Source organism: Lactuca sativa, chromosome 1 (genome assembly GCF_002870075.4).
Source record: "Lactuca sativa cultivar Salinas chromosome 1, Lsat_Salinas_v11, whole genome shotgun sequence".
Lineage (NCBI taxonomy): Eukaryota > Viridiplantae > Streptophyta > Magnoliopsida > Asterales > Asteraceae > Lactuca > Lactuca sativa.
The window spans coordinates 97,037,388-97,109,476 of NC_056623.2; the positions used below are offsets into that span (position 1 = coordinate 97,037,388).

Below are 72,089 nucleotides of genomic sequence, written 5' to 3' on the forward strand. Positions count from 1 at the left end.
GTTTCGGTTATGTCGGTTTTTTTTCGGTTTTTTGGTTTACGGTTCGGTTTTTGCTCATCCCTAGTCATGTACTTGAAAGAGGAGAGATCTATGAATCTATAGTTCAAGGTAACGACTTTTTACCTTAAAATGGTGACCAATACAGTGTAGATGTTGGATCCACTGCTTCCCTTCTGGTTCCTACTTCTAAATCCCTTCTTTAACACTCCAAGTTTGCTAAACCAAGCTCTTCCTCTCACTCAAGTGGGGTTTACAGCCGAAAACAGTTCTCTCTGGAATGATAAGGTGCTAAGGGAGGCCACAAGGGCTGATTATGACCCTTATATATGTTGCAATCCCTGAAATTAGGGTTTTCTCTTTACAGCTCCAACTCGCCAAATTGGTCCCAATCCGTGTCCAAGATTAAATGTCCCTACTCGACGAGTTGAACTCACAACTCGTCGAGTCCATGCACCCCCCCCCCCCCACAGTAACTAAATCAATTAATACCTGAAACAGGTGTTACAACTACGCTTTTTACTTACGGTTTTTAGTTTATGTTTCAGGTAATTCTGGTTCCAAAGGGAAGAGCTTGGGATGATTGCATCGTACACACCATATGGATTCTGTTTATGGGGCATACTCTGATTTTCATGATGTTTGACATATGTATTTTATTGGGTTGTATAAACAATGTTTTGGAATATTGTTTTTACCGAAATAAAAAAAAATGAATTTTTTTGTCATAATTTTTGGAAGTTACAGGTTTACAAGTGGAAGAAGGAGGTGGTTGTGGGTGGTCTTGTGGTGGTAGATTAGTGGCAACAAGGTTGATGTCCAGTTTTTCTTACCCTTTTCTGGAAGAACTCGATGAGGGGAAGAGAGGGGGTGAGGATGGTGTTTGGGAGGAGTTTTGATCAAGGGAGGTGGTGTAAAGGTGGTGAAAGAGGGTGGGTTATGATGGTGATGTTGGTGGTGTTGTGTGTTGGAGAGAACCGAGAGAGATTAGAAAGGAGGGAGTTTTAGGGATGTTGTGTTTTAGAGTGAGGTTTTGGGGTGACAATGCATTTCTATTTATAGTAACACACACATACATACTTATTTGAAGCCATACTCTCTATCACATCATAAACCATAACTTATACCTAGGGTTGAGTATACATAAGGAGGAATGGTGGAGGGTGTTCACGTGGGGAGTCATAAGGTGGAAGGAAAAACAATCTAATTTCTAATCTTGTGGGCCCCACATTTGGGTTACAACCTCATTAAATGCTCAAACACACTCATAATCAGGTGCATCCGAATTCGAATGTCAAGAATTTTTTCCAACGTGCCGATAGATAGAGTTTAATTCGAGGATTCCAAAAACTCATACGGATTAATTTTTCGAGTTACGGAACTCCGGAAAATCGTGTTTAAAGTTTCGCGTCTAAATAGTCTGTTACGCTCGATTTTTCGGTTTTCGCAAATACTTTTGCTAGAAATATTGTGAGTATGAAATTAAATACTAGGCTAAAACCTGAGTCCAAAAACATTCTCGGAATTTCCATCAGAGGAATGTAAGTGCCTCAACGGATCGATTTGGTTTTACGCGTTTAAAGAAAACCAGTGTTTTATTGTCCGTTATCTTAATATTGCCGTACCTTTTGCATACAAACTCTATTTTGGGCGTTATTTATATTTTCGGAAATAGAAGAACATGTACTATAATATTTGAATGTTTGCTTTGCTCAAAATTGTTTAATATGAAATTTCAATTTTTCAGACGCATTAATTAGTGTTGTAGTTTTAGCGGTTTGATTCGGTTGATAGTTTACACATTTGGAAGTAATGTATAATCTGACATCTTATATTATTTGAAACGAACTCATTTATTTTACATTAGATGCACCAAAATTGGATGAGTTAAATTACAAACAGAATTGTATGCCTAAAATTTCGAGATGTCACATAAGTGGTTGTAATTAAAGACCACTATTGATAATATGGAATAATGACTTTGTTTGAGATGTACTCTTTCTCAACAACTATATATGCAAACACACTACTACAAAATGGCGTATAGGACCCACTTTTAAAACAAATCAGGTTATATATTGTAGAAACCACATTTTTTAAAATAAAAACATATACAACCCATTTATCCAAAAGAAACTGAGATTTATGTAATGATATTTCTTGGATTTTTTTTATTCTCCTTCAAAAAGCAAGGTCAATTTTTTTAGTTTCTGCTCATTTCATTTCTGAAATTTTCATTTCCCTCCATTCTCCCAAAATATGTCGCTCCTGTGTCTCATCAAGAACATTAAATACATAACATTCCCCAAAACGATACCCTATCTTTTGGTTGAGTTTACACAGCGGAGTCCTCCTCTACCTTCATCTACACCATCTTCGTTTTCAACATCTTCAATAAGGTTTGTGTTTTTTCTTTATTTATAATACTTTCTAAACTTCATTTGGGGTTTATTTGGAATTTGGAATCATATCTACTAGTGTTGATGCCTGATTCAGTTTGGAAGAGTTCTAATATATTTGACAATGGCGACCCACAATAACACTTATTACATGCTCTAAGGTCTATTTCTACAATGTTTGTTTTGGATTTATAGATTTTAGGTGTAATTTGTTGTTGGTGGGTATCTTTTTAAGTTTGATATTAACATGGTTTGCTTCAGTTTGTTACTAGTCTCTTGGAAAAGGAGATATTTCCCCAAAGCCATACCAAATCTTTTATGTTTTCACTACCTCTTTTCTGCCGAACCACCACATTCGTCACTGCCTTTCCCCTTCCACTTTGGTCTATAATTATGATTATCCATGTTTATAAGACCCGGTTTAAAACCGAATTCTTTATAAAATTCCACATGGGCCTCGCCCTATATACGAGACTCGGTTGAAAACTGGGTTATATGATGCATGTTGTATATTAGTAATGTTTATTTGTTGTTTATGGTTTTTCTTCTTCCATTGGAGAAGGTCATTGGAGTAACATAAATATAAAAAAGATTAGTAACAAATATGTACAAAGATATATATTTTAGAACATGGGAATGATATAGCCACAAGTACTTAAGTTTCATCTATTTCAAAAATCATCACATCTATCATTTTATGGATTACACATTTACCATATATATGTATACTAAGACTTTCAAGGATTTGATACTTAAAATATAATACATGATTTGGTCTATATTTTGGTTTCATAAATCACACCTTAGGATTCGAATTTAGTGTCGGCTATGGTAACTTACATTTGAATAGCCTTCTTTATGTAACCAAACACGTCTACGGTACTCCCCAAGTGCCCATAATGGGAAAATGTTCCTGTGTTGTGCATACTGTAGCAAGCAATTTTTCATCCAGGCTCCAACAATTTCCTGTGTAAATAGGGTAACGTACAATACAGATATTTAAAAAACATATTATATATATATATATATATATATATATATATATATATATATATATATATATATATATATATATATATATATATATATATATATATATATATATATATGTTTGTGTGTGTGTGTGCTGGTGCTTGCGGAGATTGAACAATTAATTTGGGTGCAAACTAATACTATCCTTCTTATAAAAAAATAGGGAGAGGGGAATATATATATATATATATATATATATATATATATATATATATATATATATATATATATATATATATATATATATATATATATATATATATATATATATATATATATATATATATATAGCACACACACCCAATGAAAGTCTTGAATTTTATTTATCGTGGGCTTAATAGAAGTATGACTTTCAATGCTTTGGATTTTTTAGGGATTACCTGTTGAGGAAAATCTCCATTATCCATTTGAGCGTTAATCAACAACTTTGCTGCTTTATCTAAACCTTTAAAGCAATTTAGAGGTGGAAAAATGACTAATCCTTGAGTTAACGTTTGCAAGCTCCGGTAATTTCCATTAATCCTAGTTGGTTGTTATCATAGCCTAAACTTTTGTTACAACTTTTAACCTTACATCAAAATTTATCTTTTAAAATATTGTATTGCAAAACTCTATAAAAGATAAGTTGTTGTGTATGGAGAAAAAATATATAAAAATTATTTGCCTTAGCTAAATTATTTATGATGTCATCCTTATGATAGTGTGATTTTATATTCGGATTTATGAAATCATTTTAGCAAGTTACGAAATGGAATTTCATTTGAGTCTTTTTTTCTCTTTTCTCTAACTTGAACTACCGTATTAGTTTGGCCAACCAAAGTTTTTTTGATCCATATTTTGAATATCATTAATTAAAATTAATAATTGGGTTATTAAATATGATTGTAAAAAAAACTTATTAGAACTGTCATGTATTTTGAATTTATATATAATTTTAAAAGTTATTAAACACCTCCATGTAGTTAATTGATATGAAACATTTTAAGGCTATGTTTGGTGTACTAGCTGAAAAGCTAGTTGTTAGCTGAAAAACTAGCTGATAACTAAAAAACTAGTTTTTAAATAAAAAGATAGCTGATAAAAAATGACGTTTGGTAAAACTAGCTGAAAAGCTAGCTGAAAAATATGAAATGACATAAAATGACATTTAAAAGAATGTGTTTTTATAATTAATTAAGGGGTATATTTGGAAAATTTTAAAAAGCTCCTAAAAAGCTAGTCTAAGTAGCTTTTTAAAAAGCTAGCTTATAAACTACATTTTGACTTGCCAAATATGACAACTTAAAAAAGCTCAAAAAATAAGCTAGCCGTGGCAGGCCAAACACAACCTAAATTGGAGTTGAAAATGGTTCAAAACCAAGAGGATGTGTTAGTCTATGGTTAAAGTATAGTTTAATTCATTGTTACCATGTTCTGTCCATTTTTAGCTAAACTTTCTTTATTGGGTTGAAACATTATAACTAATATAAACCCTAGTTGACCAATTTTAATAGAAGTCTATAATTTCCACCCATAAATAAATTCATTGAAACTAACATGTCCACTGAACATAAGACCAAGCATTGCCCAAGATGTTTGCACCAAATTTGTTCGGTTCCCATCCAACGGCGTATAAACCTAGACAAAGAATAGAACTATAGCTTTAAAGCTTGCACATTTATGTTTTATTAATTAATAGCTTACTTTTCCTTTTGTGTTAGATATCATATCATAACCACTTTAGCTATTACTATAACTCATCGTAATCAAATTCATGTTACTTGTGAGCAAATATATGAATTACCCCAGTAGGACAAGATACACGACTCTCTCCCCATCCCCCTTCTTCATTCTGTTTCGAAAGTAAGAATTTGACACCTTTACATATTGCTTTATTATTATCATATGTCTTTCTAGCATAACTTAAAGCCCTTAGGGAAAAGAATGTTCCATATATGAAGCATACTCCCCAGTAACCATACCTATCAACAAGCCAAAAGAAGAGTTTAAGGATCTCAAAGTAGTCATAGAAAAATAGAATTCCTACTATACAGCTTACCATGAACCATCATGCCATTGTGTTTCCTCAAGTTAGCGTATTCCATTCAAAATTGAGAGTTCTATTTCTTCTTTTCTGTGTGTTGGATGAATACGGTTGAACTCTATCAGAGCTACAATAATGCAAGCTGAGGGTTCTACATGCCTAATTCACCAAAGATATATGATATTAATAACCATTGGTTTTTATGAAAACTTCTATTAATATATTGACCAATATCTTTTGTTATTACTTTCATTTAATTATATGTTTTGGCATACATTTGGCTTAAGTAGTTGTAATTATAGATCACTATTGATAATATGTCAGTAATGACTATGTTGGAGATTTACTCTTTCTCAACAACAATATCTGTAAACATCTCTCAAGGATTAAGAATCTGTAGAAGTGGTTTTGGAATTGGTGGCTCCCAGACAGCAAATCCTCCACTTATAGGACTCTAAATGAGGAGAAAACATAAAATGGTACCACGGGTTTGTTCATTGTTTTTGCTTTAAATAAAACATATAATTACTTTTTCAAACTAAAAATGATGAAATATATTCATTTCTAAGATGAATGTATCATACTTGTAGGTAAAGAAGCACATTCATTGCCTCATATAGTCGGGTAGTGTCATCTTTCTCTCCAGCAATTTTTTTGGGCATGTTTGATGGAAAGAGTAGACACTACATGGTAAGATAAATGATAATTAATTACATGATTTATGTATATAGAGAAAGAACCAATTTAAATTGCATGCATGTACCATTAGCGCTTCAGCTGTACAGTCGGAGACAGCCCATCCCTGATCTTGATCAGAGAAGGCCCATGATCCCTTAGTTAAATGTCGATACATCCGAGTGAAATCTCCTGAAGGATTTTCTTTTATCTGTATGTAGTTTAGTTGTATAATTAATAAATCTATCAAAGTTTGAAAAAATAATCATGCATGCATATTGCTAAAAAACAACCTGAGATTCTCTTAAATAGAAGTGTGCCTTTTGAGACAATCAGCGTATTCTTCAGTCATGTTACTAGCAATAATTGTTTGAGTTGCAAAAACACAATCCCACACTTGACTACCAAAACTATGCATTGTCATTCCATCTTCTGCAATCCATAAGTAATCTGGAACTTTGGCTAAGTGATATTTGAACTTATCACCATTTGGATTCTCCGCCCACCAGCACATCATTTGTAGACTCTGTCCGAAACAAAATAAGATATTCGTTATGTTTTTATGTAGAAAATTCATTTTATTGTAATTTTCTTTGTTTCTTTACATCAACATCATGTAGCTTACTTTTTCAATGCATCCTATGGTCATGTATCTAGTCTCTTGTGATTCATAGCGCATTAGTTTAACAACTCTATCAACTGATCTCCCTCGTAGTTTCGAAAATGGCCAATGTTTAAAGACGGGCTCGGTAATGTAGTGAAGGGTATGCCACAAAACATCTTGAAGAAATGAATGTGGATAGTACAAGTCCTTCTACAAAAAGAAACATATATATATTTTTGTAAGAACTTTAAAACTCCTTCCCGGCCAAAAACATTCAAAACCAACACTACCACACCACCCTTGGGCCGTCTAGACCATTCATAGGTCAAAATATAAGAAAAAAACTGATGAAAACTATAAATGTGCACATCTGCATATTTGTGCATATTTAAATATCCATATATATATATATATATATATATATATATATATATATATATATATATATATATATATATATATATATATATATATATATATATTATGCATTTTCAAATATGCATATATGCACATTACAAACAAATAACATTTTTATTTTTTATTTTTATGTTGTGACTAGTCTAGACAGTGACCTAAGATTGTGTTGGTTTTAAAAAATTTTGAATGTAAAAAATAAATAAATAAAATAATCAGGTTCTCATAAAAATATTGGTTTTTAAAAGAACTTTTGGGTGTATATATATATATATATATATATATATATATATATATATATATATATATATATATATATATATATATATACACTCCATTAATTCAAAAGTTGGTGCTAATTTTGAGGTCACGGTCTTAAGAAAGATACCAACCTTACAACAATTATTTCGTTGTTTATTCCAATTAATATCCTCAAAAGGGGTGGAGTGGATTTCTTTTCACAATGCTAAAACAAGAGGAGTGATGGGTCCTTGTATTCTTTTTCCATATAAATATGACATAGGCATGTAGGTTGTCCGACAATAACACCACATTTCGGCTGTATAAGTCATTACAACATAAAGAGTGTGAGCGAGTATAACTAAAAATTATATTTTGTTTTATTCGGATGGATTCTAATTTTTATTAAATCAAGGAAAGCATGTTGGAAATATTAGATACAAATTTTTAAATATATAGTTAAATTAGGATGAAAAGGAAAAGGAAATATTGATGGGAAAAGCCAGAATTCACAACGGGTTGCAACCCTCCCAATCATAAATTCCAAGAACCTACATACATACATAAATGCAAGAAAATAGACAAGGAATATCATCAGTTATGCCAAGAAATGGGTAAAAATATTTCGATAATTCTAAAAAAAAAAAAAAATTCAAGAAAAGTCTCAGTTTTGAGTCGGTATACTAAATAGTCCTAAATAATTTTTTTATAAAAAAGTTCTAATAACCGGTAAAAGGTTCATTCTAACCCTTTTTCCCGGTTCAGCCGGTAACAAATTAATTTGAGACTATTTCGTAAGCTGACCCATAATATTAAGATTTTTCTTCAAAAATAAAATAAAATAAAAAATATTGGTACTATTTCGTTAACTGACTCAAAATATATATGAAAAACTACTTTATGTATTTTTACACCTTAAGAAATGTTTTCAAAGTTCTTTTTTCATTTAAACGTATTTATACGTATTATTAAATACATGTATAAAAATATTTAAATAAAAAAAAAACTATAAAAATGTTTTTTATACATGTAAAGATATGTTTTTTATATCTTTTTAAAACGTTTTTATGCATATAAAGATAAGTTATTGATGATACGAAGATTGTGTGGGCTTATATGAAAATAGTAATGAAGATTGATACGAAGACGCTCATGACATTGAGTGTTTTATTAATTGATCTTCATGTGTCCACCATATTTAAGAATAATCTAGTATGTTCCTTGTACATTTCTAGTTTATACGAAGATTGGGTTAGGTTAATTGTTTGAGTTCGCAAGTTAATCTGCCAACCCGACTATATATATACATTATATTTTTAGTAAAAAATTAAAATTTTACGTATGTATCAATGCAATATACGACACAGTTGCACTTTACATGAATGTTTTCAATTTCATTGGAATGTTAATGGTTTTATGAGTTTATGAATTTATAATAAATGTTTATGACTTTATGAGTTTATGACTTTGTGTGAATGTTTTCATATCCACACTCTTTATGTTGTAATGACTTAGGTTGAGATTAGTATAAGATTATGTGGCTTTTTAATTTTAAAAATTGAAAAAAACCATAAATGGACATGTGAATATTATTTATTTAAAAAATATTATAAAATGACAAGTGTCAAAACTAATTAGAGATTAACGATCGGCAAAAAAACCTTTATTGCAATTAATGTTTAAAGTATCAAACGTAATAAATATTATAATAAATTGCAATTAATATGTTTATTCATTCCATATTTTAATATTTTATTTAAAAAATACTTAGTATTTACATTGTAATATTTTTTTTTTCTTTAATCAACTCGTGTAATACACATGTTTTATACCTAGTAATATAATATAATATAGTCATGTTTGTGGGTTGACCCGCAAACCTAAATAGCTAACCTAACCCAAACCATGAAATAAACGTGTTGGTGGGTTAGCATGTTGGCATGATGGTGGGTCAGAAATCCCAACCTAAACCCACTTATTTTTGTGTCGGCTTCATAACAGGTTACATACTAGGTCATGAATTGTCACCCCTAGATAAAACATATACTGGTACATGACACACTTTTAAAGAACTCTTAGCGCCTTTGTTTATAAACTAGAAAGGTACAACGAACAGACCAGATCATGCTTAGGTATGGTGGACAAACAAAAATCAATCTTCAAAAACTTAACGTCAGGAGTATCTTTGCATCAATCTTCATGACCATCTTCATATAAGCCCACACAATGTTTGTATCATTAAAAACGTATATTTACATGTATAAAAACGTTTAAAAATCTATATTAAAAAAATATATATCTTTATAACATGTATAAAAAAACGTTTTTGAAGTTCTTTTTTATTTAAATATTTTTATACATATATTTAATAATACGTATAAATACATTTAAATGAAAACATTTCTTAAGGCGTAAAAATATATAAAACGTTTTTCATATATTTTTTGGGACAGTTTACGCAATAGTCCCAATATTTCGGTCTTTGCAGAAAAGTTTCAATATTTTTGCTCAGTTTACGAAATAGTTCCAAATTAATTTTTCATCAGCTGAATGGAAAAAAAAAAAAGGTCAGCGTGTAACATTTTACCGACTTTTAGGACATTTTTGTAAAAAAAATGAGACTATTTCGTATACTGATCCAAAATATCGTGACTTTTCTGAAGATTTCCTAATTCTAATGCATAAATATCAACATATACAGCTTTCACAGAAATGTCATAAATATTCATTGTTTTTCCGGTAGAATATGACTTTTTATTTGTCTTGAGATATAAATACCGTTTGCCTTGACATTTTCTCTCTCACACTAACATATATAAGTTTTTTATAGAACTCTAGTTAGAGCACATATCATATTATTTATAAGGAACTAGTTATAGTTTGTTTATAGATTATATTTTTACCGAAAGATAGACCTTTCCCCAAGAGGGAATGGAGGTTGCACCACCATGGTCAAGTATCCACCTGCGGCCTCTACCCATTGCACCATCTGTGCCATTTTTTCCTTCTCCTAGTATACGCAAGGCCACATAAACCAATGCAGATCCAATCATCATACTCTGGCCCTCGATAAAAAAAAAACCCCATCCTCCGTCTTCATTCTGTAATTATGATGCAACTTGAATTATTTAATATGATATATTTTTCATAAGCAAGATAAATAAATAGATCTATAAATGTGTTTAAGGAAGTATAGAAGGAACTACGTCTTCAAAACTTGAAGCGGCATATAACCATACTGTATATGTAGGTTGAAATACAAAGGGCATGATTATTTGTTTAATTTGTTTGTTTCCATCATTTTTGTTTGTTATGTTGTTTCAAGGAAGACCTACTTAGATAAATATTCCATTAAGGAAACTTTCATAACTTACATTCTTTTGACATTTTATTTTTCAAGATTCTAAGAAAAAATGGATAACTTATATTATTTTGACATTGTTTGTTCATAATTACTTTATTTCTATCCAAACAGGGTATTTTATGTTTTAGTTCTTATATTACCTAGAGTATTTAAATCACTTATAAGTAAAAAAAATATTATAATAATGTTACTTTATTAAAGAAAGAAAATAGTAGCTAAGAATCGAATTTTTCTTGAGTAAATTATCAAACCAGAAAGACCATACAAAAAACTATCACAACCTTCCTTCTAGTTGGTGTCTTTATTGTCCTAAGACTATTTAGTGTGATAGGAATTTGTACAAGTTCTAAATGAGGACTTAGAAATTTAAGTTAGGTGTTGCAATGTGTACAATTTTATAAAATGAATTTGATCATGATAACGTCAAATGGCAGGTATAAGACCGGGGGGGGGGGGGGGGGGGGGGGGGGGATTGTTAGAGTGAAAGCACTTTGACAAAAAATAAAGGAATCCACACACATAGAGAATAATAACTTCAATAAAGAAATAAAAACATAACGTTTAACATGGTTCGCTTAATCTGCAAAATCAGCCTACATCCTCATGCTTGGTCAGCGTATCAAATTTGAGGCCAAAGGGAGGATTGATCTATATAGCTCAACATGTGTACCCCTATGGGGGCCATGGCATAGAGCTTGTAATGATGGTCATAATGCATCTATTAAGAGAAAACTCGCATAATGGGAAATCTGACAAGAATATAAGATTAAGAGGAAAGAGGTTGTTCCTATAAATGATCAAAGACAACTCAACCTTCCTCTGAAAGCTACTTGGTGACAATCCAACTTGCCTAAGCTGCTAACTATCGAAGCTCGTGATACACCAAGATGCATCTGGCATGCATGTTGAATTTTACAACCACACTACTTTGGAAAACTAAGTTTGTCTTAATAATCGTGTTACATGATCCTTAAGATATCTACAAACAATATTATTTATTATCGACCCAATCTAGTTGGTGCCCAAGTTTCTAGCAATCATAATTGATATACTTTGTTTGATAATTATGGATGAATAAGCAAAAGAAATGATGTCGAAGGGAAAAAAAAATATAGATGATGATAGAAAAAGATGCATGGTCTTCTAATAGTGGAAAATAAAATATTGTAACAAACCAATTAAAAGAAGCAAACTAAGTAGGTGAATCATTATTGTTGATATAGAGAATGCTTTTGAAATGACATGTTTGATATCTCAAAATGTTCAAAATGAAAAAGAATTGTGGAATTCCCTTGAATGTTGATTGTTGATGATATGATGCATTTGAAATGACATGTTTAATGATGCATTGTTTGTCTAACAAAATGTTAAAATCACAAAATAATTTTTGAAGTAACTTGAATCAAAATATATTGTTGAAGATGCTTCTAGTAATAACTTATTGTATAGTAATTTTAACAAATATAAAATGGTTGCTTCAAGGCTCGATGTAAAAATACAATGAACTCTATATATTCACCTCACATAAGAAGAATATAGATGAAACCATTATTCTGCCAAAGTTTGTGGTAGATAATATCTCCGGTTGTACCATAGTTGTTCATTAGTTGTATTTACTTTTACCTTAGTTGTACCTAGTTTGTATATTCTATTTATTTTGTCTTGATGCAATCACCCAAGATCATTGGGGTTTATCATTATTACATGGTATCAACCATATCCCTTCCATAATTTTCTCTTCCACCTCACGTTCTTCCCACAACCTCTACCCTAATTACTGAAGTGACTGGATTCATCATAGTCGAGACATATCAATCTCTTCTCTATGTCACCTTGATTCACATGCCTTCCCTAAAACTTGCCTCCACCAATTATTTTTTTGTGAAAGACACATATTGAGACCCTTTTGTAATCGCAGGGGATTTTTGGTTTTCTTGTTAGCTTAGATTCTCCTCTCTTACCTGCAAGTACTGCTCCCGCTGATGTTGCTAAGGCTGAAAAAGCTAAGAAGGATTGGCGTATGCAAGACCGTCTTCTTCTTTCTTCTTTCAGTGAGGAATCCATGGAAGAAACTATTGGATGCAAATCATAGGAAGAAGTTTGGAGTGCCCTTGAAAAGGCTTATGACTTACAATCCAAAACTCGTAAGATTCAGTTGAAGGATGAGCTTCAGCATATGCATCATAGGTCACTCTAGTTTGTAGATTTCAGCTCCAAGTTTTGTGGTATCTGTGATCGATTAGGATCCATTAAGAAAGTTTTGTGGGGTTAGATTCGGAGGGATGCATAAAATGAGCGTTGTTCAAAAGAAATGGGCAAGTGTTTATGAAGACCAAATCTTTTCTAGATTTCACTCCTACTGGTCTTTTGGCAACTTTATTACCCAAATCTGAGCATAAACCTTTCAAATCCTCTCTTAAACGTCCTAAATAGGTCGCAACTATGGAAGATAAGATTCACTCTCTTTGTAAAAATCATACAAGAGACGTTGTACCTTGTCTTTTTGGTGTCAATATAGTTGGGTCCAAGTGGATTTATTGGACTAAATATCTCTCAGATGGGTCTGTTGAATGCCTTAACGCTTCATGCAAATGCCTAGTTTCGGCTATACTCATTGTTTCATTCCGTTTTTCAAAGTTGCTATTGTTCATATTATTTTAGTATTGTCTGTTCAGCGCAATTGGATCCTTCATCAACTAGATGTCAAAGTTTTGTTCCTAAATGGTTACATGGACCAACCTATATATATGGAGAAACCACCTGGTTATGTTGATCCCAAATTTCTAGCCCATGTTTTTCGTCTTCGCAAGGCTTTATATGTTCTTAAACAAGCACCTCGTGCTTGGTTCACCACCTTTAGTACTTTTCTCGTGCAATTGGGTTTTATATACAGTTAGATTGACACCTCCTTATTTGTATTAACTCGTGGTGCCACCCTTATGTATGTCTTTGTGTATGTTGAGGACTTTATTGTCATGAAAAAATCCACCAATAGCTAAGTTTGACAACCATCAAAAATCCAACAAAAGCCAAAGAATCTTTTGTATTGAAGATGTAAAATATTATGTCATTTCCAATGTGATTAACAAGTCAAGTGTATATATATATATATATATATATATATATATATATATATATATATATATATATATATATATACACGCATATTTCTAAGTACAACATTGATCTACAATTTCCATGTCTTTTTATATTTCATAATAATTATTATTATAATTAAATTAATCACTTAATAGTTTTTTCTTTAATTTATTATATTTAATGATATTGATGGACCTCATTAATTAATACTGAAATACTCTTTCCGTCCTAAAATTATTGTTTATAGACAAAAAATAAACAGATTAAGAAAACATTAATCAACATTAACTTTATTAAATGAAGTGATAATCGTATCATTTTGTTGCATTTAATTACATTATAGGTTAACTAATAACGGGAGGTATTTTGGCAAAAAAAAAAGATATTTTTTTAGAAAGATGCTATTATTTTGAGATAAACCAAAAAAGAAATATGATATTATTAACATGAGATGGAGGAAATAGTTCAGGTTGTTAGATTATGGTTGGAAGGTTTAAATGATTTTGCTTTACTTTTACAATAAGAAGTTGTCATAATTAATATATGCATAAATGGATTTTCATTGTTTAGTCATCTTCAACTACATATCATCTTTCTTATATTACAAATCCTCCTTTTGATTATTTTTTATGACCATTTTTTTTAATTTGTAGTTTATTCAATGATCATCCAAAGTCAATGGAAAAATAAAAGAGAAACCATTTGTGACGACTAAATTAACCTGTAACTTTTTTGTTTTTTTATGATTCTATTATTTTCTTTTATTGATTATTTAACATATATTATTTAACTTTTCTACCCATATTATAAGTCTGGTGCTAGGGGCCCAAGAAGATTGGTAGAAATTAGAGGTAATGATTATATAATATTTATATTTATGGTCATATTGGACAATATTATATATATAATAAGTGAAAAAACGTTAAAATTTTAAAAATATATCAACTAAAAATATCAAACAATCAAAATGGTTGAACCGGTTTGTAGTCGATTAATTTGCATTTAAATAGGAGATAATGACTTGAAAGGGTAGCAGATTTTCGATTTTGTTTCGGTCATAAAGGTAAAATGCAAACAGTTTCATAATTCAGTGGTAAATAGATGATGAAAAAAAATTTAGTGACAAAATATGAATAAAATCTAAAGTTCATTTTCATCTAAAAAAGTTCAATGACTAAATGTGAACAAACTTCATCTTGTATTATGTTTTAGCAAATTATTTATTTTTGTTAAATTCTAGCAACATTTGGTAATGAAAAAATCTACGAAATAAAAAATAAACCCCGAAAAATATATTAAAAAAAACGTAAAACCGAAACCGAAATAAAAAAACCAATGGTTTTTTATTTCCAAAATAAAAAATCAAAATTTCCAATTGGATTTTGTTTTAACAAAAAATGAATCATTCTTACCCATAGTTATTAAGAAATTGTGTTTCATGGTCAGAAATTACGTTCTATTCTGGAGAAAAAAAAACTTAATATTATTTTTCTTAAAATAGTTATTTAAATATGAATTGTTTTTTTCTAAAACCTTTTAAAATTATGAGTGACATTTTTGAAAGAAAAAAATAGCACCATTTTAATTGTTGAATATATAGCTATTTTTTTCTAAAAAAAAATAGATTTTTGTAAAGGTAATATAGATGGGGTGGTTTGGGCTATCAAGCAATTGAGTCAAGTGATATTGAATAAGATATATCTTATCCTGACTGTTATAGTGTTCTATCAAGCGATTTACAGTGGAAGTCTACTAATATAAGTAAACAATCGCCATTTCATTTCATGAAATTTATAGCAACACTTGAAATAAATTTGTATAGTGTGATTCGTGCCTAGTTCCCCCTATAATCACATAGTGTATACAAATTATATATGACTAAGACTAAATAGGCATTCGAATAAGTGATCCTACTCTAAGTCTACAACCAAACAAAGACCAGAAAGTAAAGCTAAATCACATATTCTAAGTCTATAAAATCTTAATTATATACAACGTTTACGTATACACTTAGCAATTATAAATCTACCAGCATTGGTCCTTTGTTTTCATGTGTTTGATTCTAGTATTATAGTGCTATAAAGTACTCCTATAGTGTTTTAACTTTACGTTTGGTCCTAGTGCTCCTTTGTATAGAGTTGGTAAGTTTCAGACTTGTTCAACACCACAATCACTCCCAAATACATGTTGGTCGTATCTCAAATAAGTATAGTTGATAAGGCTATATTTATCCCAGATATGATTACATAACTATCCAGGTTTAACCGTAGTATCCAACTCATCCAAATACTTTATAGTTCTTATTGTGATATGGTTTCTGGTATGTATGCATGTTTGTATACTTCTTATAAAATACTTATATTTTCAAAGTATTATTTTTTTTTCAGAGTACTTAGGCCCCATTGTATTTATAGTTATATATCTTACAAGGTTTCATATACTCAGTTCACTATAAACAATGCTCTCATATCAATCTGTCACACCCCCAAAGCAGAACGGCGGAAACGTTCGGGGGCGGAGAACGTCATGTACTGTATCACAACAATTGAATAATAGTAATCAAAGTAACAACAACCATTGCATTGATAATATAGTATTTATATTATATTTGCAACATTGTTTGTATAGCATCAAAGTATATAGCAAAACTATAGATGAGACACCGTGGATGCTCCGTCTTCTCAAAAACTTGTAGTGTACCTGTCTACTGGTTCCCTGAGTATACATGAAAGTGTATCAACATTTAAGTTGGTGAGTTCATAAGTATGTTTTTGTAATGAAAACCTTGTCATTGTTCTTAGGAAAACGTTAGTATGTTCCTCCAGAAAATCCAATATTTTCTTTAGTAAATGAAATGTAATCTTAGGCCTTAAGTGTTGGATTAGTGTCTAAGTCCATAACTATTTTGGTATGTACATGACCCGATTATGAGCATGGTCCTTTTGGGTTGCCTTCACCATAGCAATATGTAGGATGAATTGAGGAGAGAAAGGTTTAAATATGATTTATTAATATATTATATGAATAATATATTAAAGGAGAAATCATATTGTTTAATTAATATTAGTCAAGAATTAATTGATAATTAATTTTGTGGCTAAAAGAGATTAATTAAACTTAGGGGACTGGACTGCAATTATTGGATAATTGAGTTATTGGGCTAAGGAATGCTAAAGGAACAAGGGGTGAACGAAATTATGATGGAAGCCCATCATATTTTCATCCATGGTCTTATCCAGAAGGTTCCATGGGCTACTTAGAGTTTAAGCTGTCCATTAGGGTTTTGACTGAAACCCTAGCAGCCCACACAAGTATATATAGGACCCCTTAGGCTCCAAAAACATGGACAACTGATTCTCTAGGGTTTCCAGCCGTTTTTGGTGCCTCCCCTCTCTTCTCCTCTTCATCCAAGTTGCATAAGGTGTTTGTGACTCCATTAGAGGTGCAACACTTGAGGCACTAAGCTTTCTAAGGCCAATCCAAGCAAGGAATTGATTGTTATTGCTATATAACAATCAAAGGTAATTCTCTAAACCCTAATTCAGTTTATAATATGTTAGATCTAAGTTTTTTAGTCTTGAATCCAAAGCATGTACAATAGAGAAACCTAGATCCAAGCATTAGGGTTTGTATGAGCACATAGGATTGTTCTTATGCCTAAAACCCATCAGTGGTATCAGAGCCTTGATTGGTTTCAATTGTATGTGATGTTTAACTGTTTTGTTTGCTGAAAAATCGACTTTTGGTCCCTGCCCGACTCAACTCGGCGAGTCAGTACCTGGACTCGGCGAGTTGGCCCCTACTCGGCGAGTCCAGTCCCTGACTCGGCGAGTCCAGGGGTCAGACAGAGGGAATTCCGGGTTTTTGCTGCTGTTTTGACTTGGATTTGATACCTAATTCGTTTTTTGAAGTTAAAATCTGATTTTTATCTTAAATTAGTGATTATCCTTGCCAAAACAATAGATAATTTCAAATCTTTTAAATAATAGTTTGTTTATATGATAAATATGGATTATTTCAAATTATTTGGTAATTATCTAATGACTAAAATAAGATTAGGTCAAATATAGATAATTGTGAAATTAATTGTTTAATTTGAATTATTTGTTATTTGATCCCTAATGTTTTGAAATGTTTCAAAACTTTCCCTCAAGTTTTGGAATTTAAAATTTGATTAAAAGTTTAATTTTTGAAATGTTAAATTCTAAAACCCTAGTAATTTGAAAAAGTTCAAATCACACCCTTATGGTTTTATTAATTAATTAAAGTGTATAATTAAAAGTGATTTAATAAACCCATAAAGTTTTGGTTTAAATTTAATTAAATTAAAAGTATAATTTTACTAAATTAAACCACCCAGTATTTTAAAAGTGTAAAATACACCCAATACTATATATAACATTAAAAGTCTAATATTATATATATGTATGAGTAAACAGTCAGTCTTACCGTTAGTAGGCCTCATTCACGAAGCTGGTCTATAAGGGGTGTTTAAGGAAATTGCCTATAAAATGGCGATTGAATGGGTATCCACTCTTACCCACCGCACTCTTGACTAGTGGAGGGTCGTTAGCCGAACGGGAAGGATAGGACAGAAACCTTCCATTATAAGTATAATGAAGTACAAAGTAACTAAATGCTTTTTCAAATTCCCAAATCATAGTTACTTTAGGAAAAATGTGAAATTGTATGCTAATCCATAGAATTACACTTCGTACCCCTGTCAAACGTTAGTGGAGCGTATGTGGTTAACCGACACACTAATTTGGGGATGACATTGGTAGCGAAGGGTGACTCGATGTTTGTCATAGATCAATGGAGCGTGTGTGGCTAACCGGCACATTGATTAGGTGATTGTAGCATTGGGTGCACCACGTGATTCGTATGGTTATTCACACCTTGTTTGTGATCCTCGGCATCCCAGTCAAAAATAGTAGGGCATAATCGAGATTAAACATGCCATTGAAAAGTTCAATGAATCTCAAAAGATCTAGTAGTTTCAATTCATTTAAAACTTAATCTTCCTTTCGTTTTTCATGGTGGAAATTGGTAAATCGTCATTTACCTACCTTCAAATATTCTGCAACTAGATTACGGCATCCCTCTTCTAGGTTGTAGAGTATTGTGTTGGATCCTAGCTTGATGTTTCATTTGGGTGTTGCATCAAGAATTCTAATCAACTTGACTTGAATTTTCTCCCGTTTTGTAGATGTCTACATCTTACAATGGTCTCGCCAAATCCTTTGGAACAAGCTTTCCAAATGAAGATGACGTTCCGAGATACGATCAAGGAAATGAGAGTCGTGCTTCACTTCCTCCACCTCCTCCAATTATTCTCCCTGACCCACAAGTTCAAAGGCTTGAAAAAGCTCACTCAAGCCCTTTTGGCAAGTAAACACGAAGATGGGAAACCTGTGTGTACACACGTCTTAGAGATGAAATCACACATTGATAGGTTAAGCATGTTGGGTGTCAAGATTTCAAGCGAGTTGGCTGTTGACTGGGTTCTTCAGTCACTTCCTGAATCATATAGTGAGTTCGTTAGAGAGTACTATATGATGGACCACGACGTGACCCTAATTGATCTCACCTATTTGCTTATAGCTACTGAATCAGCAATGATTTGGCGTGCTGGTCAAGCAAATTTGTCTAGTGAATCAAACTCCCAAACTTCAATGGACACTGGCAACATTGGAAGTCCAGAAAGAACTAAGTCTGTGATTGTCCGATGTGCTGTGCCAAAGGAGTCCATTTGCTTTTATTGCCAAGAGAAGGGGCATTGGAGACGAAGCTGCCCTAACTACCTGAGAGATCTAAGAGATGGGAGAGTCAAGACGTATGGCTCTGCTTCAGGTAAAATCCATTATCTAACTCTTTTGAGTTCCTATTCTAGATTCTTAATACATGATGTGATAAGATTACATTTTGATGTTTTGTAGGATCGAAGAAAAGAAAGGAAGCTTGAGGGAAGAAGTGAGCTGAATCTAATCATGAAGAAATCGGTTTCGATCGCATTACTTGAAGAATGGATTCTTGAGCCACTACTTGGAGTTAGAATAGATTGTTAAGAAATATGTAATAACATAGTTTTTCAATTGAATTGCATTGTAAGGACAAATTTTTTTTCCGCAATAAAATGAATTTTGACTTTATCTTGTTTATTTATCCTTGCAATGGCATGTATGAAAGAATTGATGTTTGAATGTTTCTATTATTAGCAACAATGGATTTGATTCTTAATTATGTTATTTGTGGAAATGTCAAAAGTTTACCAAATAGGGAGATTTTCTCATCGCCCAAGTTTCAATTGGACAGAAACTTGGAATCATGCAATATGTGTATTGTATGATGAATGAAAAACTTTCACAATTGGGAAACTTAGACTAATTCTTTGACAAAGTGTCAATTGAAGGACTAGGAGATCAAGTACACTAGGTTGTGCATTGATCAAGTCCACCACAAGAGTGACAAAGATATTCGACATGATTTACTAAAGTTTAGTAAATATGATTATACTTATAAGATTAAGTGTAATTCTGAGTTGATTGAAAGAGTTTCAATGAATAGTAGAACGAATAAAGAAGAATCAAGTAGGCAGAAAGATAAAAGTTTCTCTTTTCTAAGAAGAAGGGAGAGTACCTTTTATTGTGTGTTATGATAAGTCTTAAAGATTAAGAACCATGTCTCAAGAGATCCTCTAAGTGAGTCTTAGTGCAATTGCATGTCTAAGAAGAGGAATCAAGTATTGTAGAAATGGTTAAATCAAGAAGTCAATCATACTTCGTTCCAATATCAAGTCTTAGAGTCAAGATTGTGACATTGAGTGAAAAGTCTTAAGTAGGTTTATAACACTCATCAAATGTGGAATTTGGAAAAAATTTCTTATTCTTGCACATTTGAAATTGGTAAGTTGTGCTGTCTTGGATAAGACAAAGACCAACTAGGACCAATTGTGTGAAGTGTTTTGTCTTGATAAGAACTACACTAACTCTTGAATATTTGGTTTGTCAAGAAATGTTTCTTGACAAGAGAATCTTATATGTCAAGGAGTCAGTGGGAGTCTTAATGGTCTTGAAAAGTTTCAAGAACAAATCAAGAATAAACCTTATCGATCATCACTAGCACACAACTTGAGGTTTACAACCTATCATGCTGACATTATTTTGTTTCTATGCCATTCCAATTGAGTTAATTGTGTATGTGAGTTCTATGAGTTCTCATTTGAATGCATACTAGAGCCTTAGTTGATGGAAAGTACATTGATATGTAAGGACAAGTTACTAAACTACTTGGAAGACATGGTGGGCACTCGTGTTACCATAAGGCAAGAAATCAAGGTTAAGAAGTTCAGTCCATATGAGTTTGGATTTGTAGAAAACTTTGGTTTTGGCAAATTCACATGGATAGGAACTCATACACCATAAAATCTAAGTGTCATAAGATTCCCTCCTTCATGAAAATGACTGTGGGGAAATGTTTTCACTAAGAGAGGTTTTAAGAAGATAGCGATTGTGAGAATTGTATTCTCAAAATTCGATTATGGTTACGGCATCCCTTTCCATTGTTCGAATTGTGAGATTTGGCAATTAGTTTGAACATTTGGAACTTAGTAACATAAGTTCTAAATTGTTCAAACACATATATGATCTATCTAAGGCAAAGGTGTATAAGGTTAACAAGCTTAGATAAAGGCTTATCGAAGCATCTGGTATTAGAAATATGAATTTCAGAAATTCAATAGGCATTGTTTTCTGAAAGTTCATTTGTTTTCTGAATACATGTCAAAGCTAGTGGGAGCATAAGTGTTATGCTTATATGATAATAATCATCATGATAGTGGGAGCATAAGTGTTATGCTTGTATGATTATTATGGCGAGTATTGCAAGTTAGCAATATTAATTATAGAAAAACAAAGATTCAATTTGCAAAATTGCATGGGTTGAAAAGTTGTTTTAATATAATTAAGGGAGAGAATATTATACTTCGTTTCAAAATCTAAAGCTTAGATTGAGAAATTTTCATATTTTCAGTCAAAGGATACATTGTGTGTTCTTAAAATTCGATTATGATTACGGCATCCCTCTTCATAGTTCGAATTATGAGAACATGACACATAAAATATTATGGCAAAAGATTGGTAAAGTATCATATCTTTATGTGAGACATTATGCATCGTGTCCCATGCAGTTCGGGTATAGGATCGATTGCAAATGCTATAATAATTTACCATTCTAAAATTTTCCAAATGTTTAGCGCATTAAGAGGGAAAAAGGACTAGAATTGGTTTTGACTAAAATAATTGAACAACTATCAAAGGACGATCCAAAGTTCGCTGAGGATTGGTCGCTTGTAAGTAGTTAGAAGTATGGTATTGGATGGACCATATCGACATTATTATGAATAGATAAGATTCTATTAAGAATGAGTTATCATATGACAAATGTGGAAATGTTGGGAATTGGATATTAAGAGTCTATACCTAGATTAGAAACTTTTATGCAGGAAGGATGTTCAAAGGAATGTACTTTGAATGTGAGACTTCTCGTCTATGGAAATGTCTTGTAACAATTTCTAAGAAAGTACTTTGTAATTTCATTGGCCAAGTCTTGGTGACTTTTGTGCTATGACTTTGCGAAAGGATCGTTGCGTAAAATGTTAGAATCTAGCATATTCTAGTAGTGGCAAGAACCTTGTGTTCTTACACTAACAATGGGGATTAAGGAATTGTGAAATGAGCATCATTGAAAAAGTTTTTCAATTGATCTATTTCACAAAGCATGGACCATAGAAAACAAAGTGTGCATGTTTAGAGCATGGGACAATTGTTGTTGTAATTCAAGTAATGAGTTGATTATCCGAAACATTAAATGATAAATAATGAGTGATCAATATGGTGGATAAATAGAAGTGTTTTATTTACTCTCACAAGTTTGAGGCCATATAGGATTAAGTATTATTATTATGTTTTAATTTGCATGTTTTGACTTCCAGAATAACTAGGTTGTTCAAACATCCATAGTCGGTCATACGTTGGGAGTAGGTATGAAGGAAGACTGTCATGAATCTGTCTGTAGATTGTCTGAAGTGTTTAGACATGGCACAAGTTTGCTGCAGAGTTCATGAGTGCTTTGATAAGATTAGAGTATTGGATTAAACCCACGCTCACTTGGATCACTTCATGGTTTTATCACGAGTGATTAGTGAGACGATAATATTGTATATTCTTGAAACCGAGACGTGTGAGTTGTTATTTGTTGGTCGGTTACACATTAATAATAAGAAAAGGCACCAGTAACTTGGTGTTATAAAACTTACTGTTGTGTGTGATTCGATCAGTAAATGCAAGCGAGCATTTGAGTCAAATTTTATCCATTCCTTTTACCCAAAGTAGGATAAAAGCGATATCTATGGGCCTCTCGATGATTTATTGATGACACCTAAGCGCTTGGCCAAGCCGGGACTAAGTTGATGTGTTTAATTGTAGTCTGTTATCAGTCATCATAAATCGGAAGTCGGGAAACAGTATAGAGAGAATGATTGAAATTCATGTCTTTTGTCTATACGATATCTTGAGAATGGAGGAATATATAATCCCTTATCTAGAGGACACGCTATCTGATAAGATCAGAGTTGACAGCGGCTTTTGAAAGCTACGATTGCTAATCAGGTTCTGAAGTCATACGGAAAATAGTTATTAGACTTATCCAAGTGGGAGACTGTTGGATTAGTGTCTAAGTCCATAACTATTTTGGTATGTACATGACCCGATTATGAGCATGGTCCTTTTGGGTTGCCTTCACCATAGCAATATGTAGGATGAATTGAGGAGAGAAAGGTTTAAATATGATTTATTAATATATTATAAGAATAATATATTAAAGGAGAAATCATATTGTTTAATTAATATTAGTCAAGAATTAATTAATAATTAATTTTGTGGCTAAAAGAGATTAATTAAACTTAGGGGACTGGACTGCAATTATTGGATAATTGAGTTATTGGGCTAAGGAATGCTAAAGGAACAAGGGGTGAACGAAATTATGATGGAAGCCCATCATATTTTCATCCATGGTCTTATCCAGAAGGTTCCATGGGCTGCTTAGAGTTTAAGCTGTCCATTAGGGTTTTGACTGAAACCCTAGCAGCCCACACAAGTATATATAGGACCCCTTAGGCTCCAAAAACGTGGACAACTGATTCTCTAGGGTTTCCAGCCGTTTTTGGTGCCTCCCCTCTCTTCTCCTCTTCATCCAAGTTGCATAAGATGTTTGTGACTCCATTAGAGGTGCAGTAGTTGAGGCACTAAGCTTTCTAAGGCCAATCCAAGCAAGGAATTGATTGTTATTGCTATATAACAATCAAAGGTAATTCTCTAAACCCTAATTCAATTTATAATATGTTAGATCTAAGTTTGTTAGTCTTGAATCCAAAGCATTTACAATAGAGAAACCTAGATCCAAGCATTAGGGTTTGTATGAGCACATAGGATTGTTCTTATGCCTAAAACCCATCATTAAGACCAAAATGTATGTTTATTCATGTACTCTGAAATAGTATACTGTAGTTTTATTAATAAATAAAACTATATCATGAATGTTTCCCTGAATTGTTTGTTGTACTGTAGTAAGGAAATCGTGTACTGTATTGTATTTGTATGAAAACCCTTTTGTATGAAAGTGCCTGGAATCCACCAGTCGTACTGTAAAAAAGTGTATTGTAATGTAGTTATATTATAAAAATAAAACCATTAAAGTAGTGTAAATCACGTAAACAATGTTTTAGTTGCTACTATTGTGAGTTTCATATAACCATGCTAAAATGACTAGTGGCCTCTACGACATTCTTCAGGCGTCGGAATGTTACGATATTTGTCACCCCTGGCCTGCCGGCCTAACTGTAGCTAACAGTTTTAGGTGCGGGATTGTCAATCCCTTATAGATCTATACAAAAATTCACTCTCTCCTTCAAGGTGACTCTGGTTATAATTTATAGGACTTGAACCTGTACGTTGTTAGGTACAATGAAGTAGTGCCTCACAACCTTGTATTAACTAGTTTACGTGTAGTGTTATAGTGTTCTCTTGTCCTTGAATTTGTATGTATTACCTTGTAGTAGTGTACTTAGTAGTGTAAAATAATTATACTTAACTAATTATTTTAGTAGTGTATCCTTGAATTAGTGAAATAGAGTAGTGTTCCATCAACTATACTTATTATAGTTTATATACTTGTTTCTGTTTAGTGTTCTTGAGTTTGTAAAATAGTGTAGTGTTTCTCAACTATACCCATTATAGTTTAAAAGTATGTTCTTGTATCGTTTCGTGAACTTAGTAAAATAGTGTAGTGATTCACAAACTATACCTATTATAATTTAAATGTATGCTCGGTAGTGTACGAAAAACCTTGCAATTTAACAGCGTGTATAAAGTGGTAGTAAGAGATTTGTGATAAATACCCTTTTGCTCGACATGTTACAAATAGGTTAATAGTATAATGTAATATATTTTATATTCATATATATATTCACAGAATATATAATTAAGAGTAATAAGACAGTCGAATAAGTAATTATATCCTAAACCCACAACCAGACAAGGAACAAGATTTAGAAAGAAATTGTCAATTCTAAGTCTATTGAACCTTATATATATATATATATATATATATATATATATATATATATATATATATATATATATATATATATATATATATATATATATATAATGTAGCAATAAGTCAATTTGAAACAATTGCAAATGGTTTGAAATCGTTTGAATGTTAACACAAGAGTTTTTTTGTTTAACTTGTATTCCCCCCCCCCCCCCCCCTAAAAACATTTAAAATTAGTGAAAACGTAGAGGTATGAACTCACCTCGAATGTAAGTTCGTATTTGGATGCGAAGTGGCAGTGATGATCCTCGGGTTAGAACCCGCGCATGTAGTCGTATCCTAAAAATAATTATATCCGACATTGTATTTAAATTAAATAGATTTTAATTTAATTAAATAATGATCTAAGTAATAATTAAAGTGTTAGACAACACTTTAATTATTTAAGAAATACTTACAAAATTATTTGGAGTGTTCTTGACGTCTTCGGTGTGTAACAAGGGTTTTCGGTGAACTTGGGAGGGTTTTCGCTGTCCTTGGGTGGAAGTTTGAAGATTTGAAGATTGTTTTAGGTGTTATTGGTGAAAATAAGAAGATATGGGATATATTTTATGAAGATATGAAGGTTTACGGATGATACTTGAGAGCAAAAGTGAAGTCTTTGTGGCCTAAAATGTGAGAAATGAATTGGCTTTACGGCTGAACATATATATATATATATATATATATATATATATATATATATATATATATATATATATATATATAGTGTTTTCGATTGTGTTTTCGGCCTTAAAGGGCCTGAGGCTTTGGTATTTCGGTCCTTAATGGGCTTTGGCATTGTTTTTCGGCCAAAAAGTAGGTGTTTACGGCCATAACCAACCGAAAACTCCTTATTCTTTGAATCATCAACCGAAAACACACTTGAACTTTGATTCCAAAAACCGCAATCTCCATGTTTCTAGGATCTTAGACTGAAAACTCCTATATATTGTATTTATTTATGGTTTAAACTTTAAACATTTGACTAACATTGATTTATACTAACATAAATCAACATGTGTTTCAATCTACACTTAGTTACTAGCTTATAAACATGCTCTCAAGGCTATAGATGATACAGTGCAATAGGGTTGAAATGTGTTTTCACTTAACTTGATTAGGGTGTAGACCTTTATTGACTTGAACAACAGGTTGTTACATTACCCCCCCCCCCCCCCCCCCCCCCCGTTAGAGGGAATTTTGTCCCAAATTTTATTCTATAGAGACTACATACTAAACTAGGGAAAAGATGCGAGTACTTTCGTTGCATCTGATCTTCTATCCCAAGTGAATTCAGATCCTCACTTGGCGTTCTAGCGGACCTTCAATATCGGTATGTGACTTTGTTTCGTTCGTCTAATTTCCCTATCCATGATTTCTACTGGTTCTTCCACGAATTGCAGACGTTTGTTTATCCCGATTTCATCAAGTGGAATCACTAGAGTATCGTCAGATAGACACTTCTTTAAGTTTGACACGTGATAGATAGGGTGTACGCTATTTAGTTCTTGTGGTAGACGGAGTTTGTAAGCTACTAGGCCGATTCTAGCAAGAATCTCGAACGCCCCAATGTACCTTGGATTTAGTTTTCCACACTTTCCGAAACGGATCATGCCCTTCCAGGGTGAGACCTTCAACAGAACGCGATCACCAACCTGGAATTCCAAGGGTTTTCGACTCTTATCTGCGTAGCTCTTTTGTTTGTCTTTAGAGGCTTTCAATCGTTCTCGGATTTGGACGATCTTCTCAGTCGTTTCTCTTATGATCTATGGACCATTGAGAGTGTTGTCAGGAACTTGCCCTATAGCTAGTTGCGTGTCACCCACTTCAGCCCAACACAGAGGGGGTCTGCACTTCTGGCCGTAAAAGGCTTCGAACGGGGCAACTTTAATGCTAGTGTGATAGCTATTATTATAGGAGAACTCGACAAGTGGCAAATGGGTATCCCATACTTTACCAAAGTCGATCACACAGGCTCTCAGCATGTCTTCTAGTGTTTGAATGGTTCTCTCACTCTTCCCGTCAGTTTGTGGGTGATAGGTTGTACTTATGTCTAGCCTAGTTCCCAGAGCTTTCTGTAGTGACAGCCAAAACCTAGAGGTGAATCTACTATCTCTTTCAGAGATAATAGATATTGGCACACCGTGTTGTCGTACTATCTCTCTTATGTAAGTTTTGGCCAGTTGCTCCATCTTGTCTTTTTCTTGGATTTGTAGGAAGTGTGCGGACTTGGTTAGCCTGTCTACGATTACCTACATGGTGTCATGACCACCCGTAGTCTTGCACAACTTGGTTATGAAATCCATTGTAATCCGCTCCCACTTCCACTTAGGTATTTCTGGTTGTTGTAGTAAACCTGAGGGCTTTTGATGTTCTACCTTGACTTTGGCGTAAGTTAGGCACTTACCCACGTAGGTAGCAATCTCTGCTTACATGTTCGGCCACCAATAAAGTTTCTTGAGGTCTAGATACATCTTGTCTGAACCTGGGTGAACGGGGTATCGAGTCTTGTGTGATTCGTTCATGACAACGTCTCTGTACCCAACAAACTTTGGTGTCCAGATCCGGTTCATGAGGTAACGAACCCCATCTCCATTGATCTCTAAGTTCTTCTCCATTCCTCTTAAGGCTTCATCTGCCACATTTTCAAGTTTTAAGGCTGCCAGCTGAACCTCTTTTGTTTGTGTAGACAGATGTGAATGGATAGTCATGGTTAGTGCTTTTACTCTGCGACCTGAGTACTCATTTCGACTAAGGGTATCTGCAACTACATTGTCTTTATCGATATGATAACGAATCTCGCATTCGTATTCATTAAGTAGTTCTACCCATTATCTTTGTCTCATGTTAAGCTCTTTTTGGTCGAGTATGTGCTGAAGACTTTTATGGTCGGTGAAGTTGGTGCACTTTGTACTGTAGAGGTAGTGCCTCCAGATCTTCAGAGCAAACACTACTGCTCCCAACTCAAGCTCATGTGTGGTCTAGTTGACCTCATGTGTCATTATTTGTCTCAAGGCATAGGCAATAACCTTTCCTCGCTACATAAGCACACAGCCTAGCCCTTGATTAGATGCATCGCAGTATACTACGAAATCTTCTGTCCCTTCTGGAAAAGACAAGGTAGGTGCGCTGCACAGGGCTCGCTTCAGTGTTTGGAACGTCGTGTCTTGATTTTCTCCCCAACTAAAAGTTACACCCTTGCCAGGATGGTAAGCGGTATAGAAATTCAGGAGAAGTTCTGTATGAATCTGCGATAGTAGCCAACAAGACCCAGGAATTGACGGATCTTTGTGGGCATTCATGGTGTAGACCAATTCTCGATTGCCTTTATATTGGAAGGGTCCACGTGTATTCCTTCTTCACTGACCACGTCACCAAGGAAATTTACCTTCCTAATCCAAAACTCGTAGTTCGAGAATTTCGCTTATAGCTTCTCCGCCCTTAATGTTTTTAGAACTTGTCTCAGGTGCTGACTATGTTCTTCCTTGCTTCGTGAATAGATAAGTATATCATCTATGAATACTATCATGAATTTGTCTAGGAAAGGATGGCACACCCGATTCATTAAGTCCATGAACATTGTGGGCGCATTTGTCAGACCGAAGGGCATCACTACAAACTCGTAGTGACCATAACGAGTTTGGAATGCTGTCTTAGGAACATCACTCTCCTGGGCTCGTAATTGGTGATACCTCGATCTCAGGTCGATCTTTAAAAAGTAGCTCGCTCCTTGGATTTGATTAAACAGATCGTCTATTCGCGGTAAAGGGTATCGATTCTTAACGGTAAGCTTGCTTAGTTCGCGGTAATCTATACACATGCTAAAAGATCTATCCTTCTTCTTCACAAACAAGACGGGTGCTCCCCAGGGTGAGAAGCTCGGTCGGATGAATCCCTTACTAAGAAATTTGTTTAGTTGGGCAGATAACTCCTGTATATCTGCTGGTGCTAGTCGATACAGGGACTTGGCTATGGGGGTAGCTCAAGGAATTAATTTGATTTGGAACTCGACTTAGCGTTCAGGAGGAACTCTTGGGAGATCCTTGGGAAAGACGTCAGGAAAATTAAAGACTTCGGGAATGCTCTCGAGGTCCTTTACTTCTTGTTTCTTGTTCACTACGTGATCCAAGAATGCGTGGTACTCCTTGTGCATATATTTTTGGGCTTTGACGCAAGAGATGATGTGAAGGTTCGTATCGGGTTTTTCACCGTAAATGACGAGAGTTTCGCCACTTGGAAGATTAAAGCAAACTTCCTTCTCATAGCATAGGATATCAGCATGGTGAGGACTTAACCAATCCATGTCGATGATGATGTCGAAGCTCTTTATTGAGACCGGCATAAGGTCAATTTGGAAAGAATAGTCGTTCAGAGTAAGGGTACAGCCTACGTATATGTCGCTGGTGCTTTCGGTTTTCCCATTGGCCATCTCGACGGTGAATGTTTCAGTGAGTGATTGTGGTTTTTGTTTGAGAAGGTGTTTAAATTTGTGGCTCATGAAACTCCTCTCCACACCACTATCAAATAATATGCATGCATAAGAGTGATTGAGGAGAAACGTACACGTGACCACTATAGGATCCGCTATTGCTTCCTCCTGTCCCATGGCCAGCACCCTTCCTGCACCGTCAGCATTCTTTTTCTTCGGGCAATCCCTCTTGTATTGCCCTGTTGCACCACACCCATAGCAGGCATGGCCTACTCTAGTTCTGGGAGTCTGGATGATTGGTTGAGCAGGTGTCTTACAAAAACGGGCCATGTGCCCCTTCCTGTTGCAGTTATTGCAATGCATTTCCCGGTAGGGTCTGTGGTGATGGAAATTGCACTTGTCACACCTTGGTAGGTTCCCATCATATTGCTTTACTAGGGTTGGGGTAGCGATGGTGGTTGCAGCATGAGTAACCACAATATTTTGTTTCTTGGCAGGGTCTTCTGACAGTTGACCCTTATTTATATTACAGGACTTTCTCTTTTTGTCGCTCCCTTTTTCTGGCTCGGGGACGGGGGCCATCACGCCTTGGCGGACACCATGATCTATGAGTCTCTAAGCCAATTGTTTGGCACTATCGAAAGTAGTAGGGTTTGAAGCTAGTACATTTCCTTGGATCTGAGGGGATAGTCCCCATATATATATCTCTCAGTTTTCTTACTTTCCGAGGTAACCATCCCAAGACATAGGGCTCCTAAATCACTGAATTTAGTAGTATAAGCCACTATGTCGAAACCTGGTATGGTAAGGTTCCAAAGTTCTTTCTCTAGCATTTGTACCTCACCCCTCGGGCAGTATTCTTCCATCATCATTGCTTTTGGATTCTCCCAGCCCATCGATTTAGCCACTATGAGAGTCAATGACTTGACATGGCCATTCCACCATGTAAGGGCCCTATCAAAGAGGGTGCACGCAACAAACTTCACTTTGCACTCTTCTTGGCATGAGAAAATTTCGACAACTGCTTCTGTTTTCTCGAACCATTGCATCAGAGCAATGAGTCTCCCGCTTCTATTAAAGGATTTGGGTTTGCAATTGGTGAAGTCTTTGTATGAAAACTCCCGTGGGTGTCCATGGCTATCTTTGTGTTTAGAAGTGTAGGCACCACTACCCGCCCCACTAGTTCCACTTGCATTGATCTGTATCATGGTTGCTTCCAAGGTGGTGGTTACTGCTGCTTGGAACACAACAGGGTCATACTGAGGAGGTGGTGACGGTGGTGTATTCGTCGGCGGGTTGTTTTTGTTTCGGTTGGACTTCTTTGGAGGCATCTTTCTCTAAAATGATTTAAGAGAAAAATGATGATAAGTCATTTATAATGGTCATGATTCAGGTGATATTGAACAAGATATATCTTATTCTGACTGTTATAGTATTCTATCAAGCGATTTACAGTGGAAATACACTAATATAAGTAAACAATTGTCATGTCATTTCATAAAATTTATAGCAACACTTGAAATAAATTTCTATAGTGTGATTCGTGCCTGATCCCCTTATAATGACATAGTGTATACATATTATATATGACTAAGACTAAATAGGCCTTTGAATAAGTGATCCTACTCTAAGTCCACAACCAAACAAGGAACAGAAAGTAAAGCTAAATCACATATTCTAAGTCTATAAAATCTTAATTATATACAACTTTTACGTATACACTTAGCAATTATAAATCTACCAGCATTGGTCCTTTGTTTTCATGTGTTTGATTCTAGTATTATAGTGCTATAAAATACTCCTATAGTATTTTAACTTTATGTTTGTTCCTAGGGCTCCTTTGTATAGAGTTGGTAAGTTTCAGACTTGTTGCAACACCACAATCACTCTCAAATACATGTTGGTCGTATCTCAAATAAGTATAGTTGATCAGGCTATATTTATCCCATATATGATAACATAACTATTCAGGTTTAACCGTAGTATCCAACTCATCCAAATACTTTTATGTACTTCTTACTGTGATACTGTTTCTGGTATGTATGCATGTTTGTATACTTCTTATAAAATACTTATATTTTAAAAGTATAACTTTAGTCAGAACACTTCGGCCCCATTGTATTTATAGTTGTATATCTTACAAGGTTTGATATACTTAGTTTACTATAAACAATGCTCTGATACCAATCCGTCACACCCCCAAACCAGAACGGCGGAAACGTTCGGGGGCAGAGGACGTCATGTACAGTATCACACCAATTGAATAATAGTAATCAAAGTAACAACAACCATCGCATTGATAATATAGTATTTACATTGTATTTGCAACATTGTTTGTATAACATCAAAATGTATAGCAAAACTATAGACAAGACACCGTGGATGCTCCGTCTTCTCAAACACCTGTAGTGTACCTGTCTACTGGTTCCCTGAGGATACAAGTGATTTTGAAAGTGTATCAACATTTAAGGTGGTGAGTTCATAAGTATGTTTTTGTAATGGAAACCTTTTCATTATTCTTAGGAAAACGTTAGTATGTTCCTCCAGAAAATCTAATATTTTCTTTAGTAAATGAAATGTAGTCTTAGGCCTTAAGACCAAAATGTATGTTTGTTCATGTACTCTGAAATAGTATATTGTAGTCTTATTAATAAATAAAACTATATTATGAATGTTTCCCTGAATTGTCTATTGTACAATATTAAGGAAATAGTGTATTGTACTGTATTTGTATGAAAACCCTTTTGCATGAAAGTGTCTGGATTCCACCAGTTGTACTGTAAAAAAGTGTATTATAATGTAGTTCTATTATAAAAATAAAACCATTGAAGTAGTGTAAATCTCATAAACAATGTTTTAGTTGATACTATTGTGAGTTTCATATAACCATGCTAAAATGACTAGTGGCCTCTACAACGTTCTTCAGGCGTCGAAATGTTATGATATTTGTCACCCCATGCCTGCCGTCCTAAATGTAGCTAATAGTTTAGGTGCGGTATTGTCATTCACAAATTCACGCTCTCCCTCCATGAGACTTTGGTTATAATTTATAGGACTGGAAATTGTACCCTGTTGGGTACGACGAGGTAGTGTCTCACAACCCGGTATTAACTAGTTTAGGTGTACTGTTATAGTGTTCCCTTGTACTTGAATCTGTATGTATTACCTTGTAGTAGTGTACTTAGTAATGTAAAATAATTATTTTAGTAATGTATCCTTGAATTAGTGAAATAGAGTGGTGTTCCATAAACTATACCTATTATAGTTTATATACTTGTGTCTGTATAGTGTTCTTGAGTTTGTAAAATAGTGTAGTGTTTCTCAACTATACCCATTATAGTTTAAAACTATGTTCTTGTATTGTTTCTTGAACTTATTAAAATAGTGTAATGATTCATAAACTATACATATTACAGTTTAAATGTATGCTCGCTAGTGTACGGAAAACCTTTGCAATTTAACAGCATGTATAAAGTGGTAGTAAGAGATTTGCGAAAAATACACTTTTGCTCGACATGTTACAAATTGTCACACCCCCAAACCAAGGATGGCGGAAACCTCCGGGGGTGGAGGACTTCATGTATAGTATCACAACGTGTATAATAGTGCTCAAAGTAAATACAATCATCATAAATATAATTGAAAAAGTTACACCAATGTATATGTTTACATATTTCAAATCAATTACATTATGATGACAAAATGAACTGTTTGACGATTTATTGTCCCATCCTCAAAACGTTGTTGATTTCCTATTTCACTGAATTCCTGAGAATACAAGTAGTTTTGAAAAAGTGTCAACACAAAGGTTGGTGAGTTCATAAGCTTTTGATAGTAAGAATTTGAAAATCGATCTTTGTAAAGAGATGTATGTTACCAAGAAAAATCCAATATTTTACTTATAAAAGTTATGTGGTCCTAAATACCAGGACCGAAAATGAACAAGTATTTGTCATACTTAAAGATATAAAAGTGGTTTCAAATTGGCGTAAAACCCTTTCTGATTTGAGAAAACTCTCGTAATGAATGGTGTGTAGTCTTAAATACCAAGACTGAAAATATACAACAATATCTGTAACTATTGATATAAAAAGTGATTTTAAATCGCCTTAAAACCCTTTTTGATATGAAGGCGTACAAGTGTTTTCCCATACTTAAAGTAATTTCAGTGAGCTAAATCGACATAACTCGCTAATTTAAAGTTAAAACTCGTAAATCTTATGATTTGTTAATACCACATGTGAGCTATCATAACCATACTTGACTTAGACGGCCTCGTAATGCGACGTTCTTCAGGCGTGGCCGTTAAATGAGACTTGTCACCACAGACCTGCCGGTCTAGCTGTTGCAAGCAGCTCAGGTGTGGGTTTGTCAAACCCAATATGGATTTATACATAACTATCACGTTCTCCCTACAAGAGACTCTGGTTACAATTTACAGGACTTTTTGAATTGGTTACTTTGGTAACCCGAAGAGAGTGACTCACAAATTTATTCATTAACAGATTTACGTGAATTAAACTGAAAACCTTTGATAAATGAGTTTCAAAAGTAAATGATACATAAACTATACCTATTATAGTTTATCCAAAACGTTTGTAATGTATAAGAACTCTTTTATGAAAACACATTAGTGTTATGAATCCATGAACTATGCTTATTATAGCTTAATGTACGCGTTCTAAATGAATGAATAATCTTATCATGAATGACTAAGTTTCAGTTTATGATGATAAACTAACAAGGAAACACATTCAATTTTTAGAACTTATTGTTATACACTTTGCTCAACATAATACAAAGTGTTATGAAAGTTATAAGCTGTTAACTAATTTTTTTAACCTTTCTGTGCTGTTTTAGAAAAGTCATAGAAAAATCATACGAAGTCGAAAACCAAATCCATAAAATCTGAGAGTTCCCAAAATATGTCTAGTTTACTCATAATTTTTATCATGATTTTTAATGACCTCCAACTTGGGTGAAAAAGTCCATGATCACAGACTGGTCTAGATTGGTGTTTGAAATGTTAGGCAGTTTTGTAAAAATCACCATAAATTATGGAAAAATCGTATGGAGATGTGCAAGTAGTCATTTTAAAGATAAGAACTGGAACTACTTACATCTAAAACATTTTTGAAAACAAAAATGTTTAAGTTTCCCAAAACAGTCCGTGAATGGAATCCGATCTTTTCTGATGAAAGCTGTTAGAAAAGTTTAGTTACATTCTTGGTGTTGTAACTTGTATCCCCCCTAAAAACGTAAGAAAACATGAAAATATAGGGATATGAAATCACCTTGAGTGATTTCAGTAGATGGATGATGGAGAAAAGAAGTGTTCAACTCAAGAACACTTGGGAGATGCTTGAAGATTTGAGGAGCTAACAACAAATATGACGATATTTGTGTAAGCAATCTATGATTTGGATGAAGGATAGTAGAATATCTAAGTGTAGGAGGAAGATACTTACCAAATGTAGAGGAAAAATCTAAGATCAGCCCTTGAATCTCGAATTTCTAGAGATAGGAAGTGAGAGAGAAAACATGTTTGATCTTTGGTGGAAGAATGAGAAAATGAGAGAAGTGTGAGGAGAGAGGAGGGTTTTCTTACCCTTGACCAAGTGTGTGGCTGAAAAATGGTGGGAAAAGTATCATGAAATGACTAGGTATGGGCTGATGGTGAATAGTGACATGGAGTGGGTATGGGAGTGGTTGTTTGTGTCATAGAATAAAGAAAAGTCAATACTCCACCTCTTATACTTCACCCACTCTTCTTGGATAAGGTTTATCCCCAAAAAACGTGGATAATTAATAAATATGGGGCCTTATATGTTAAAATAAAGTTTTGGGTGAAAATCCCGCGTTAAAACAATAAAAAAACGGAGCTAAAATGAAATCGTAGTCGAAAACCGGGAAGAAATGCTCTTCCTGCGAGGCTTCTCGGATTGGGTCGGAGGTTCGGTCCTCCTGAGGCTAGGTGCGAGGCGAAATGAAGCGAAACAGCAAGAGGCGAAGAGCAGGTTCGGTCCGAAAGCAGCAGGAGCGAAATAGACCGAAAGGCAATATGGAGCGCAATGGACCGAGACTCGGGTTCGGGCCTTGTGCGAGGTTCGGACCCGAAAGGGAGGGTTCGGGTCTGCGAGCTTCGGTCCGAAGGGAGGTTCGCTTCTGACACTTCACTTCTAACAAGTTCGGCTCCTTAAGAGGGGTTTCGGGTCCTTAAGCCTATTTTACTCGTTTTTACCCCGTTTTAAGCCGTTTTTGACCTAGTTAAGGGTCGGGATGGTTCGAAAGACTACAAAAAGTTTAAGGAACTTTTGAGAGAGATTTGGGAGAGATTTCACATTCTTGGAGAGATTTCTCATACAAAGAGAGATTTGGGAGAGATTTCACATTCTTGGAGAGATTTCTCATACAAAGAGAGATTTGGGAGAGATTTCACATTCTTGGAGAGATTTCTCATACAAAGAGAGATTTGGGAGAGATTTGACATACTTGGAGAGATTTGGGAGAGATTCTAGATAAGAGAGATAGAGTGAAAACGATTGAGAGAGGCTTCGTGTGTGGCATTTGTGAGTGTCTGGCTTCGCAATGCAAGGTCCGCAAACCCAGTTAAGCCTTGTTTAAGGATCTTACACACTCTTGATGAGTATGCAACATTGTTTTATCGGTTTGGTTTATCACTTACCACAGTTTTAGGTTAAGGAGATATAGATGTACGTACTTTTCGATTTATGATCTCTCATTAGAATAGCGAGTTGTGAAGTAATTACCTAGCGTACGCCCTAGAACCCACGGGCTAATTGAGTCAACCGGTTTGACTTGTTGACTTTGACTTGACCGGAAATTAACGGTTGTCACACAAATGGGTTAACAATATAATGTAATATATTTTATATTCATATATATATTCACAGAATATATAATCAAGAGTGAAAAGGTAGTCGAATCAGTAATTCTATCCTAAACCCACAACCAGACAAGGAACATTATTTAGGGCGGAATTGCCAATTCTAAGTCTGTTGAACCTTATATATATATATATATATATATATACTTTAGCAATAAATCTGTTTGAAACAATTGCAAACGCTTTGAAATCGTTTGAATGTGAACACAAGAGTTCTTGTGTTTTACTTGTATTCCCCCTAAAAACATTTAAAAATAGTGAAAATGTAAGGGTATGAACTCATCTCGAATGTATGTTCATGTTTGGATGCAAAGTGGCAGCGATGATCATCGGGTTAAAACCCGCGCGCGTAGTCGTATCCTAAAATAATTATATCCGATGTTGTATTCAATTAATAAGATATTAATTTAAATAATAAATTAAATAATGATTTAAACAATAATTAAAGTATTAGACAACACTCTAATTATGTAAGAAATACTTACAAAATTATTTGGAGGGTTCTTGACGTTTTCGGTGTGCAAGAGGGGTTTTCGGTGAGCTTGGGAGGGTTTTCGGTGTCCTTGGGTGGAAGTTTGAAGATTGTTCTTGGTGTTCTTGGTGAAAATAAGAAGATCTGGGCAATATGTTATGAAGATATGAAGGTTTACGGATGATACTTAAAAGCAAAAGCGAAGTCTTTGTGGCCAAAGTGTGAGAAATGAATTGGGTTTACGACTGAGCATATATATATATATATATATATATATATATATATATATATATATATATATATATATATATATATATATATATATATATATATATATATATATATATGATTGTGTTTCGGTCTTAAAGGGTCTTGGGCTTTGGGATTTCGGTCCTTAATAGGCTTTGGTGTTGCTTTTTCGGCCAAAAAGTAGGTGTTTACGACTATAGCCAACCGAAAACTCCTTATTCTTTGAATCATCAACTGAAAACATACTTGAACTTAGATTCTAAAAATCGCAATCTCCTTGTTTCTAGGATCTTAGACCGAAAACTCCTATATATTGTATTTATTTATGGTTGATATGGGCATATTTAGTTATAAAATTCATGCATTATCTTAATACTTTATGTTGTTTTTGTCTCATTTAATGAACAAAAGGTGCTTAATTAGCTTAAATATTTCATTTTCAGTAACAAAGACATGCTCGGATGGAAAAGGAAGCGGAACTAGCGATTGGAGGCTTGGATCTTGGATTTTGAAGAAAGAAGGATGTTGCTGGACAGCTTGACCCCTCGTCAGTGTTTTGGCCATATCTCATGAACCGTAACTACGATTAACGAGATTCAAAATGTTCTTAAAAGTAGACACAATTTCGGACGACTTTCGTGTTTTGAGAAAATGCTGATTCGAAACATACTCGGCGAGTAGGGTTGATTACTTGGCGAGTTGTATCGAACATTCGCGATTCTGGACGCGCTGACTTGCCGTACACGGGTTTTAAGTGACGGACTCGCCGAGTAGGTCACTGGACTCACCGAGTAGCCTCTGTTTTGTGAAAATCTATATAAAGGGACTTTCAGATCGATATCATGGCATATAGATGAACCCTTGGAGGCCAATTGTCGACTAAAGGTGTTGCTGGAGCGTGGGAAGCAAGGGAATCAACCCTACATTCAATTTTAAGGAGAATCAAGGCAAAATCAAGTTTACTCTTTACCTAATCTCTTGTTTGAACTATGTTTTTACCAATTGATTTCTTTTTTGAGCTTGTTTCTGCTGTAATCATGAGCTAAAATTCATAACTTCTGTTTAGGTAGATGAATTTGTGAACATGGATTGATTATTTGATTAGGATTGATTTTAATCGGTGATTATGTTTTATTAAGCTTGTTAAAGAACCTTATGTGTTAACAATAACTATTCTTCTGTTAATAAATTAGTAATTAAGTTGTATGAACATCTCTTAGTTATTAATTTCATATGATTTATTGTGACCACATAGTTATATGTCTAGGAATAACGAATGTGAAACTAGAATTAACTAGAAGATAGGTAAGTTAATGAGTGAGCTTGTTTGATGAACATCAGCAAGAGGTTAATTGAATCACCAATTTGATTAGCTAATTACAAGTCTTTCTAAACCCGAATCAACAAACTAGGAAATTCATTAATTTAGACAACTGGCCATTGCTTGAATTAATTTGTTTTCTAAGGGTTAGCTATAGCGAATGTGAATCTAATCACTTTAGTCGGTAACCAATGAAGAATTAATCTGATACATTGAAATCATCCATGGGAACAAATGAGTCGAACCAAAACAGAAGTCCTCTTTATTATTGAATTTAGTTGATTTTTATTTGCTTAGCTCTTAGTTTCTTAGTTTATGTTTTAGTAAATTGTTTAAGTTTCTAGTCTTGCAAAACTAGAGAAAACCCCCTTTCTATTACTTGTTTTATTTAGATAATATTAACATTTATTTTAATTGTTTACCGTTCCCTGTGTTCGATACCCTACTTACCTGAACTAAACTGCTACTCGATAGGTACGTTGCCTTTCGTGTGTTTGTCTTTGTGTTTAAGTTAGTAGGATTAAAACTAGTTGGTTTCACACACATCAATGGTTTAAACTTTAAACTTTTGACTTATATTGATTTATACTAACATAAATCAACATGTGTTTCAATCTACACTTAGTTATTAGCTTATAAACATGCTCTCAAGGCTATAGATGATACAATGCAACAGGGTTGAAATGTGTTTTCACTTAAACTTGATTAGGGTTTAGACTTTTATTGACTTGAACAACAGGTTGTTATAGCGTCCATTTGTTGGTTTCAACGAGAAGGACACGTGGTGACACGGTATGTCGCTACCAACAGTACAAACTCGCTGGGATTTCTCTAAAGTCGGTTGTAAACCTCCATTAACCCTAAAAGCAAGAAACCCTAGCCTCTTTTCCTTTATTCAAATGCATTGGTGCCATTAGAGTGGAAACTTAAAGAGTTAGTAAGTGTTCTTGATGCAAATAAAGCAAGATCTAGATAATATATGCCTTAAATTCATCTCAACTCTCTCTATAAGTGATCAAGTTTGCATTTTTATGGCCTTTGATTCTACATCTAGTATTCTAGTTCATTTTGGTCCCTTTTACTTTTATATTCCTTGGACTTTGGGAAACTCCGCTTTTATGACTTTTTTGAAGGACAATTATGGACTCATTAAGGTGAAAAGAGTGCATACATAATCTTTCTTTGATCCATGCAAGAAACCTTGACCTTTTTCTCTTTCTTTTGGATTTAAGGTTAGTGTTTAGCATGTCAGGGGCTTGTATATTAGTAAAGTTTGGATTTTTATCCATTAGAAACCTCCCAATACGGTTTTTGGAAAGTTATAGCCCCTTAATTAACATAGTAACCACTTAACAAAGTGGTTAAATCGTCTAGTAGTCATGGCGCGCCCATCCCTTAGTCGGGGTGTGTCGTGCGAGGAAAGGTCAATACTGTTTTACACGTGATGCGTTCACTTATAATGTGTTGTTTTCGGCACATTGACTATTTGACCGGTTTGGATTTTGGTAAAACATTAAAGGACAATGAGTTTTGGACTAAGGTTTGGTCTCTGTATTGTAATGGTTATTGAGATACATCTGATGGTAAATTTAGGTGGTTCATACTAGTTGATTCACTTGTGGAGACTTGCGTGTGAGGTTTGGATTGCTAGCTTCAGGTGAATTTTCTCATTATATTATGTGTAATGTTATATGTCCTTTGTATGGTAGCTTCAGGTGAATTTTCTCATTATATTATGTGTAATGTTATATGTCCTTTGTATGGTAGGTTTTATATGTACTACAATTGTACAATTATGTGATTTGGATCTGACTATTATACTAGAGTAGTCTTTTGTTATCATAGTTGGAAGGTTGTATGATGAGATCATAAGCCTTTGTATAGGATGATAGCTAAGAGCATTCAGCCCCAAATGGAGGATGATGGTGGAAGGGTATTTATTTATGAGCCTATGGGTCCTATACAATGATGGCGAAGGCCTACAGGTCTAATGAGATGATGGCTGGGAGCCTACATGGGATGAGGGCGAAATGATGTTAGATTGCGAGCTTACATGCCCAATTTAGATGGGGGCATTACGATGAGATCATAAGCATGCAAGTGTATATAAAGTATGTATGATGGAATATGTGGTGTATTGGGGAAACACATTAAGATTTATGCTTACTCGTTGTATTTAAAATGTTTTCAGGTTGGTTGTTATGGTGAGAAGGGCAATGGCATGGCATGATTGTACTCATATCTATGTTATGATTATGTTTTTTTGACTTGAGTTAACTTATTATGATGTTTGGAACCAAATGGATTTATGTTTCTTTTATAAGATGGTTTAAATTATATTCAAAAATATTATATTTAGTTGAAAATTTGGGACATTATATTTTAAAAGTTTTAAATTTGATTGAAAATTTAGGATGTTATAGAAGTTTTGAGATTCATGACGATTAACCATGTGCAAAAAAGATATTTTCTGATATAAATAAATCATCTCTCAATCAAAGGTCTATTCTTTTATAGTCAAATGAAGTAAATTGACATTTGACATCATTGGATATGTTATATATATTGCATCAAAGGACATGGCTAGGTTCTATCATCGTGGTACAAATATGTAGGTTTTTAATTGATTATTGGTCAGACTGCTTCAAAAGTTCAAAAGTTTACTCTAGGTTCTATTTAGATAAATGCTTGTTAGTAACGTTGGGTTAGTACATGGGCAATTACACGGTTATGTCTTTCACTTGCTTTTTTTTTTTTTTTTGGTAGCCTACTTGTTTCATTTGTAACCCTCATTTAAGGACACGTATTCCACCTTGTCAATAACCTTTCACTTTTAACCATCAACTTATTCACCAAAAAATCTTCAAACCCACTGACATGATTTCCTTCCTAGTGTGGGAAAATATGACATAGATGATTTAATTAGATTTGATAGCTTGCCTGATGATTGTAGAAGTACCGTATCATCTCTTTGTGATGTTCTTCATCCAAGATTGTATTTATGGCACCACTTATATATAAAGCAATTAACTACGATCAAAAAGAACAAATTATATAGGATAAAGATGATTGGTGGTATAAACATAATCATATATGTAAAATACATAATAATATAATCGATGAGTCTTCCTTATTGCAGCAAAATCAAGGTCATGATATCATTTTAAAAGAAATGAAATCAAACACGTATATAGGGCCTCAACTCACGTTTGAAAACAGAATTCTACTTGGAAAGAAAGAATCACTATGTATATGCGTGATTTTGTGAAGTATATTGCATTTTCAGGTTGATAAGTCTAATGTGTTCATAACAGAAAATAACTAATTTAAAAGTGAATTTTACTTTTACTAATTATACTCACAAATGGAGGAGTGAAAAACAAGGGACCAGCATTTTCCGCAGACCAGTGACCATCTTTTGATTGGATTGGCGGTTTTCAAAAGTGACTTCTTCATCATCACTTAGTCTTATCGGGGCTATATCCATAAGATCAATTTGATTTTCCTTCATAAGCTATTCATAATATAACATCATATATCAGGTTCAAATATATTAACAAAAAGAATTGTGACCTCTATCTATAAATAATCTCTACGAGAATTTATCATGCATTAAACCAACAATAACTCCGTTTATAAATAAAAAATTATTATTAAATATTATTAGTAGTTTGCATAAAGATCTATAACACATGTATTTTCCTAGAGAAGACAAGCACATGTGACATTTCGAATAAGCTAGATATGTCCCCATAATTTTGTTTATAATCTGGATCATGTCATTTCATTTCAGTTACTTTTCTAATTTTAATAACCGTAGGATGAAGTACAAATAGGCCGAGTCCCTCCGTATTGTATTTTTCTTTAAACAACAACGGATTAAAAAGCAAGCCAGAGTCTTAGCAAAATCCTTAGAATATGGAAATAAAGTTAAACAGATTAAATTTGGTAAAAAAAAAAAAAACTGAACCACTCTACCCAAACCATGAATAACTCTACCCGAGATTGTAAAAATCGTTCGGTGGTAGTTCGACTGTCGACTGACGATAAACGATTAATCGGATTATACGGGATTAATCGGGGACCCTAAATTATTATTAAAATTATTTAAAAAATAAATATTCTCTAAAAAATTAATTTGAAAATTTAAAATTTTAGAATTTTGAAATTTTGAAAATTTTAGTATAATATTTTAAAATTTAAAAACTTAAAATTTTGAAATTTTAAAATTTTGGTGTAATATTTGAAAATTAAAAGTTTTGAATTTTTTTTAAATTTCCCATCTATGACCGCCGATGGCCGCCAAGGACCGTCAAACCTGATTTGACCGATTTTGACTAATTTCCGTCAAATACTCTAATCGTAATCGGTTCAAAACCACCAAATGATTAATCGGTCACCAAGACCGATTTCTGTAACACTTACCCAAACCAAATCTATAGCTTTTCTCTCAGGGTGGACGCAGGATTTCATAGTAAATGTTGCACGGAAAAGTTAGGAATTGCACGATAGTGGAAAAAATAAAAAAAATAAAAATTTAAAAATTTTGAAAAATTTTCCACTACGGCCAGAAAAGTCAGGGGTTGCCGGTGCCACCGGAAACCTCCCCCTAAATCCGCCCTTGTTTTCTCCTACTGCAAAGGCGGATCCCTTTTGGCTCATGCATTCTGTTTTAAGTTAGTGGCTCATTCTTAAAATCATCTCCAACTCATTCTTAGAGCATCTCCCATCCATCCTAAAAGCTATATTTTCCTTTGTTTTTATTTTTATTTTTCTCCAATCTTATCACATGTCTTCTCCTATTTATGGAGATGTCAATAGTATTACTCTAAATATGGAGTAATATTATTCAATTCTTCATAAATGATGATGAACTTTTGCTTGTTGGTTTTAGTCTTTCTTTTTATATATTTATATATTTTTAGTTTATTTTTATCTACAAGTTATATTAATTAATCATGAATATAATGTTTATTTTTTATGAATGGAATTTATATAAAAATTTAAATACATATCAAAATTTTGGAATACGGTAACGTATTTTATAAAAGCTTATAAATATAAAGTTTACGTTTTATGTATCGAATACATATATAATATTTATTTATAAGTGTGTTATAAATATAATCTAATTTATATAATATTATTATAATAAAAAAAATAGATTATATATTTGTTAAAAATTAATTAATATAAAGAGTGCATTTGACAATTTATATAAGTTGCAAAATAGAATATATATACTATAAAATATAAATATTCTTTTTAAGATAAAACATAGAGTAGGGTTAGAGATCAAATTAACATTGTTTACTCTATTTTTGCGGAAAAAAAAGAACCTAGGTTAGAGATGGTCATAATCTCAATAGTCATAACAATTTCAAAGGGAAGATAATGATCAACAAATCAACAATCACAAAGTTGGAGGCTTGTCGACCAATTTGTTCCCATCAAAGTTTTTTAAACTCTATAATTCTTATATCCCTCTAGTCCAAGCCTTCTTTTCAAGTATCTCGAAAGCTAGATGAAGACATACATAACTTCAACTTCTCTGCATATACTACCTTTGTACAATGTAGTATATAGTCTTCTCTCTCTCTCTCTCTCTCTCTCTCTCTCTCTCTTTCTATATATATATATATATATATATATATATATATATATATATATACTTCTTTTGTAACACCCCGATGTTCAGGTACTTCTAAATTCATCCCTATAATTATCTTTCATGTCAATAGGGCAAGTGGTATCACTCTTGGGTATAATTGAGGTTTGGACACGGTGTGTTGGAGGCACCAACATGGCGTGTCTGGGTATTAAAAGGTGCATGCTTTATTTGGGCAACACGGTGTGTTTCCTCTTGGAACATGGCGTGTTGACCATTGAGATGAAACCCTAATATTTCGGGTTTTTCTCCCTATTTAAAGAATATGGAGGCTAGGGTTTGTTCGCCCTCAACCTCCATCAGCTCTCAAGCTCTGAAAGAAACCCTAATCATTTGCTCTCCCATTTGTGAAGATAGTTTAGTGTTTTGAAGGAAGAAGGTAAAAGAAGGAAGCAAAGATCCAGCAAACAAGTCCCATTCTTCAGTTTGGCACTCTCATGGACTTTTGTAAGTGTCCAAGACCGGATTTTTATCATTCAAAGTTGTTAGATCTTGAATTTTGTCCCTTTTCCTCCTTGTTCTTAGATGTTGCAATGGATGGATCTCATAAAGTTTTCAACTGTATAATCTCCAGGTCAAGGTGACCTAGTAATAGCTTGGATCTGGTCTATAACCAAGTTTTGATGTCATGCATAGAGATTAGGTCATAAATCCTCTTTTTGACCTAACATGGGTTCAAGACATGCATGTCTAAAAAGCACCAACCTTTGGGATGGTTTAGGTGTTAGAACCATTTCTGGAAAGGATGGACTTCGGATCTTAAGGATTTAGAGCATTTTGGTCAAGCCCTTTTATTATCAAACTTGTGATTTGGGTTTTTTTGGACCTTTTGATGGTCCCAAAGGATAAAGTTGGAAACTTTATCCTTCCGAATCACATTATTGGTATAGATCTGAGCTTTGGAGCTCTTAGAGTCGAAAATACAATTGAACGTATTAAGCTATTGGAACTCTGGTGAACTCGGCGTGTTTACAAGTCAACACGGCGTGTTGTCTGAGGTTTTCCCAACTGTTTGGATGCTTGCGGAACACGACATTGCCAAGAGGGAACACAACATGTTGGGTCAATATGGATTATTGATCTTGACCGTTGACTTTGACCAAGTTGCGCCTTGAGGGTATTTTGGGTATTTTAGGATTTTGATGGATTTTGTTACTTGGTGGAAACAGGTATCAGTTAGAGAACTGAGATTTCAGAGTCAGACCTCATCAGTTATGCTCAGTCTGCGAGGTGAGTTTTCCTCACTGTACTTGCGGGTCAAAGGCACCAAGGCCAACCCTTTGGATTTGATATCCTATTATGTATGTTATTTTAATGTAGTGATCTGCTAAATCAGTATCCTGGTATATAGGATGATGTTATGCTTTGTGATCTGTAACAACTGTCTGTTGTTACTGGCTGGTTATTTGCATGCTTGTTTGTCATGTATGTATGTATGTATGTATGTATATATGTGTGTGTATATATATATATATATATATATGTGTGTGTGTGTTGTGTGTTGATACGGTGTATGTGTGGTTGGATTAATGCGGTCCTACTATGTGCTGAAGGCCAACAGATACAGGGTGTCCCGAATAGACTGAAGGCTAGTAGGGAGCATACTAGGCCAAAGGCCCCGAGAACATCCTGGATAGGTTGAAGGCCCGGTGTGGTGTACCAGTCATGCTGAAGGTTCTGTGAGCATACCAGGTAAACTTCAGGCCGGTAGGGCGTTCCAGTTAGACTGAAGGCTATGTATGCATATTGTTGGTTGTTATTATTACGATATTATGATGTGTTTGTATTTTAGGGGAACTCACTAAGATTTTGGATTACTGTTTGGGGTTATGTTTTAGGTACCTCAGAGGATCGTAAGAAGGTGAAGGCGTGATCGTGCACCTGCTCGTGTTTTGTTTTATGATGTTGGGAAAACTCTGATATTGAACATGTTTTGAAAACTATTTTATAAACAATGATGACTTATGGATTGATTTTTAAAAGTTTAAATTTTTCATAAATTTTATGGACGTTAAATCTTCAATATCCTAAACCCATCAACTCATCGCAGTACTAGGCGGTGTTGTGTTCACCTCACCTTCATAGTGACACGTCAACCAGGGTGTGGTTTTAGTCCACACCAAATGATCTTAAGTTCATGTGGGGGATAAACACAAGTATAATGGAAACAAACTCGCATAATGTAATGTTTAGATAGAATGTTTATGATTGAATGTAAAGAACAAGAAAATAATAATATTAGTATTTTCTTTAAAACACGTGGTTTTTTATTGTTACTATGTTGCATATCTGTTTTACTCGAAATAAATTGATTTTTTTTTTAAATTTAATGGTGCTTAGTACCTGCATCCGCATCAAGAGATCGCCACAAGCATGGTGTCCTCCATTTTTCCGATTATCTTTGAACTTTTGGCGAATCTTTTCAATTTCTTCTTTTTCTTTTGGAGTTCCAGCGTCGGGATTAAATTTCCAAAATTGTCTACCAACAAAGTTGTTAGTGCTATACAAATACGGGCCATCCCCTTCGGCTATCTTTTTATGGATTTTCTCGTTTTAACATACTCTACGACTTTGGTTTAGACTACTAAGGCTAAAAAGTCTTCTATCGTAAATTCAGTTTTTACGCTTCCCGGTGCCGTGTCGGTTTTGCTGTAAAACTTCGACGGGCCATAACTTCTTCGTTATAACTCGGATTTCGGCGTTCTTTATATGTACGGAACCCTTGAGACATATTCTACAACTTAGTTAAGATTATTTATTCTAAATAATCTTTTGTCGAAAATTCGTTTTCGATCCATATTATCTCTAATTTGACTAGCCCGGATCTACGGGCGTTACACACACACACACACACACACTCTCTCTCTCTCTCTCTCGTCTTCTTCCTAAAAGGAACACACACAGTTGAAATTGGTTTTGTAATTCAAGAACTCAAGACCAAAAGCAACAGATGCACACCTATATTTGTTTTTGAAATCGATTTTGTATTTCATTTATGAAACCGATTTTATATTTCGTTTCTGGAACTTGATTTCAAAAATTAAAACACACACACACAAACAAATTAGTTTTGGGGGATGAACTCGTATGCACAAATCGATTTCTAGAATCGATTTTTGTTTTTTTTTTCCATAATGATTTGAAGAACAAATTATTCATATTCGATATTGTTCCACCTGTTACTTGTGATTTCATCGCCCTTGACCCAATCATCATCACCAGCTGCACTCTGTGATTCCCCCCACCCACCGCTGCTGGCAATCCGTAGCCACCACTGAACACCTTCGTTCTCCATTTTGCACTGGCATGTAACAGATTTGCAGCATCAGGAGGAGCAACTGTAGCCGATTACGGTTACTGGTGTTTACACCTCTTAAACCACTATCGCTCCGAAAGGGGTGAACGGAACCCTCGTCGATGTCGATCAGAGATCCAAAACTACGAAATTCGCAGTGGAGATTCTCGGGGAGGAGCTTATGGCTATAGAGGTGAGTGGTGGGGGAGATACTGAGAGAAAAGAACACACTACATACATCTTCATCCACATTGATTGAAGGAGGAAAAGAGCTTGCTATCTGATCCCGATCGTACCCTGACAAAACACCGGAATCGGTGAGAACCCCCGACGAAAATGACTGAAAAGTATCTTCATTCTTGAGGAAGAAGACGAAGAGGAAGAGTTACTCCTTATTTCTTGGTTTTTTCTTAAACAACACACACTCCAGATTTGTTCTTGGGGAAGAAGACGATGAGAGAGAGAGAGAGAGAGGGCGGGCCCAATGTTTATTAATAATAAAACAATAAATTAAATAGAAAAAATATAAAAAAAATATACAAGAAGGGTATTTTAGTCTTTTTAGTTTTTCGATGGACCAAAACCACAATCAAACTAGGCCAAAAACACTACCAATCCAAAAAAGTCGTAGTTTGGACTAAAACCCCCCAAAAAAATGCATACCACAGGGACTATTTTTGCAATTTTTTCTTCTTATTATTATTATTATTATTATTATTATTATTATAAAATTCGCACAAAATTTAAATATCTGGACGACAATATAAATTCGAATGGCTACATAAATCGGTTTTTAAATATTTTTTATATTTTAATAATAATAATATTAAAATATAACAACAACAACAACAACAACAATAATAATAATAATAATAATAATAATAATAATAATAATAATAAATTAAAAAAGAATTAAAAACAACAAAAAAATAAAATAAGAAAAAAAACAAAAAACAAAAAATAGAGGGTGAAATTGAAAAATGAGAGGGTATTTTTAGAAAACCCTTTATATCAGTTTTATTAAAATAAAATAAAAAATAAAGAAAATAATGATTAGAAAGGTTTGATTTTTTTTTACCGGCAAATCTAATCTACTTTTAACCTAACAACATTTATTACACATATATCCACGACGTGATTTGAACCCTTGATCTTAAAAAGTAAAAACATCACCTGATACTGTCTGATAAAGCTGCGGTACAAACTTTTTGGTATTAGAAAGGTTTGATGTGAAGTAAAAATGATGGGTGGGGTTTTATATATTTTGTGGGGTTTTTGTAATGTTTTTAATGTACTGCTAAATTTTTTTTGTATTGATGTGATGGGAATGATTGGAATTTTGGCGTTGACATTTAATTTTGGATCAGTGTCGGCAATTGGAATTGTATTATTGTACCATGAATTTTGGCAGGAAATTTAATTGTGCCACTATCTTTTTCATTGAGTAAATTAGACAAATGGTATTTATGGCTTTGGGTAATTTGTATCGTTTGTTTTTAATTTATTTTTTTAATTTGAAAATGTTCCTTATAGTTTGTTTTTATTAAATGTTTGGTCTCTATTATATTTAAAAAAGATTATTTTGCCTATAATTTTTTAATTTATATAAGTAAGGTGAGATAGATAAGGTAAGATAAGGTGAGGTGAAATTGAGGTTGAGGTGTATTTATTTAAATAAATTAAAAAATGAATGACAAAATATTCTTTTTAGGTAAAACAGAGACCAAACGTGCAATAAAAAACAAACATTAGAGACCTTTCGAGTTAAATAAATAAATTAGAGACCAAACATCTAAATTATCCTAAACTATAGGGACCATTCATGTAATTTACTCTTTTTCTTAAGATAATCCGTAAAGATCGAAATGTTTTTAGTTGTATCAATTAGTATCGTCGTTAAGGTTTTATTTGCTTTATTGTTTTGTATTTTTTGGACGTTGTATTATGTTAAATACATCCAGGCTCATTACATAATTTAATTAACTATGAATAATACGTTAGTTAATGTAACTTGATCTAAACACCAAATTCCCACCAAGTTAGATGGAAGGCGAAGGTGTCCTTTCACTTAAAGATTACACTTATGAATATCAAAATTGATTAGTTGATTTTTTTATCCAGATAATAATATATGTTTTATAGAGTTGTATAATACAATATTTTAAAATACAAATTATTATGTATAAAATAAAATTATTAATATGAATTACCTATCATAATCATAAAAATAATAATTATAGCATACATCTTAGCAAGTAACACGTAAATAGATTGGGTTTTTATTTATACATCCTATACTATTTATAAATAGATTAGCTTTTTATTTATACACTATACTATTTATTAATTACACACGTTATCCTGCTTTGACCCATTTTTTGACTAATTTTTATTAGCTCCTATCTATTTTTCATATTTTAACATACTTTTAACTAATTTTTATTTTAGTTCGTAACTATTTTTCATACACTGTCAATTTTCTTTTTTTATAAATAATGAATTCATAATGACGTTGACGTTAATTACATTATTTTATATAACTCTTATATATATATATATATATATATATATATATATATATATATATATATATATATATATATATATATATATATATATATATATATTGAATTTCAATAGAAAACCATAATTAATTAAGGAACCAAAAAACCAATCTTTTTTTCAACTTTTAGAGCTTATTTTTTTATCAAAAAAAAAACTAAAAATACAGAAATTCATAACTATTTATCCTTTTTCCAATAATATCAAATTCGATTTTTTTTACGTGAAATTAACAATGTGAATTTTTGAAAATTCACAATGTGTGAATCCGAAAAATATTTTTCACATTCACAATGTTAATATATGAATTTAGATATTTTTATATTTTTTTTTCGATAAAGAATAATTCTAGAAAATGAAAAAAAAAATATTTGGTTCCTTGAATAACCAATATATATATATATATATATATATATATATATATATATATATATATATATATATATATATATATATATATATATATATATATATATATATATGAGACGGCCTAATTTTGTGACCGTGTGACGCAATCCTAGCCACTCATTTTGTTAATATAAAAATTTTAAAATGCTAAATAATTGAAATTTTTGAAAAAAATTATTAAATATTATTTTTATCATTTATATTTTCCAAAAAAATAATAAAAAATACCGTTTTTATTTTACATATTCTAGTAGAATATTATAATATTTTAAATGACTGACAAATCTAGTAGAATATTAGAATATTTTGACATTCTAAAAATCATATTAAAATATTTACAGTATAATATTCTATTAGAATATTAATCAATAGCATCATACTTGTTATATTTAATCAATGTGCATGTAAAAATCGAACACAAAAATATCAAAATATATATTACGGAACGATGAGTAATTAAGTATACCTCTCTTGTGATATTTTCTTGGCGATCGAGGATAGCTTTAAGACCACTCCCGGTAACTAGATTCTGCTCTTCTGAATACTTTTGTTGTAAGTAGTTTATAGGAGAAAGTTCTATTTATAGGCACATGTTTCGAAGTTCGCCATAGTATTCAATATGGTGTTGTTAAATGCGGGGTACACATACGATTGTGAAACTCAACTAGAAACCGCGTACATATTAATTATCCTTTCCGTTTGACAACACCTATTTACTAATGATTAATTTGTAAGCATGTATTCGGTTTTCTGGCATGTTCAAGATAAAATAAAATAAGAGTTAGCCCTATCCATAGGCACACGTGAAGTTTCACGCAATGTTCACTGTGGTCTTCTTAAAACTTATAAGTGGACAAGTGGCTAAGCGTTGTGTTACGAGATCATGATTTTCTAGACCGATCAAGAAGACGCAATACATGCAAGAACAATTCGAAAGACACTGAAACATCCTTGAATGTTGATGATTTTAGTATTATCATAAATTTGTATATTGAAATTGATATGTGAGTTAAGGGTTTATGATTTGTACTCTATATTATATATTTGGTGAATGTGAAGTGCATGTATATATAGAATGAGGGGGTCAAGGGGGCGCACCCCCTTGCAGGTCCTAGGAGCATTGCCCCAGCAGGGTTTGGGGCAGTGCCCAAAAGGTATTCGGAAATTTAAATTGGTCTTTTTATGGAAAATCTGAAATTCTAATAGGTGATTATGATAAAATTGACAAATTTTGTCATTTTTGGAAACCATTAATTAATCTATTAAATCTATTATTCTCTTAACTAATGTAGAAGACAGAAAATATAATATGTCAAATTTAAATACGGCTCCTCTATTGAGCTTTCAGTGAACTTTTCTCAGGTCTCTCTCTCTTCAAAACAATCTCAGAATTCACTAGCAATTTGGCTCACGTTTATGTATCTAGATTCGTGAGTGTCCTTTTGGAATATCCTAGACTAATTTTTCTATAACCCAGGCATATGGTGAAAATATCATTTCAAAAAGTGACCTTACATGATCCATTGGGAATCCGGTTCTCCACCACCACCCTACTATACTCCCAACAATCGAATTGATACTTCTCGTCTAGTGAAGATGGCTGAATTAATTTGTGGTTGACCATAAAGTTCACAAACTGGACAAGTTTGATGGCAATGATTTCAGTCACTGGCAAAAGAATATGTTTTTCATGTTGACCGCGCTGAAGACTGCATATGTGCTCAGTACTCTGAGGTCACATTTTGAATAGTATGGTTGAATCTTTATTCGATACCCGAAATGATCATTAGCACAAAAACGGGCTTCCATTACACGATAAATGAGTGATTGTATGCATATAGCCACATATTCATTTTTACTACATGTGTAACCAACGGTCAAGTGACATAAATTGGTCACATTAGCGAGTTAGTGTTCGTATCCATTTAAAAGGAGTGGCGAAAGGCATAAAATAAAAGACCAAATGGTTTCAAAAATAATGAAAAAATGTATTTTGTGTGACGTTAGTTTATCTATTTATCACATGATATGATGTTTGTGTAGCCTTATCTATATTTTGTGACACAATCATTGTTTTTTTTTTTAGAGAGATTTCACTTACTAAGCAATGAATAGCCTAAGGTGCTAAAATTAGTTGTCAAATGTATTAATAATCTTGAAAAAAAATATTTTGAGTGATCTAATCGCACATGAATATGATGTTTGTGTAGCCTTTTATATATTTGGTGACAAAACAATTGTTTTTTTTTAGAATTTCGTCACTTACAATTAAACAATAAATTACCTCAGTTGTTAAAAAGAATAGTCAAATGTATTAATGATCTTTATATATATATATATATATATATATATATATATATATATATATATATATAAATGATGCTGGTCCATCAATTTGTCATATGAATATAATCTTTGTGTAGTCTTTCACATTCAAAATAATTGAGTGAATACGTCTTTTCCATTCAAAATAATTTAGTGAATACGTTATGTGCAATGATTACATCAAAATGAAAATGTTTGGATCGATCTAAATCAATGAAAGCTATATAGACATCTCAGCATTTCAATATCTAAAAGGGTTGGCTAAGATCATCTCCAACCCACCTCCATTTTCCCCCCAAAAATAGAGTAAAAAAATAAGATAAATAGTGTTTCATCTTCAACTCTACTTCATTTTTTACTCTATTTTTATCTTCAAAAAGTATATTCCTAATGTATTCTATTATTGCAACTTACATAGATTGCCAAACACACCCCTCTATCAATTTAGTTTTAACAAATATATAATTTATATTTTTTTCATTACATTAATATTAAATACAAACAATTATATTTATAATAAACTTATAACTAAATATTATACATGCATTTATAAAAATATTACACATACACTTTTTTAAATAAATATTAAATAAATAAATAATAGTATTACCACTTGGTGGTTTTTATTAAATTATTATTGTAATATATAGATTAACTACAAGTTTAATAGCATATGTTATCTTGTTTGTAATATATATTTTAATTATAATTTTTTTGTAAAATATATTATCGTTTTTTAAAATTTCAATATGCATTTAAAATTTTATATGAATTTGATGAACAAAAAACAAACTTTATATTTATAATTAATTAATATAATTTAATATATAACAAAATATTATAAGTATTAAATATTATATTTAAATTATAATTAATAGATAAAAATGAACTACAAATGTAAAAATATATAAAAAATGGACTAAAACCGATAACAAAAAGTTCACCCCATTTTGGGAGAGATGAATACTATAACACTCTTTGTAATACTATTCATATCCCCCAAAATGGGGGAATAAATGAGAGAGAATTGAAAAATAATAGGGGAAGAAATATAGAATAAAAATGGAGAATGAGAGTGATTTGGAGATGCTTAAAAGAAACACTTCATTTTACCATATAAACATTCTAATTAATTTTTAAAATATTTTTATTTGTTGAAATTGTATTGTTTTACGAAAAAGTTAGATTATAAATAATTGATTTTTTATAAAAATGATAATCGAGTGTCTAAAATGTGTCTACTTAGACTATGTTTGGCGGACTAGCTGAAAAGCTAGCTGATGGCTGAAAAGCTAGCTGTTAAATAAAAAACTAGCTGATAAAAAATAACGTTTGGTAAAACTAGCTGAAAATCTAACTGAAATATATAAAATTACATAAAAGGATATGTAAGAATATGTGTTTCTATAGTTAATTAAGGGGTGTATTTGGAAAATTTTAAAATAGCTCCTAAAAAACTAGTTTAGGTAGCTTTTCAAAAAGCTAACTTATAAGCTACTTTTTGGCTTACCAAACACGACAAAATAAAAAAAAAATTCGATAAATAAGCTACCTTATCAGCTAGTTTAGGCACGCAAAACACAACCTTAGCAACACCCCTATCTAAATGAATGAAACAAGTATCAGTCCTACTCCTTTTAGGACCTTAAGAACAAAACTAAATTCGAAATCAATCTTGAATAGTATGATCGAAAGATTCCACTCTTTTCCCGATGCACTTGCCCTCAAAAAGCTACTCAAATTCAAGGACAAAACTAAATTCCATGTACTATCATTAGAGGAAAGATAAATATTAAACAATAAATTGACAACTATCCGATATTGTATTAAGAAATTCAATTACAAGTAGAATCACTTCACACTAAAATCCGGTGTCAAACAAGAACACTAGAAACCCTAAATTCTATCAACCACCAAATCCGTATAGAGTACGACCTTGGCGCTTCAAAGCATATACCACATCCATGGCCGTAACAGTTTTCCGGCGAGCATGTTCGGTGTATGTGACGGCGTCGCGGATGACGTTTTCAAGAAAGATCTTCAAAACTCCACGGGTTTCCTCGTAGATTAACCCACTGATACGCTTAACACCTCCTCGTCTTGCCAGACGGCGGATCGCCGGCTTGGTGATGCCTTGGATGTTGTCCCGGAGAACCTTACGATGTCGTTTAGCTCCTCCCTTTCCCAATCCCTTGCCTCCCTTTCCTCTTCCTGACATTTTTTTTTTTGTCAATGGAAATGAATTTGATTTTCGTTTGTGATAGAAATGTTGTTGATTAGGGGTTTAGTAAGAAAGGTTGGCGGGGTATTTGTTTTGTGGCTGCTGGATCGAATAAGGTATAATGAATTGCTGGCCGTCCGATTGCGATCTGTGTGACATGCAAGAAAACGTTTTGATTGGTTCATTTTACTATTGCTGGATCTAGGTAAGACTAATTAGAGTCCTTCGTTAAGTCATTTCGGGAAAATATAGGAACCAAATTGGTAGGTTTTATTAAAAAAAATACTACCATATTATTTTTCAATAAAAAATGTTTATATTTAATTTATATATGTATATTGTTTCTAATGAATGCTATATTTTCTACTCTGTTAAACAAAAAGGATTACAGGTAGTAAATTTTTAATAAATATAAATTTTTGAGGTCAAATTTGTCTACAAATAGAGTTTTGAGGTTTTCATTGTTAGTAAGTGATTAATTGATAGGCATTTAGCTATTTTCTTGATTAAAAAAATTGTTATACACAAAAATTAAAATATATGATAACCTTATTTTGTAGTAATATCAAACTTAATGATTAATATTTTTTTCATCATTTTTTATCTAAGTAATAGTTACATGAGTATTTTCACAATTTGACTGATAAAAATCAATCGATACGCATTTGTGATATGGTGTATTTATTCGAAATCCATAGCACCGGAATGCTCCGAGAAGAATTTTAGGCTCGGAAGTTCTGTCCTCGCAGAGCCCGGTTCCTAGTCAAACCTCCTAGTAAGTGAGTTATGTTTATCCTACTTTAAGTATAGTTTATATTTAAGTTCAATATCGTTATTATGAACTTATAATATATATATATATATATATATATATATATATATATATATATATATATATATATATATATATATATATATATACACACACACACAAAGTGTTATTATAATATCTTTTAATTACTCGTGGTACAGGGAATCTGGTTTGAAGGGTCGCATAGGGTTGTTGGATTTCAGAAGTGCTATAATGCCAAAATGGTCCTGCCCTCCGGTGTTTCATGTCTGGCCCCTGTCTGTATATAGTGGTTGAAAAGTATTGTTTAACATTTATAAAACAATATCATTCGTAAATAGTCGTTATAAATATTAGACTAAAATCAAGCGGTAATGATACTAGCTTTCGCCAAATGAAAATATAATTGTTAGAAGCGAAGTGTTGTCCGAGTTTAGAATCATCACTTTAACAAGTGAGTGCATAGTCACTTTCATGAACAATATTTTAATAAAATTATTAGTTAGAGTATTAAATATATGTTTATGTGTGAAATATTTGATATTGCATGAAATACGTATTAAGAGTATATCTGATAATATATGATGATTTAGAGTACAAAGTAAGTCTGAATTAATTAAGATGAATATTGGGTAGTATCCTCTTATGAGTTTGGGTGAGATATACACGGAGGGTAGAACTTAAAAATATGTCATTGATCCGAGAGCATGGATTAGACATAGTCATTTGTCCCTAGTCCGAGAGTATGTACTAGGAATAGCCATTTGCCATTGATCCGAGAGCATGGATTAGACATAGTCAATTGTCCGTAGTCTGAGAGTATGGAATGGGCATAGTTATTGATCCAGAATCATAGATTAGACATACCCGATCTGGGATTATTGATTAGGTAAAGAAGTTAATATTAGATCTGAGAGTATAGATCGTGTAGTCATGAGGATCGACGGGGTGGGGTAAAATTGCTTATATAAGGTGAAAGTTGTATATATTGAGAGTTATATATATATATATATATATATATATATATATATATATATATATATATATATATATATATATAACATTGTGGGACTGAAATCCTTATGTACTCACCAGGTTTCCTAACCTGACCCACTCAGTTTATTTGTATCACATGTGTCGATATGAAGCTACATTACACTGAGAGATTAAAGGAGATGTAAATCACTAGTGTAAATGAATATAATGTCTATTTATGCTTTTGTTTCTGTATTGACGATAGCATCCCAAAGTTTTTATATAAACAAAATACATTTCTTCGGAAATGCTATGAAAATACATTTATCATGTTTTTTGGGAACAAATTCCGCAATATTATTCTTTAAAATGAATACTGTGATTTTCAATTAAGCATAATTAAAAATTTTAAAATGACCGCGAATTTGGGGATGTCATAGTTTGGACGTTGTGTGACACTTTTGCGTGTGAACTTGGCTATTAAAGGAATACGCTAAGTCACATGCTACATGGTTTGAATTATCTTAGGATAAGGGGTATGATCCTGCTGCGTAGCTCTCGTCCGAGTCCAACCATTTTAGGATTGAATCTTTTAGCCTAAGATTGTTTAAACTATGGGGCATGTAACTGCATTCATGCGATAGTCATCTGACACCAGTGGAGGGTTGTGTGGCAGTTGGTGATATGGTGAGTCGTGTGAGGTCAATCGTCCAGTTGCGTTATTGGATGAGGAGGCGGTGGTTTCCTTTTAGTGGGTGCGGTTCATAGCGAGTCAGCGTGTGGAATGATTAGCCACTCTTTACAGAGTGAGAGCAGGGCGGAGGTGCACCCGTGGTGTTGGGATTTTGAGATTAAGGATTTCGTCGGAGGATCTGTCTTATTTTATTGTGTTTAAGTTCCAGCCGGCTCCTTTGTACGAATGTTGCTTGCTTTTTCCTTTGTGGAACTCATGAGTGATGTGAGTTATCCATTAAGTGAATATGTCAAGTCACATGTGAAAAAGGTTGGATAATCTCAGAGTGACGGATTTGACCCTACTGTGAAGCTCTCGTCTAAGTCCAACCATTGTTAGGATGAGCCTGTTACTCAAAGGATTATCTGAGCTTTGTTGCATGTGATTGTATTCATGGAATAGATAATTGACATTGTGAGGAGTTCTTCCGCAACTGATGGAAGAGAAGTGTGGAACCCTAGGATAGCCTAGGGAGTATTTTTAGTGCAAGTATTTTGTTGTTGATCAAGTTTCAAGGGTATTCTGTGACTAGGTCTTAGAGGTCCCGAAATGATTCTTGAGGAAAGTATGGATAGGTGTGGAAGGTAGTATTGGGCACATACTACTGGAAGCACATGATCCATACTCGATTCAAGGAAGATTTTGGGGATTCAAAGGACTGTTCAAGGAAGATAACATGGTTGGATACCATGGTTCGAGGCAGTGGTTCTGTAGTTGTCGATCTTTTGGTTTGGGATGCTCAGACGAGGATGGGTTTTGTGTTTATTCAGGCCTTTGTGTCGATGTCGATGTGGGTTGAGTGGTTCAGACCCAAATGAGTATGTTGATTAAAAATCTCGAGGGTTTTGTTAGAATTCGTTCCTCGGGCCTCGAGACACGGGGAGGAAGCGGTTGATATGATCGGCTTGGAAATCGCATCTAGGATTTAAGTGACAGATTGTCGGATTAGATTGTCGTTATTTGTGGCAAGGATCTTTCCCTTCAGTTTTTTGATTTAGAAGGAGTGGGCAAGTTTTTCAACGCGATAGTTACAGATAGGTTGATGTGTTATGTGTTGGAATAGTGTCTAAGGCTGCAACTATATTAGGCAAGTATTTGACCCGGTTGTGCATGGTCCTTTTGGGTTGCCTTCACCATAGCAACTTGATAGGATGATTTATTAAGAGAGAGTAAATATTATTAATATATTATGAGAATAATATAAAGAATAATATATTGTTATTTGATTAATATAAGTCATAGAATTAATTGGAATTAATTTGGTGACTTAAAGAGATTAATTAAATAAAGGGGTATAAACTGTCAATTGTTTGATAGTTAAGCTTTACACTGTAAATCCTTATAGATATGTAAGGGACGGATTCTAGAAGCTAGGATAGCTTCAAAATCATCCATGACTTATCTAAGGAAAGGATTTGGATAGCCTTAAGAGAAGATTATCCAATTAGGGTTTAGACTGTAACCCTTAAGGAGTCTACGAGTATAAATAGACCCCATGGCTAAGGGAAATCGGAATCTTACCTAAAGTAAGGGAACCCTGGCTGATTTCCTCCCCTCTCCTCTCTCCTAAATCATCTTCTTTGCTATTGGTGTTTGTAAGCCATTAGAGGAGTGACATTTGTGACTATAGAAGCTCCAAGACTACAAGATCAACAAGGAATTCAAAGGTATGGTGCTAGATATGTTTCAATGTTGTTATTTAACCTAATTAGTCATTAGAAGTCTTGGATTCAAAGCATGTTTAATTAGAAAGCATAGATCCGAGCATTAGGGTTTTGCATGCGCACATAGGAAAGTTCTTATGGCTAAAACCCATCAGTGGTATCAGAGCCTAGCTTGGTTTTCTTTAGATTTTTGCTTGATTAACTGAAACAAACCTACAAAATTCGATTTTTGGTTTCTGAGTCATGGACTCGGCGAGTTCCAAAGTGGACTCGACGAGTCCCTTTGTGCACTCGGCGAGTCTAGGCGTCAGGAATGGCCAGATTCGGGATTTCTTCATAATTATCTTATGGAAACTTTCCTTAAACTAATTAGATCAACCTTAATCCGATTTTTTGATATATATGACTATAATCTTGATCTAATTAAAGATATTTATCATCTAATAAAATATTTAATTTCCTTATATGATAATTAATTAATTATTTTGATTATTTTGGTAATTATCTTAAAAGAAATCTTGAATAAATCAAATATAGATAATTAGGATATTAATTGTTAATTGGAATTATTTGTTATTTGATCCTCCATGTTTTAAATGTTTAAAACTTGCCTTCAAGTTTTGAAATTTATATTTGTGATTAAAAGTTTTAATTTAGACAACTTAAATTTCAAACCCTAGATTTTAAAAGGTTTAAAATACAACCCTATACTAATATGATATTACTAGAATAATATATATATATATATATATATATATATATATATATATATATATATATATATATATTGTTGGGTTAAAGATTCGTTTGAAGATTGCGTCATTGGGCTCGACTGTTAGTCCATTTATTTTGTACTCCGGTTTGGGCCTGTCCAACCGAGAGCCTGTTAGGTTTATTATATAAGTATATGCTTGCATGCATAATTAGGTTAACTACCTAGATTACAAGATAGAGAATTACGATAGCTTTGATTTTCTTTATCGTTCTTGTAAACCTTCTAACCCTCTACAGTTGATGTTCTTGATCGAGCTCTTCTGAGGGTTACTTTATAGTCATTCGACACGTTTGATTCATTCTTGACTTGTTCTTTATTTTCGTGTTCTTGCTGTTTAATATTTATTTACCTGTTTAAGATCTAATCGATCTTCAAGATTAAGTTTTAATCTCATCAATTGGTATCAGAGCAGGAGGCTGTGTAATCGATACACATCTTTTCTGTGAAAAGGTTTCAATTAGGGTTTTTCCGCAATTACTGATATTTATTGAGCCGTCATCTCATTATTGACGTATCTTGATATTTATTGTTTTGCCCTAATCTGATTTATTACAAGTCTGATCTTTGAACAGGTTTTTCGATCATAATGGACGAGTCACAATCAAATCCCATCAATATTTCCAACAGCATCGGTTCAACCACGAAGATTCCAATCCTATATACCCATGATTATGAAGTCTGGGCGCATCACTTCGAAGACTACGTTATAGGATCTGAGGATAATGGATACCTCATATGGGAAGCAATCATTAATGGACCTTTTTCTCATTCTGCAACGTCAAGGATTATTAAAACGCAAAAGGAGTATAATGATTTGTTGAAGGATGTCAAAGATATTGCGCAAGATGAAAAGGATAAATTCCAGTGTAATATCAAGGCGTTAAGATTGATAAGATTCGCCCTTCAGTCCGACACCTTCAGGTTGGTCAGCTCATGCACGACGGCAAAGGAAGTTTGGGATAGACTTCGCGAACTGTACTCTACAGACGAGGATCTTGAACATTCTATCCAAACCTTGCTCTTATCTGAGTTTGGAGAATTCAGGCAAGGAGCCGAAGAAACTGTGACCCAGACGTTCGATCGCTTCAATCATCTTCTCAGCAGGATGATCAAACATGACATCGAAAAGAAGCTTATCGAGCAGAAAGTTACGTTCTTAAATGGTCTAAGGTCAGAATGGAGAGCAGTGGTGTCAACAGTTAAAGCCCATGAGCAGTTTAAATCATACTCTTTGGCGAAACTGGTGGGTATTCTCAAGTCTCAGGAGAAGATTGTGCTGCAGGAAAAGAATGTTGTTTCAAGCCTAGGTTCGCTGGCCCTCCTGTCAAAAAGTAAAGTTGTGATGGAGGATGAAGACCTCAACTTGGAGGAGTATGACCTCACGTCTGAGGATTATGCTATGATGGTGTCTAACCCCAAGAGGTTCATTAAGAAGAGATTCCCCAGCAACAAAAACCGAAACTGGCAGGGGAGTTATAGTTCAGAAAAGGTTAATAATGAATCGAAGGTTGAAGAGCCCAAGAAGGAACCGAAAGTAGATGGTGATTCTGGAGTAAGCTGTTACTACTGTGGAGGGAAAAATCACTATGCTAAGGATTGTGTCCTCAAAAAGATGGCTGAAAAAGATGAGGAAGCTTTGTTACAGAAAAAGCTTGATGAGATGAGGAAGAAGAAATCTACCGCTAACCCTTCCATGAATGCTCTTATTGTGCAGGGTTCGGTTGCTGATGACGAGTTCGGTGGAGCGGAAGTTTGGTCAACCGACTCTGAAGACGATGAAGTGAGGAAGCCTTCTCATGGAAAGGCTTGCGTGGCAAAGAAGGAGAGCAGTGGAGGAAGGTGCTTCATGGTGTCCGATGTATCTCAGATGAGGGGATACAACACTGATGGTGGAAGCAATGAACCGAAGGAGCAACAGGATATGTGCTTTACGGCCAAACCGCTCAGCGTGTAGTTCAACGAGCTCGATGAACTGATCAAGAAGGTACAATCGGTTTTCGTTTCATTTAAAGTACCACAATCCTCATATGAGAAAGAACTAAAAAATGTTAATACAAGAATTTCTCATCTAGATAGTAGTTTAACTCAAACTCGAGTCACCAATTCTAACCTAACTGATCAATTAAGCAGGGTGTCTTCGAAGAGTCAGGAGCGGCGCATGTGGATCGAGTTGAAGGAGTCTGAATTAGTTAAAATAAAAGACGAAAACATTTATTTACAAAGAGACAATTTAAAGTTGTTAAAACAGCGGAATGTTTTCTGTTTAATTGCAAAACGTCTTTATTCTAATATTACTCAGCTTCACTTGGACTGTGAAATAGGCCAAAAGATCCATCGCATGATTTTGCCCTTCCTTGAGTTTAAGGAGGATGAAATCGATGCTGAAGCTTATAATTGTGAGAGTGTGATATCATCTGATGACATTAATCCGACCTACATGTATGGACTGGACAAAATAGAATCTTTCATTAAATCCAAGGACCACAAGGACATGCTTAAAAACCTTTTGGATGAAAATGATAGACTTAAACTGAGAACCGAAACCATACAAAAATTTGACTCTTTAAACGCCAACTTGAGCTCAGAAAACAAAATTGATGTTGAAAATGCATCTGCGCTTAATGAGGACGACAACATGAGTGAAATTTCTGTAGAGGACACGGTTGACTGCTCAGAATTTGTAAAAAACGAACCTGAAAACCACAAGAATCTAATCTCTGAAAATTCAGTGGAGTTCGCTCGATTGTCCCAACAAAAGTCCCCGATCTTAGCAGAGAAAGCGGTTGTATATCAAAAGGTCAGGACCACTCCAAATCAAGTGTACAAGGTCACTGGAGTAACCGAACATCAGACCGCTGAACTCACAGCTATTGTAAACGAAGACAATGCTGATGGCTGCGATGAGTACTTCTGGTCAGCTCCAATAGATAATGCAAACGAAACGGTAGGCTTATCAGAAAGAACCTCATGGATGAGTAAAGGTAGATACATACCAGAACCCTTGAATAAGCCAGATAATTTCGGTGAGCCAAGTACTAGTGGTACGAAAGACATTCCTCAAGAGAATGGAAGTTCGGCAAAAGAAGACATTCCCTCTAGTTCCTCAGTTCAAAGTGAAACTCCTACAGTTCAAAGTGAACCAGCCAAGGAGAAACCGAAAATGAAAGCCAATATTCATCATCAACCGAAGCAGATGAGGAATAAGAAACGTGAAAGGAACCAGAGATACAGGAAGAATCTCTCTGAAAGGAAACAATTCTGGCAATCCCAAAATGCATATTTCTCACATCAAGACAAGAATCTGAAGTTTGAGAACAATCCTGTCAAAAAGCATGAAAGCCACAACAACCGAAAGCCAAGGTTCGGTTCAGAAGAGAATACCAACCGAAAGCAAAGGCTCGGTTCTGAGAATGACTCCAACCGAAAGCATAGGTTTGGTTCAGAGAACTGCTCCAACCGAAAGCAAAGGTTCGTTTCAGAAGTCAAAAGAGATCAAAACTCCAAGGTCAGTACCACCAATGATCAAAATCAAAAGGGTCACCTAGAGTCTCCAGCAAAGAAGTCATCTCAATCTAAGCCCACTCCTTCTCATTCATCTAATTCTTCTAATTCTTCCAATTCATCTCCATCTTGCTCTAAAGCTCATTCTGTTCGTTCTCAAAAATCTCATTCGTCAGCTGAACAAAAAGGCAAACAGAAGGTTAATGCATCCAATCCAGAGTCTAAACCGAACGCACCTAATCCTAATAAAATAAAAGTCTTTACCATAAAAAAGAAAGACGAAACAACACTTATAAAACGAACATATCTTGTTGACATCTCTCTTACTATTCCTGTTCCTATGAAAAGCTCACGTGGACCCAAGAAACTTTGGGTTCCTAAATCTGCTTAATTTTTGCAGGTTATAAGTGACGAGCAGTTCGACGAAGAATGGTACATCGATAGTGGCTGCTCGCGTCACATGACAGGAAGGAAAGAAGAGCTCAGGGAATACAGGTCTCTTTCAAATGGTGGCAACGTCAAGTTCGGAAACAACTCTTTCGGCACCATAAAGGGATACGGAATGATAACTAATGGTGATTTTACTATAAGGAAGGTGGCTTATGTGGAAGGACTACAACACAACCTCATCAGTGTATCTCAGCTTGTTGGAGGTATAGGTCTCAAAGTCTCATTCGACGATGAAGGTTCTGAAATTATTGAGAAGAAGACGAAGAAAGTAATTCTCAAATCGGAGCGTAAGGGTGAAATGTTTCCTCTAAACCTTAAACCTATCAAAGGAAACCCAGCTATATGCTTGTTATCAAAAGCTCAATCTGACGAAAGCTGGTTGTGGCACCGAAGACTCTCTCATCTCAACTTTAAAGATACCAACAAACTTGTCACTGGAGGTCATGTTTGAGGCCTTCCATTGCTCAAGTTCGACAGAGATCATTTGTGTGTTGCATGCGAAATGGGGAAGCAGAGTCGTCAAAGTCATCCATCTATAATTAACACAAAAGTTGTTGAACCACTCGAATTACTTCATATTGATTTGTGTGGTCCATCATCTATCGAAAGCATCGGTGGTAGCAAGTATATTCTTGTTATTGTTGATGACTTTTCACGATTTACATGGGTGTTCTTTCTAAAGCTCAAATCTGAAGCAACTCATAAGCTGAAAGTGTTCATCAAACAGATTGAAGTACAGCTCAAGAAGGTCGTTCGCAACATCAGAAGCGACAATGGTCTGGAATTCAAGAACAGGGAATTTGAAGAATTTCTAGCAGAAAAGGGAATAAGTCACAACTTCTCAGCTCCCTACACACCTCAACAGAACGGAATTGTCGAAAGACGAAACCGATCTTTGTGTGAAGCTGCCCGAACTATGCTAAGTTTCGCTTCCTTGCCTCTTTACTTTTGGGCTGATGCAATTTCTGCTGCTTGTTTTACACAGAACAGGTCTTATCTCAACAAACGATTCACGCTCACACCATACGAGATTCTCAACAACAGAAAGCCCAATGTGAAATTTTTCCATGTGTTCGGCTCACGGTGTTTCATCTTTAACTCTAACGAACACCGCAACAAATTCGATGTCAAAGCCGACGAGGGAATCTTTCTGGGTTACTCTCTCACTTCCAAAGCATACAAAGTCCTAAACAAGCGTTCGAGAAAAATCGAAGAGACCTATTACGTGACTTTTGATGATAGCTATGTCAAAAAGCTACAGGCCAAAGAAGACACAGCTGGGGAAATCTTTCCTCAAATTGGCCAAGTCACAGTCTCGATCGCTAATCTATACGAGAAATTTATGGAGCTCTTTGACAAACCAGAGAAAGCCACTCTCTCAGAAGCAGGCGCAGCAGACAACAAGGTAAACCACATGAAGCAAATTGTCGAAGAAGCTGCCAGGAGAATGAATGAAGGAGGATCGAATTCTGATGAACCTCCATCCAACGTTGCTTCAGTCGAGGGGGAGCCAAGCTCACATGTTGAGGGGGAGCCAAGCTCACATGTTGAGGGGGAGCCAAGCTCTACAATTGCTACCGAAAGTCCAACTGCAACCGAAAGTGCTTCTCCAACCGAAGGTGCATTAACGCCTGAAAGTCCAGCACCACAAGAAACCACTGAACCTCAAGTTTCTCATATCTCATCAATCGAGGGGGAGCATGGTGATATGTCACTTGACTACGAAAGCCAATCCGAGCCAGAAGAAATGATCAATGCTGAACTAGACCAAACCTTTGATCCAAACTATCCTCCTCTTACCAAATGGACCAGAGATCATCCTATCTCTCAGGTGGTTGGTGATGTCTCCGAAAAGGTTCTGACCCAATCACAACTGAAGGCAAAACAGACATCCTTATTTTCAAAGGTTGAGTTTTGTATGTTTAACTCATTCGTATCAAAAGTTGAACCGAAGACAGTTAATACTGCTCTCGATCACTCCGATTGGGTTCAAGCGATGCAAGACGAACTGAACGAATTTGAAAGGAACAAAGTCTGGCGCCTCATTCCAACTCCTCCAGATGCCTCGGTTGTTGGTCTCAAATGGGTCTTTAGGAATAAAATGGACAAGGAAGGGAATGTAATAAGGAACAAAGCTCGTCTGGTAGTAAAGGGATATTGTCAGGAGGAAGGAATTGATTATGAAGAGACTTTCGCTCCTGTAGCTAGGCTGGAATCTGTTAGAATATTTCTTGCTTACGCTGCCCACAAAAACTTTGAAGTTTTCCAAATGGACGTCAAGTGTGCATTTATTAATGGAGAACTCGAAGAAACCGTGTATGTGGAGCAACCTCCTGGGTTCGTGAACGAAAAATATCCAAATCATTGCTACATTCTGGATAAAGCTGTGTATGGCCTCAAACAAGCTCCGAGAGCCTGGTATGAAACGCTAACTAAATTCTTAAAGATGTCTAAATTCAAACAAGGTTCGGTTGACCCAACCTTCTTTCGCAAAAAGGAAGGTAACCACCTTATGATAGTTCAAATTTATGTCGATGACATCATCTTTGGCTTTACGAATCCCAGCCTAACAGCTGAATTCAGAAAGCTGATGGAGACTAAATTTGAAATGAGCTCAATGGGTCCTATTAACTTTTTCCTTTGTTTAAATATTAGACAGGGATCCGAAGGCATCTTTATCAATCAGGAAGCTTACACGAAGACTCTCCTAGCAAAGTTTGGTATGATGGGAGACTCCAAAGTCAAAGTCCCAATGGCATTCGGCACCAAGCTAACTCCATCTCTAGACAAACCGGTTGTGGATATCACGCTCTATCGTCAAATGATAGGCTCACTAATGTATCTGACTGCTAGCAGGCCTGGCATCATGTTTTTTGTGTGTTATTGTGCTCGATTTCAGGCAAACCCACGCGAACCTCACATGCTTGCAGTGAAGAACATTTTACGCTATCTCAAGCGAACCACCTCCTTAGGACTATGGTATCCTTCCAACTCAGGCTTCTTCGTTCAAGCCTATTCAGATGCTGACCTTGGAGGATGTGGACTCGATAGAAAAAGCACCACTGGTGGCTGTCAATTCCTTGACGGGAAGTTGGTTAGCTGGCAATCCAAGAAACAAACGTGCGTGTCGTTGTCTACTGCCGAAGCAGAATACATAGCCGCTGCATCCTGCACCTCTCAAGTGATTTGGATCCAGAGTCAACTTCGAGACTATGGACTCAATATGAAGAAGATCCCATTATATTGTGACTCTGAAAGTGCAATTAGGATCTGTCATAACCCAGTGCAACACTCTAAAACCAAACACATAGCACTGAGGTATCACTTCATCAAAGATCACGTGGAAGATGGAAACGTCGAAGTACACTTTGTCAGAACCACTGATCAACTGGCTGACGTCTTTACCAAAGCTCTTCCTGAAGCATCATTCAACAGAATACTGCAAGGGCTAGGTATGATGGAATCAGAGTCAGTACCTCACACTACCTCTCAACCTCAAACGTAAGAAGCGAAATTGACCGAACATTCAGGTTCGGTTAAATCATCTGACTCGCTCATCACCACAAAGGTAGTTTTCTTGGTTGTATATTTCTTGTACACAGTTGTTTATCTCATTGTTAATAGTATTTTCTGCTTCCATGTCTAAATTCCTTGGTTTTCTAAAAATTTTCAAAACCGAAACCCACCGAAGGTTCGGGTTCGGTTTTTCAAAATTTTCTTGAACCGAAACCAACCGAACGCTCGGGTTCGGTTTTTCAAAATTTTCTTGAACCGAAACCAACCGAACGCTCGGGTTCGGTTTTTCAAAATTTTCTTGAACCGAAACCAACCGAACGCTCGGGTTCGGTTTTTCAAAATTTTCCCAACCGAAACCAACCGAACGTTCGGGTTCAGTTTTTCAAAGTTTTCCAAAGTTTTTTTTTTTTTTTTTACTCTTTCCAAGTCTTATTTTCTTTGCTTATTTTTTATCTTTTAATTTTTTTCTTTTTATTTTTTTTATTATCTATTTCAAAAACTCCAAAAATATTTTCTCTTTTAATTTTATTTGTGCTCGTTCGTTTATGGGGATATAATTGTTGGATTACTTAAGTGTCCCTAGAAGCATGCTGCTGTATGTGTCCCAAGCCTCATAAGATTTTGAATTATAGCCTTCATGACCTGGTATAAACAAACCTTGTCTTCCCAATAAGGCTACCACATTTTTTCTAATCGTGAACTACCTCACTCTCTTCTCACATGAGTTAAGAGTTCTCTGCTTGGTCCTTCTTTTTGCAGCTGAGGTACTTTATTTTCTTACACCATCTCCATTACATTTCTCCATTACATTCGTTTCATCAACGTAACCCTTGAGACTCTCAGAAATTACCACTGAGGTTTATGGTTACACAACAACTGTGTTTATGATCTTAGTTTCGTGCTACTACGAGCTGAGTGAAACCCAAAATTCAACACCAAATCTGAATTGACGGTGAACAATTAATTTGCTCAAGTTTTCACCAAAGAATTGACGGATGTACCCTCATGAAATCTCAAATTTTATTTTGTGTGATTCCTATGAAATTGTTAAACACCATAACATTTCTTCCCTTGGGATCCAGTTTTTCATTTTTTTTGAGATTTTCTATCTTCCAAGCCAATTTCAAATTAATTCCTACCTACTTGTTCAACAGACTACACCGGTCTCACAAGTACTTTGATCACTTTCTTTCTTATTTCAAGATTAGAATTGTTGCATCAAAGCGAAAGCCACCCTGAAGTAGCCTAATTAAAAGAAGCCTTTCAACATTTATTAATAAGTGTTTGATCGTAATTCAACGGGAATCCACATTAACACTTTAAGGTCTCTCTTGACCTTGAAGGAAGAGATTCGTGCCCGGGGTCATTTGTTTCGTGTCATTATTGACATCACATTTATTCCTACAAAGAGTTGCTTTATTTCTTTTGTTTTTACACTCTTAGCACGAAAATCCTTGATTTTCCAAAAATCTGGTTCTAATAATTTCAGGCTGATTTATTGCATTGGTGGTTAATTATTAAGACGTGATCAACAATCATCCACGTGGGCAATTTATTCAAAAGATGCGATTCAAAAGATAAGACGAAGAGTTGCTGACTCAGGCGGGAAACAAAAGGATTGAATTTCAACCGGTGGTAAAAAAAAAAGGGGGCGCGTGTGAATTTGAAACGCCCACTCTTTTACTGACATAATGGACGCGTGTGCGAATTTCAAGCGATTCCTCTCTGGCACTTAAAGGCGCGTGAGGATTTGAAACGGTTTGTTCTGAAACGGCGCTTGTTGGGCGGCGTGTTCCTAGGAATCTGACACTCTCTCTCCTACGTGATCATCGCATGCCTTAACTGTCACGCATCTGTCATTCCGGGAAACCTTTTCGTATTTCCATAGAAGATTTGAACAGATTTTTCTCTCTCCTTACAATCACTATAAAAGGCAGTCTGCACTCCCATTTACCTCTTTACTGCATCCGGATTTCCAAGAGAGCAAAAATTTCCCTAAAGATTTGCTGTTCATCTTCTTCTTCCTACCTTCAACAATGGCAGAATCATCATTCGTCCATGCCACCTCACACATCCTTCCCATTTCGTCCTCAACAGTGCTTGGTGATTGACCTAACACCTCAGGCGTATGATTCTTACATGTTTCCGATCATCGAGTGCCTGAAGTACTCGCAAATCGCTCCTGCACTATCTCGGGTTGAGTCTGTGCCCATGGTGCTCCTATCGCAAGTGTATGCGACTGCTCATTACGATAAAGCAGTCGACAGGGTGTTCTTCGAGGTGTCTGATCACAAGACCTCGATTTCAAGGCAACGATTTGGTACACTCCTAGGGTTTGCTGCTGACCCTTCAAGAATCAATCCGGAGACGATTCCGGTGGGCCATCTTTACAATATGTTTTACAATATGGGGTATACGGAGGCGCTCACCTCCGTCGCAAAGTTCAAGAAATCCTGCTTGCCGCCGCAGTGGAACGACATGTTCACAGTCCTCTTCAAGGGCTTATCTGAACGGAGCTCAGGATCCGATGGTTCTAGTCGACTGTTCTTGTCGATTATGTATGGCGTCTACAACGGAGTCAATCTTGACTATGGATTTGTTCTCTGGCAACAACTCATCCAAAGCCTCTCTTCCTCTTCACGACATTCTGAGGTGTCGTATGCCCGGTTCTGGACTCTCATCACAAAGTGGGCAATGGATAAGTTCGACGTCCCCACTGCTGCTGGTGCATCGATGTCTTCGGTTGGTACTTTTCATACCACGAAGATCATCGTCTCCGATGCATCCAAGTTTTCTTTCATTGGCTCTATTCCGGAGACAATGTACGGCGATGTTCCTTCTGACAGCAGGATCATCAGGACGATTAAGGAGTTCAAACAGTCAGGACCGAGGGAACTCACACAGGAAATGCTCAGGTCCATCCATGATGCTGACAAACCTGTTCATAGGGGTAAAAAGGCGGATAAAGGGAAGCAAGTGACCAAAGCGGCTAAAGGTCCTTCTCCCAGGAAGAGGAAACCAACCAAACCTGCAACATCCCTGCAGCCGAAGAGAAGGAAGACTCAACCGAAGCGAAAGCTTCTCATCCCTTCCTCTTCGAGTGACTCAGAAGGCGAGAGTTCGGATTCGGACGACTCTCAACGAGGCGAAACCCCTCCAAGAGGCACCACCCCACCCCGATCTCCTACCCCAGACATGGAAATCCATAATTCACCCATTCCTTCACCCACTCAAACAATCCCTACTTCCATTCCCACCATAACCCCCACTACCACTATTCCTCCAACATCTTTCCCTATACCACCACCCATTTTCACACCTGTAACCGAAACACCACCTGTAACCGAAACCCCACCCGTAACCGAACCACCTCAAACCGACACCCAGCATACAACCGAACCTACCCACACTCAACCACCACCCGAAACTACCCCAACCAACACTCACCCTGAACCTACAAAAACCACCACACACCCAACTTCACCACCCCCACCATCTCCAGATCATGCCTCTGATGGAGATAACCCATTTCTTGGCGGTGAAAACATGACCTTCGATTCGGTCTACTTTAGTCCGTTTCAGGTTCAAATTGACGATGAGGATGATGCTCCAGTAACAAAGAAGCATCTAAAGGAGCTAAACGAGAAGGTTGACTTACTTCTTGCGTCATCCACCAACTCTCAGTCCTCTCTATCTGAAGCCGCACTTCAGAAGATTGTTGATGCCTTCTCCAGGGCTCAGCATGATTCGGTAGCTTCAGCCACAGCCGCCATAGACGCCTCCACAAAAGCCTGTGAGGCGGCGACCGCAAAAGTCGATAAACTATTCTCAGACGCCTCTTCCCTGTTGAAGTCCTTACAGGAGAGCGCTGATGCCACCAAGACAACTTTGGAACCAATCGTTCAGCAATTGGCAAAGTTTGTCTCAACGGAGTTACAGTCATTCGCTAACCTTCTCCAATCCATTAGCGATGACAACTCAGCCCTTCGTGCCTCCATTGATGAGCGCCTCGCTAAGCTTCAAGAGGATCTCACAGCTGAAAACTCATTAATGGACGTCCTGGCAAGCAAAACCACCGCCCTCAAGGTCAAGAGCACTCAGCTTTCAAACTCACAGCAACAGCTTGAAGCTCTTCGATCCGAACGGGAGGTCATAAAAACATGTGTTTCGGATGTACACGCTGCCCTATCTAACATCCTAGAAGCACACGATCCGATTCTCAATCATTCGGTGAGGCGAACCCTTGCTGAAAAACTTTCTCCCGCCATGGACCTTCTCAGCAAAATCGAAGGCTTACCTAGTTTCGTGTCCAATCTGAAACAAGGG

At 34.6% G+C, this 72,089-nt stretch overlaps 1 protein-coding gene and 1 pseudogene across 1 annotated transcript; both read right to left on the bottom strand.

Moving 5' to 3' along the window:
* Nucleotides 1-3,197: 3,197 nt before the first annotated feature.
* LOC111885959 (dammarenediol II synthase-like) lies at nt 3,198-47,843 on the bottom strand (annotated as a pseudogene).
* A 7,099-nt stretch (nt 47,844-54,942) lies between these two features.
* LOC111885931 (histone H4) lies at nt 54,943-55,412 on the bottom strand. The gene has a single exon (XM_023882167.3). It carries the CDS (start codon nt 55,354-55,356, stop codon nt 55,045-55,047), a length of 312 nt encoding a protein of 103 aa, XP_023737935.1. The 5' UTR covers nt 55,357-55,412; the 3' UTR covers nt 54,943-55,044.
* Between the last annotated feature and the right edge of the window lie 16,677 nt (nt 55,413-72,089).

Coding starts and splice junctions, on each gene's coding strand:
- LOC111885931 (XM_023882167.3), bottom strand. CDS start 55,356: ATGTCAGGAAGAGGAAAGGGAGGCAAGGGATTGGGAAAGGGAGGAGCT.